The 71,727-nt window shown below is 49.5% G+C and overlaps 1 protein-coding gene across 1 annotated transcript; it reads right to left on the bottom strand.

The window, feature by feature from the left end:
* Positions 1–22,542: 22,542 nt before the first annotated feature.
* On the bottom strand, positions 22,543–58,872 carry DISP3 (dispatched RND transporter family member 3). The gene is given in 21 exon segments (XM_005901306.2): positions 22,543–22,905; positions 23,809–23,975; positions 24,393–24,506; positions 25,109–25,268; positions 27,433–27,578; positions 28,315–28,441; positions 29,437–29,534; positions 29,537–29,608; positions 29,686–29,816; positions 32,186–32,370; positions 33,553–33,689; positions 34,539–34,652; positions 36,857–37,018; positions 37,894–38,055; positions 38,288–38,436; positions 40,074–40,213; positions 41,399–41,559; positions 41,971–42,105; positions 43,619–43,755; positions 56,619–56,838; positions 57,774–58,872. Coding segments are annotated over 21 exon segments (4,179 nt in total).
* Between the last annotated feature and the right edge of the window lie 12,855 nt (positions 58,873–71,727).

Below are 71,727 nucleotides of genomic sequence, written 5' to 3'. Positions count from 1 at the left end.
TGGGAAGATCCCCTGGAGTAGGAAATGGCAACTCACTTCATTATTCTTACCTGGAGAATCCCACAGACAGAGGAGGCTGGTGGGCTATAGTCCATGGGGTTGCAAAGAGTCGGACACACCTGAGCACCTGAGCGTGCACTCCAGCAGTATTCCATTGTACTTACGTACCAGATTTTCTTTATGCAGTCATCTGTTCATGCACATTTAGATTGTTTCCATGTCTTGACTACTGTGAATAGTGCTGTGGTTTTTTAACAGTTTTAAAAACAGTTTTTACTCTTAAACCCCCACAATTCTGATTGTTCTACTTAATGAATTTATTACCCAGGTAAAGAGGAGAGTGAAAAAGTTGGCTTAAATCTCAACATTCAGAAAACAAAGATCATGGCATCCGGTCCCATCACTTCATGGGAAATAGATGGGGAAATAGTGGAAACAGTGTCAGACTTTATTTTTCTGGGCTCCAAAATCACTGCAGATGCTAATTGCAGCCATGAAATTAAAAGACTCTTATTCCTTGGAAGGAAAGTTATGACCAACCTAGATAGCATATTCAAAAGCAGAGACATTACTTTGCCAACAAAGGTCCCCCTAGTCAAGGCTATGGTTTTTCCAGTAGTCATGTATGGATGTGAGAGTTGAACTGTGAAGAAAGTTGAGTGCCGAAGAATTGATGCTTTTGAATTGTGGTGTTGGAGAAGACTCTTGAGAGTCCCTTGGATTGCAAGGAGATCCAACCAGTCTATCCTAAAGGAGATCAGTCCTGGGTGTTCTTTGGAAGGACTGATGTTAAAGCTGAAACTCCAATACTTTGGCCACCTCATGTGAAGAGTTGACTCATGAGAGGACTCTGATGTTGGGAGGGATTGGAGGCGGGAGAAGGGGATGACAGAGGGTGAGATGGCTGGATGGCATCACCAACTCAGTGGACGTGAGTATGAGTGAACTCCGGGAGTTGGTGATGGACAGGGAGGCCTGGCATGCTGCAATTCATGGGGTCACAAAGAGTCGGACATGACTGAGCGACTGAACTGAACAGAACTGAATAATGTTTAAATGGATTTTTCCATTTGTGAGTGTCTTTGTGAAACCAGAGAAGGGTGGTAAGCTCTGCCTCTTTTCTCATGTGGATGACAGAACCTGGAACTGTTGGAATTCATATTTAAAGGAAGAGTTTTAGAGCTCTTGTCTCATTTCAATTAAGAGGAGCCAAGTGAAGTGCAGTACCCTTCACCTGGGTTATCTTGTTAATTCTCAGAGCAACCAGAAGATGGGGGCTATTGTCATCTCTTTTTCATAGATGGGACAGCAGGCATGGTAAGAGTGACTAGTGAGTCAAAAGGTGCACAGCTGGCAGGTGGTAGAGCCCAGAGCCTGAGCCACAGGTTGACCTAGAGCTTACACTCTTAGTCTCAATGCTGTGCTGCCTGGGGGAGGCAGTGGATTGATGACTCTGGGAAGTAGAGGAGGAAGAAACTGGGGCCTTCTGGAGAAGCTAGGTGTTCAGAAAAGAGGAAAGAAAAACCTCAGAGGCAGCATAGCTTCGCAGAGCTTGAAAGGAATAAGGACAGAAGAGAAAGAAGAGGAGCAGAGTTTAGAGTGGGCTCCTAAATGAGGATCCAAAAGGCTACAGGGGGGACAGGGAAGTGAGAGGAGCCTGGGGAGGGGCTGGAGAGTCTGTAAGAACGACTGGCCTGGGTCTGGTGGGTGAAAGGTACAAGGACCTCAAGGTCAATGCTGCTGAGGTATTGCAATGCAAGGACACAATTTACAAGGAAGATGAGATAAGTGGCAAAGCCTGGACTTGGGCAGCATGGAGACCCTGCCTGGGGACACTTCACTTAGATGAGCGGCAGTTCACTGGATAGAAAGAAGACAAGAGCCAAGTTCAGTGCTTTAACACTCTGCCAAGCTAACTGCACAATGTGAGGCTCAATACCTGGAACACACCAACTTGTGCATCAAGTATGTCACACGATTGTTCCTCCCACTAATAAAAGTTGGTATATTAAAAATGGTGGGCACCGTGGGCAGTCCTGAAGGTGTTAGATAGAGTGCTTGTTTGTCTAACATGCTTGCCCATCCCCCTTATTCTAATTCCTATGAGAAACAACCTCCCCAACACACTACTCTCACACATACACATATGCCTACACACATACACACAAGTATGTGTTCTAATTATCTTTTGCTCCAGAACCCATTACCCCAGGCTCAGTGACTTAAGACAACCATTTTATTATGCTCATAGAGTACAGATTCTTTGGTGAGGAATTTGGGGGAGGGCACAATAGGGTGGCTTGTTTGTTTGCATGATGTCTGGGGCCTCACCTGCTGCTGCTGCTGCTAAGTCGTTTCAGTTGTGTCCGACTCTGTGCGACCCCATAGACGGCAGCCCACCAGGCTCCCCTGTCCCTGGGATTCTCCAGGCAAGAACACTGGAGTGGATTGCCATTTCCTTCTCCAATGCATGAAAGTGAAAAGTGAAAGTGAAGTTGCTCAGTCGTGTCCGACTCTTAGTGATCCAATGGTCACTAGGCTCCTCTGTCCATGGGATTTTCCAGGCAAGAGTACTGGAGTGGGGTGCCATTGCCTTCTCCAGGGGCCTCACCTAGGAGGGCTCAATCCAGGGACAGGAATCCTCTTGAGGTGTCATCACTCACATGTCTATGGTTGATGTTGGTTGTCCACTAAGACCACTGCTGGGGCAGTCAGAACACCTGCCTGTGGCCTCTCCAGGTGGCCTGGGTTTCCTCACAGTGACAGCCTTGAACTTCTTAAATGGAGGTCCAGGTCTTCACAGGTGAGTGTCTCAAGAGGCAAGAGGTGAAAGTTTCTAAGGACTGAACTTGGAAATGAGGACAGTGTCATTTTTGCCATGTTCTATTGGTCAAGGCAGACACAAAGTCTGCCCAGATTCAAGGGGAAGGGACATAAACTCAACCATAGATAGGAGGAGTGTCAATATCACATTCTAAAAGAGTGTGCAAGATGGGAGTTATTGCAAAGGCCATGTAGGGAAAAACATAATACACACACACTCAGTCTCGGTGTGCTTGTTGATTATGGTGCCCCTGTTTTTTCCCCAGGGGTGGTCACCCCATCTATGCTGGTTAATGAGATACTCCATCCCTCTGGCAACAGTGAAATGTTCAAGGGTAGATATATGACCCAAGCAGGGCTATTAGAGTTCTTCTAGGTGTTGATCTATGCATTTGGGAGAGGAATTTTCTGGAAGGATGAGATTCTGGGTCCAGGCTAACCTTGTTTGCTGCCAGCTGTGGCAAGCCTACTTGCAGAATGATTCCAAGCAGACTCACGCAGAGCTTAGAGTTGGAAAGAGACAGAGTTCTAACAATATTGCTTTTGCTATGGGTAGAGTCATGCCCCCAACCAGGTCTTGTCTAGGATTTCATGTTTCTGACACAAAGAAAAGGATTCTTAACAACAGAGCCCGGGGGAAAGGTATGACTATATCCCAAAGGTATAAGCAAGAAGGCCGAGATTTTGAGCCCCCAGTCTCATTCTATGCGGGGAGAAAATTCCTCCAGTGGAAGGCAGAACAGTTTCCAGGGAACATCCGGCAGGAAGGCAGAACAGTTTCCAGGGCTGCTTTGTGGGGGTCTCTACCCTCCATGAAGTTTATCACTCCCATTCCTTCCTCTCCTCCCACCATAATTTTATTCCCCAAAGAACCCAATAATCATGGAAATGTCCTAGAATTGGGCTAATTAAGGGAAGCTGCTTTTCATTCTTATGATTTTAAACAAGTCCCTTAAATCTCTCCTAACCTCAGTTTTCTCAACTAAAATATGGAAACCATGGGTTATTGTGAGGATTAAATGAGACGGTGCATAGGGAACCCCAAGCACAGTGCTGGGCACACTTGCAAACTCTTGAAGACTGAAAGCTGTGACTTGAGCTCTTTGGGTGGTCAAAATTCCTCTGATGTTAGTATAAGAATGGAGGTCTCGGCGTCTCCAAAACAGCCTCAGCTCTGTCCAGGCTTCGCTCAGTGCAGCCTGTGGAACTATTAGAGATGACAAGAGGCTCTCTTGCAGATGTATATGTATGGGTGAGTGGTAATTTCCACAACAAACAGAGGCACACAGAAATTCCTCCAGGCTCAAGAGCTGCAAAAGGGAACACCTACTAAATCAGGAGTGGTGGATAAAGCCCAATGTGTCTTCCTCCCCTTCCCCATGCAAATGAGCTGGCAGATTCCAATTATGAGCCCAGTGGAAGGGCTTGGCCATGATGGGATTTGCCAGTGACCCTGAAGTCAAAATAAGTATACATATGGAGAGGCTGTGTGGAGCACAGGCACCTTGAGGTCCTAGCACACCTCCTAGGGATGACCGGAGGGGTTGCAGGAGAGCCAGGGCTTGAATGGGGTAAGGGGAATAAGCCCTTACAGAGTGAGCTTCTGGCAGGTCCCCTGGGAAGAGTTAGGATTTCCCTGAGTGAGTTGTAAAGGAACCCGACCCCCTCTAAATCAATTTGTAAATTTGTGACTAGTCCTGGTGATCTCATGGTCTCAATTTACCCATCCTGGAAAGTGGGCACAATGATACATATTTGGGGGGGGGTGGTAGGGGGAGGTTTGGGAGGACCAAAGGAGATCTAGAAAATGGGAAATTCAGGTCCTAGGTCATTGTTGACAGATTTACGGACTGCTGGAGCTAGAGCATCATGGAGTTTAAGCAACCCCCCTCATTTTACAGCTGAGAAAAATGAGGCCTGGGAAAATAAAGGGATTTGCCTCATATCCTCAAATGAGTTAGTAAATGATATGAGACCAAGCACCATGGGCTCTGATGGTAAGCAAACTGATCTTTGTTTTTCTTCTCATTGTTCAGTTTGCTCCCTTCCTGGTGGTTGTATGGATGCAAATTCTCAAGGTACTTATGGCTGATGAGCCTAGTTGGTCTTGCTCATTATGCATTTGTGGTCTCTTTGGGCCTTCTAGCTAGTCTGGGAAGGAGTATCCCTGTTGTAGTAATGCTTTAAATATCATATACATTAACGGTTTGTTCACCACAAAATTGATAGGATATAGTCTCTCCCATGAGCATCCCATCAGGTGAGGTCTGTTTCTCAGATGATGAAGCATGAGGACAGGATTAAATGCTCTGTATACCCTTCCTCCCCAAGTGGCAGCCCATGAACTGAGGGTTTGGGAAGAGTTGGCATAAAAAAGGCAACAGATTTCATTTCTAGATGAGCCAAGTAGCTCTGAAGTATCATTTCACTCACTTTTTCAACAGTGTGCATGCATGCTAAGTCACTTCAATAGTGTCCATCTCTTTGCAACCCTGTGGACTATAGCCTACCAGGCTCCTCTGTCCATGGGATTCTCCAGGCATGAATACTGGAGTGGGTTGCTATGCCCTCCTCTAAGGGATCTTCCCGACCCAAGGATTGAACCTGCGTCTCTTAAATCTCTTGCATTGGTAAGCAGGTTCTTTACCTCTAGTGCTACCTAAGAAGCCCCTTTCAACAGTAAATAGAATATAATATGTGACTTTGTGTGTGTTCTCTCATTGTTTAGTCACTAAATCATTTCCGACTCTTTGTGACCCCATGAAATGCAGCACGCCAGGCTTCCCTGACCTGTTCATGAACCCCATGTCCTGTTCATGAGCCCCATGAACAGTGTTCTCTCATAATATCTCACAAATGAATGGCATTGGTTAGAGGAGGGACTGGACGAGGAAGCATGGATAACTCAGAGGCCTAGGCCATCCTTAATTTTGGAGATCAAATTACACATGTAGAGAAGTAAGGAGGGGTTTCCATCACCATCGTCTCTCAGTGGACCATTGCAACAGCTTAACATGGTCTTCCAGCTTCTCCTCCCATTCATTAGCCCATTCTCCATATAGCAGGTAAAAAAATGCAGATGGTTTTAAACATGAATCAGACCATATCACTTCTATGCTTGAGATCCAGACTCCTTATATGATCTACAAGCTCCGTGGGACATGGTCCCCTCCTACCTTTCCAAGCTTATTTCCTCCATGTCTTCATCCTCATGCACTGTACCCCAGCTGCACGAGCCTCCTTCCCACCCTTTGGACATGCCACATTTGTTTCTACCTCAACACCTTTGAAGATGCTGTACCACTTTGCTGGAATGCCTTTCTGTTAGGTCTTCACAAGTCTGGCTCCTTGTCATTGTTCAGGTCTCAACTCAAACATTGTCTCTTCAGAGTGGCCTTTCCTGACCATCCTAGCTAGAGTAGTTCTCAGTCACTGTTCAGTCCACTACTTTGCTTTCTTCATTGGAACTTGCAATGAACTCAAATTATCCTGGTTTAATGGTTTAGTCACTAAGTCATGTTCGACTCTTGCAATCCCATGGACTGTAGCCCTCCGGGCTCCTCTGTCCATGGGATTTTTTAAGCAAGAATATACTGAAATGGTTTTCCGTTTCCTTCTCCAGGGGATCTTCCTGACCCAGGGATTGAACCCGGGTCTCCTGCACTGCAGGCAGATTCTTTACCAACTGAGCTACTAGGGAAGCCCATACTTGAGGGGGTTGCCATGCCCTCCTCCAGGGAATCTTCCCAACCCAGGGATCAAACCCAGGTCTCCTGCATTGCAGGTGGGTTCTTTATCATCTGAACCACCAGGGAAGCCCAAGAATACTGAAGTGGTTAGCTTATCCCTTCTCCAGGGGAATCTTCCTGACCCAGGAATTGAACCGGGGTCTCCTGCACTGCAGGCAGACTCTTTACCAGCTGAGCTACCAGTGAAATTATCCTAGTTACAGATGTTTATGGTCTTTACCTCTTATGAGAATGTAGTCTCCACAAGAGCAGGGACTTCATTTGGTTCATTATTGCATTTCCAGTGCTTAGCATGAAGCCTGGCACACAGTAGGCCTTCCAGAAATATTAGTTGAATGAATGAATGAATTCATGGTACCCATATTTTAAAGAAAAGGTTTCTAAATAACCCCCCTTTTCACTCTCAGAGTGAATGGTATTCTTGCATCTAGGTTTCAGAAGGAAAGTAAGTTGAGTCCCAGGGGCGCTGTTCTACCCAGGTATTCCACTGACAATTCTGAATATGAGAAACTCCACTTACCTGGGCATTCCCTGAAGTGCAGTTCCCTTGGGGAACACCTGGATTGGAGGAAGGAGGTAGGGGTGGAAGGGAGGTAAATGTTGCATGTTTTCCAAATAAATCTTCTCATCACACACACATTTTTAATGCTGACAGAATTTAATTTGTTATACAAAGCTGGAAGCAGTAGCGTTGTGTGTAAATAGCAAACCGTGGGAAGAGTGCTTTCTGCAAATACGTTTTGCCCTCCCAGTCTATTTCCAGAACTAGTTAATACACGAGCCGCTGTCCCTGGTGCTGAAACAATAGACTCAGCCGGGAGCCTGCGCTTCATGCAGGGGCACCTCTATTCAAAGTGTTTCAACAGCCTCTGGGAGCTGCCTGGCAGCTTGTGGTCACCATGCCCTGACACAGATGGGTCACACTGCAATGATAGCTACTGGAAACCACAAGGCTGGGCTCTAATTTAATTTTCATTTGGCATCTCTCGAAAGTTCATCCTGGAGCTGCTGTAACAGCCATCCTACTCTGCTCCAGGAAGAGTGGCAGGGCAATGGGATGGTGAGCCCTTTTGTAACTGGAAGGGATGTATACAGCCTCAACTGTGAACCACATCAATAATGCCATGAGAAAGTACAGATATGACACAGATCACAGATCACTGTCTGCACTCACCATGACACCTATCCACCCAGCCTTGGACTGCATGGTCTGTAATGGTGCATTCAATGTCCCTGCATCCTCATTTGTGCTATGGGCAAGTATGTTACCATTTCTCTCAAGGTAGAAAGTAAAGCACAAACTCTGTGAATGTTGTGACCCTCTAGAAGTGAAGGACACATGATAATTTAAGTTTTTGAGTGATGGTGTGATGATTTAAAAATATTTGTTAAAAATCCTGAGGTGGGGCTTCCCTGGTGGCTCAGTAGTAAAGGGTCTGCCTGCCAGTGCAGGAGACACAGGTTGGATCCCTGATCTGGGAAGATCCCACATGCTGCAGAGCAACTAAGGCTATGCGCCTCAACTATTGAGCCTGTGCTCTAGAGCCAGAGAGTCACAACTACTGAGCCCTGTGCCCCGGAGTCCACAATTCACAAGAGAAGCCACCACAATGAGAAGCCCACACCGAAACTAGAGAGTAGCCCCCACTCGCCACAACTAGAGAAAAGCCCTCCAGCAACAAAGACTCAGCACAGCCAAAATTAAATAAGGAAATAAATAAAATTATAAAAACTAACAGTTAAGAATTACTGTTAAAATAAATTAAAACTTTTGAGGTGTAACATGTAATGTACACAAATCTGAAATATACAACTTAAAATATGTTGTATATGTGCATGTAATCACCATCCAGATGAAAATAAATAACATTTCCAGCACCACCTCCCTGTGTTAACTCTCACTAAGGATGACCACTTTTCTGACACCTGTTGGTATAGACCAGTTTTTCTTGTTCTTGAACTTTATAGAAATGGGATCATTCAGTAGGCACTCTACTGTGTCTGGCTTCTTTCATTCAGCATGGTGTCTTAGGATTCATCCATGTTGTTGCTTGTTAGTAGTTCATTCTTCTTTAGTGCTGTATAGTATTGTTTTGTGCGAATAAAGCACTGCTGATTGATCCATTCTACTGCTGATGAACATTTGGGTTGTTTCCAGTTTGAGGCTGTTGTGAATAAAGCCATGAATATTCTTGCACATGTCCCTTGAGGACAAAGCACTCATTTAGGTTGGGTATGTACTCAGGATTGGAATTGCTGGCCATAGTGGTTGTTTTACTTTACAGTAACTAAAAAAAAAAAAAGACATTAATCCCTCCTTTCTGATTTTGCCTTTTCTGCATTCTCTGATTGACAGAGATGTTCTAGGGAAGGTTTGTTTAAGTAATGTGGCTTTAGATTTTTCTGGGACACTTTATTGATCAATATTGATTAGATGACTATTCTCTACTAATCTCTTTCTAGAAACTAGAGACATTCTTCCCTCACACTTTTCTTCTTTTTGGTTATCACTATGACTGACTGCTGTAATGGAATCTGAATGAAGTAATGCAAAGTTTAAGATGAATAATTTTCCCTTCTTCCTCCACACCCCAGGCCACAACCTGTCTGAGAGAAGAATCTGGCCAAGGAGAGTAGGGAGCATGGAATTGACCCCCAGTGCCAGTGGAGAAATCCTGGAGGCGCTACACATGCAAAGGCTAGTTGAAAAATCTGTAAGGAGCTTTGTGCTCCAAGAATGGGAGGGGGACAGGTAGCAGGGAAAAGAGTAAGCTCCTTCTCCTTTGTTCTGCTCCCCTCTTGCCTTTCCCAATTTTATGAGTTTTTATGAGATTTTGGAGCCTTATATCTACTGCTAATATACGGTGTTTAAATAATTTAGGGTTCAAATTTGAACTGTATTATAGACAGCTCGACAATTTCAAGAGCACAGAGGGAGCACTTTATGGATTGTCCTAAACATTGATCCATTCATTAGGAGACCAAGTGTCCACAATCCACTCACCCTTGTGAATGTTCTCTCTCTCTCTCCCCTTCTCCTCCAACCTCTGCTTGTCTGGCATATTCTCTGGAGAAAAGATCTCTGGATTTAGAACAGCCAAAATGGCTGGTGAAGAATAAAATGAGGCTCTAATGTCCTTTTGAGATGAGTCAAAGCTTCTCATATCTCTTCAGAGACAGCAGTAGAGATGGATAATGGTTTGTGCCTCATGAAATGAGGGCAGTTGGGGTTATGCCAACAAGAACCAAAGACCTTCCACCCTTCCTTTTCTCTTTTGTATTTGAATGTTTGTTTTTATTTACATATGTTTGGCTGTGCTAGGTCTTCGTTGCCGGGTGGGCTTTTCTCTAGTTGTGGCAAGCAGGGGCTACTCTCTAGTTGTGATGCATGGTCTTCTCATTGCAGTGGCTTCTCTTGTTGCAGAGCACAGGCTCTAGATGGTGCAGGCTTCAGTAAATGTGGTTCCCAGGCTGTAGAGCACAGGCTCAGTAGTTGTGGCACTCAGGCTTAGCTGCTTCCAGGATCAGGGATCGAACTTATTTCTCCTGCATTGGCAGGCAGATTCTTCCCACTGAGCAACCAGGGAGGCCCCACCTTGCCTTTCTTGGTTGGACCGAGGGTTCAAGGACTTGACCCTTGGAATGAAAAGGCAGAGTAGAACACATTTGTGTTTGTACCTAGGCTTGAATGCCCTTGGCCTGGAGAGTTGGGGGTCAGATAGGCATGGCGGGACAAAAGAGAGTGCAGTGTTTACCCTGGGGCCCTGAAGGTGCACGTGGATCCTTGACGTGACTTTAGGGAGCCGCTACAGGACTGGGATTGAGAGCCCTGCCTGTCTCAAGTTTACTTAACATCCCCATCAGCCATCAAGTCTCCCTGCAGGTCACACAGGAAGTGTTCTCCAAGTCTACTACAGCTGCGGGATTCTGCCGTGGCCCACCCCACCCCTCTGGCCCGAAGATGGTCGCTGTCAGCACTTTCCTTCCCTATGTAGATCAATAGGGCCCTTGAATATGACCTCAAGTTCAATTATGGCTTCAATTATGGAATAAAGAGGCTGTTACTGCACACCTACTTCTTATTAAAAACACTGCACTGGGGGCTGGCAGAGACTGGACCTGGGGAAATCATTAGCTTACTAATTTGAAATCAATTTAAAGTGCATTTGCTTAATGGTATGAGCATTGTGAATTATCTATAAATTGTTCATTTAGTTGAATGTCACACTAGATTTTGCATTTTGGGGTTGGCAAAAGTGTGTTTCCTTCCTTCTCCCTTCCCCTCTTGCTTTCTCTCTTTTTCTGAAACAAAGCTTGATAATCCTGTCTTCTGGGATTCAACCCATAACAGGAAGGTTGAGTGAAGTTCAAGTCGTAACAGGAGGTCTTGTGCACAGTCACTCATTCCCCAGGAAGCTGACACTGCCTTGTGAACAAGCCTGGTGAGTTACATGTGGCCTGTGACCCTCGCTCCCCTAGCCTGACACCAGCCAACCCTAAAGCAAAACCACTCAGCTAACCTACAGCTGACTACACACATGTGGGAGGCCTCTAGGATCAGAAAAACTCCCCATATTAGCCCAGATTAATTTAATTACCTCACAGAATCATGAGCTAAACAAATGGTTATTGTTTTAAGTCACTGGATTTTGAAGTGGTTTATTAGGTGGCAATAAATAACTAGTATACTGAGGCTCAGAGAGAACGTGTGGCTTCTACAAGGTTGCACAGGGATAGGTGGTGCCCAGGCAGCCTCATGGTTATACTGCCACACCACATGGAAAGGATGTGTTCCATGGTGTCAGATTCTTCCGAGTCTCCCTGGGACTAGGGCCCTACTGGGTGCGTGAGTGCATGCATGCTCAGTTGTATCTGATTCTTTGCGACCTCATGGACTGTAGCCCTCCAGGTTCCACTGTTCGTGGGATTTTCCAGGCAAGAATACTAGAGTGGGTTGCCATTTCCTTTTCCAGGGGAGCCTGGGAGAAGTCACTTCACTCTGCTGAGCCTCAATTTTCTCCTCTGTAAAACGGGGTAGTAAGAAGCCTGCCTTGCAAAGTTGTGAGGAACCCATGAGATTCTGAATGTGGCAGCCTTTTGTGAATTTCATAGAGCTGTACACAGTTTAGGGAGTCTCTTTTACTGTAATGAAGTCATTGGTGCTCTCTGTCCTCATTGACACCACCTGCAACACCAAGGTGCTCCAGGTCATTGCTCTCCATGGGGGCAGCTGCGTGTAGTAGAAACTAACCTGGGTTAGACTCCCACTGCCCATGGGAAGGTGGGAGAGTCACTTTCTCTTCTGAGAACTGGGGACACACCTTCCTTCCAAGGTGGGTTGAAATGAGCTTATGGGTGGGGAGAAGGCATTGGAGGAGACCCAGTTATGTCTCAGCTTTTTCCCCTCCATCATTCTCTCTCCTGCCCTGTTTCTGCCTGTTCTCACAGGACAAGGCAGGTCAGTTCTGAAGATGCTCCAGCTGGCAGTGGAGTGAGTGGGGACGACCCAGTGAGAAGCCCTTCTTCTTTCCCCAGTCAAGCCAAGTGAGCACAAGCAGCATCTCTGTTAGGTAGATAGATGTGCAGAACAAAGGCTTCATTGATCTTCCACTGACAATCTGTGTCTTTCACCTCGAATCCCTTTGAGAAAAGGCAGGGAAGCTATCTGAAAGCAAGGAACGGATACAAGTTGCTGGAGAGTATAAGGTACCTGCTAACCTCTCCCCCTATAGCAAAACAAGATACAGGCATCACTCTGCCCCAGTTCCTTTTTTAAAGTCTTTATCAAGATTGCCCGGAGAAATATCAATAACCTCAGATATGCAGATGACACCACCCTTATGGCAGAAAGTGAAGAAGAACTAAAGAGCCTCTTGATGAAAGTGCAAGAGGAGAGTGGAAAAGTTGGCTTAAAGCTCAACATTCAGAAAACTAAGATCATGGCATCTGGTCCCATGGCTTCATGGCAAATAGATGGGGAAACAGTGGAAACAGTGTCAGACTTTATTTTTCTGGGCTCCAAAATCACTGCAGATGCTGATTGCAGCCATGAAATTAAAAGACACTTACTCCTTGGAACAAAAGTTATGACCAACCTAGACAGCATATTAAAAAGCAGAGACATTACTTTGCCAACAAAGGTCTGTCTAGTCAAGGCTATGGTTTTTCCAGTGGTCATGTATGGATGTGAGAGTTGGACTATAAAGAAAGCTGAGCACTGAAGAATTGATCCTTTTGAACTGTGGTGTTGGAGAAGACTCTTGAGAGTCCCTTGGACAGCAAGGACATCCAACCAGTCCATCCTAAAGGAGATCAGTCCTGGGTGTTCACTGGAAGGACTGATGTTGAAGCTGAAACTCCAATACTTTGGCCACTTCATGCGAAGAGCTGACTCATTGGAAAAGACCCTGATGCTGGGAAAGATTGAGGCAGGAGGAGAAGGGGATGACAGAGGATGAGATGGTTGGATGGCATCATCGACTCGATGGACATGGGTTTGGGTGAACTCCAGGAGTTGGTGATGGACAGGGAGTCCTGGCGTGCTGTGGTTCATGGGGTTGCAAAGAGTCGGACACGACTGAGCGACTGAACTGAACTACTGAATATGTTACAATATTGCTTTGGTTTTATGTTTTGGCTTTTTGGCCACAAGACATGTGGGATCTTTGCTCCTCAACCAGGGATTGAGCCTGTACTCCCTGCATTGAAAGGTGAAGTCTTAGCCAAGGAACTCCCTCTGCCCCAGTTCTGATGTGATTATTCCCCTTTAACAGGTGGGCAGATTGAGGCTTGAAAGGGTAGGAAATTCATTCAGTCAATAAACATTTACAATGAACACACTGTATATCAGGAACTGGGGATACCAGGCTTTGCCTTCAGGGAGTGTGTCCAAATGAGGAGAGAGGCAAGTAGGAGGTCAGGAAACAGCCAGGGCCAGGAAATACAAAGTGCTGTGAGGTCACATCCCAGGACAACTGGCCCAGACTCGAGGCACCAATCAAGGCTTCTAGGAGAAAGTTGAGGCCTGAAGTATTAGGAGGAACTAGGAAGGTGCTTCGGAGAAGGCAATGGCACCCCACTCCAGTACTCTTGCCTGGAAAATCCCATGGATGGAGGAGCCTGGTAGGCTGCAGTCCATGAGGTCCCTAAGAGTCGGACACGACTGAGCGACTTCACTTTCACTTTTCACTTTTCACTTTCATGCATTGGAGAAGGAAATGGCAACCCACTCCAGTGTTCTTGCCTGGAGAATTCCAGGGACGGCAGAGCCTGGTGGGCTGCCGTCTATGGGGTCACACAGAGTCAGACACGACTGAAGTGACTTAGCAGCAGCAGTAGCAGCAGGAAGGTGCTTGACTTCCCTGGTGGCTCAGACAGTAAAGAGTCTCCCTGCAATGAAGGAGACCTGGGTTCAATCCCTGGGTTGGGAAGATTCTGTGGAGAAGGAAATGGCAACCCACTCCAGTATTCTTGCATGGAAAATCCTATGAATGGAGAAGCCTGGTAGGCTACAGTCCATGGGGTCGCAAAGAGTCAGACACAACAGAGTGACTAACACTTTCATGAAGATGCTGGAAGGAGAGGAGGAGCATCCAGGCAGAGAGAACAGCATGTGCAAAGCCTGGACCATCAGGAACTGAAAGAAGATTGGTTTGGCTGAAGCCCGAAATGCAAAGAGGAGGCAGTGGCATGCAATGGAAACAGGGAAAGTATCAGTGAGGTCCAAAAGGACTGTGAATCTGTAGAAAGAATCAACTTTATTATGAATGCAATGAACAATGCTTCCACCAGCTGTTGCTGCAATAATGTTGTGTAACAAATCTCCCCAATCTCTGTGGCTTAAAACAATCATTAACTGATGTCAGCTGAGAGATGGGTGAGCCATGCCAGGGTCATGTGGGCTTGGCTCCAAGCTACTGTTGGGTCAAGTCTGCTCCATGTGTCTCTCAACCTACTGGGCATGCTCATCCCATGGAAAGGCAGAAGCGCAGAGGGCAAGTCCCCTTGGACCGGCATGCTTCAAGCCTTTGCTTGCTTGACTCTTGCCGACATCCCAGTGGATAATGCAAGTCACATGGCCAGACCCAACATCAGTGGGACAAGAAGGCGTATTCCACCCATAGTCTGAGAGAAACAAACTGGAGAGGGAATAGTTCATATTTATTGAAGTGCTTTGATACTCCAAGCACATAAATGCTATCCTGAGTTGGGAGAACTCTGTTCTAATGACAATGAAAATGATGGTGGTTTAGCAGCTATCGCTATGCACAAACCCTTGCATGTATTACCTCATTTAAACACAACAATCATGCATGGTAGATATTATTTGTCTATTTAATGGGTGAACAAACAGGCCAAAATAGAGGAAGGGACTTGCTCTAATTCACATAGTTAATGGAGGCAGAATGAGGATACTAATCCCAATTTCTAGAACGCCACACCAGGGGGGTCACAGAGCCCAACTCTGTGCTCTTTCTATTACCCAGCGCTGCTCCCTTCCAGTCATTCCCTTTTCCGGCTCAACTACAAGGAGGTGCGGGAGCAGCGTCAAACACTGCCACACTCCTGAGCACTCCAGGGGCTCTGGAACGTCACTAGAGGGGCTGATGGCCCACATCTCTACTCAGAGAAGGTAGCAGGGAGCCTGCTGTTACCCCCCTCCTGGATCCTGGCAGTGTCTGGGTTCAGAGAACTTCAGGTGAAGTTTATTGATGTCTTCTCTGGGAGGGGCACTCCTTTCTTCTTTCCTCACTGCTCTCCACCCTCCTGAGTGCATCCTCTGCTCCGCAGTAAGAATGAGTTTTCTAAGAAGCAAATGAAGACCATGTCTCTCCTTTGCTTAAAAAAAAAAAAAAAAAATCCAGGTAATATATTCCTGTAGTCAAAAAATCCAAGAGTATGAAAAGATTTGTAATAAAAGTCTTCCTCCCTTGTCTGTCTGCCATCTGCCTAGTCCCCACATCCCAATTCCCACAAGTAACCACTGCCTTAGATTTTTTTGTGTGTTTCCTCTAGTTTCTTTATATATATACAAGGAAAATGAGCATTCTTTCTCTCTCCCACCCATTTTTCAAGGTGTTTTACACACATTTTTTGCAACTTTCTTCTCATTTAATAGACCTTCATGGTTTTTCTCATACTGGCACTTACAAATCTTCCTCATTCTTTGTTTACAGTCACAGAATATCCTATTGTCTGAAAGGACTGATTGTAACTTATTTCATTGGTTACTGAGCTGAGGGACATTGAGGAGCTCCCAGTCTTTGGATATACTGGACAAGGCTTCAGTGAAAACCTTGCCAAGTGTAAGTTTCTCTGCAGGATAAATTCTCAGAAGTGGGACTGCTGAATAAAAGGATCATGCTGGGACTCCCCTGGTGGTCCAGTGGCTAAGACTCCTCGATCCCAAGGCAGGGGACCTGGGTTTGATCCCTGGTCAGGGAGCTAGATCCCATATGCTGCAGTTAAGGGTTCACAGGCCACAGCTAAGACCTAGTGCAGTCAAATTAAAAAAAAAAAAAAAAAAAAGGATCGTGTCGCTGTGATTTGATAGTTACCGCTAAATTCCCTTCCGCGATGGTAGAGCCAGTTTACACTCCACCCTGGCAACCCACTCCAGTACTCTTGCCTGGAAAATCCCATAGACAGAGGAGCCTGGTGGGCTATAGTCCATGGGGTCACAAAGAGTCTACACGACTGAACAGTCTCAGGCAAATCCATGCAGCCTTGGAGGGCAGGGCTGGGCAAAGACCTCAGGCCCTACACCAGCTTGAGCCCCCCAGGCATGGTGGTCTGTGGACTCACAGCCTCTGCCTTCTGGGCTCATATTTTAAGTCTATTTGGAGTGGATTGCTTTTCACAGGGCTCCTCCGAGCCTTGAATGCCAAAGGCAATAGTATTTTGCCAGCTGGAGTGGGCAGGAATGCCACTCTGAAGTCCTCTGGAAGGCCCAGCAGGAAAAGGGGACTCAGTTCTGCCTAGGCACCTCCCCCTCCTCCCTCCCCTCCTCCCTCCCTCCCCTCCCCTCCCCTCCTTCCTCCCTCCCTCTCCTCCTCCTTCCCTCTCTCCCCTCCCACTCCTCCCCTCCCTTCACTTCCTCCCTCCTCTCCCCCTCTTCCCCTCCCTCCCTCCCCACCTCCCTCCCCTCCTCCCAGTGACTGAGGTTGGTCTGAGAACCGTGTGTAGAGGGCCACTCCATGCCTCCCTCTCGGGTCACTGGGTAGGGTGTGGGTGTGTGACTGAGCTAGAATAGCCAGATGCTCTCTTGACCCAGCCTGTCACCACTTTCCCTGTCTGCAGAAGCTCCAGCCTTGACCCTTAAGATACAATGAATCCGTCCTTTCAGGTCTTAGCATCAGTCTGCAGGAGGCTGTTCTGTGGCTCAAGGAGGCCTGTGCTGTGCGGGAGGCTGTTCTGTGGCTCAAGGAGGCCTGTGCTTGGAGGGAACAACCCCTTCAGAGCAGGGGAAATGGTCCTCATCCTTTAAACCTCCATGCAGAAGCCACATCCCCAGGGGTCCCTGTCACAAGGCTTGGGGCCCTTTACTGCTCTCCCTCACAGCCCTCTGGTTTGTGGTTATGTATCTGAGGGTTCTTTTACTAAAGAGATTTTCCCTACCTCAACTGCAATGTCCATGGAGTCAGATCTGGATTTGTTTTTGTGTTTCCTTGGATCACCGAGGTCTGGAACAGTGCGTGACACATAGTAAGTGTTCAGTTAATCATTGTTGAACAGACAACAGCTCCAATGTGCAGCCTCCTGCTCATTGGATGTGAACAATGAGGAGACAGGAGAGGCTCAGAGGAGAAGATGGGCGGAGGATGGGCCCTGGGGCAGATTGACTTAAGGAGACTCAAATCCGGCAGCATAGAAGTAGGAGGAGGCAGAGCCTTGGATGTCATGCTGTCCCCTCCTCACTTTCCAGAGGATTGAAACTGTGCAGTGACTTGCTCCAGGTCACCTTGGCTGGAGCCCAGACTCGAACGCTGAACTCTCAGTCTGGTGCTCTTTCCTCTCAGAGAAGCAAGCAGGTGGACAAACGTGAAGGAGGGAGGACCCTGGCTGCCCAGCTGGCCTGGGGCTGGCTGCTTCTGCAAATCAAATCTGTTTGCAGGTGAGGTTGTATTAGAGAGAGGGCATGTACTCAGGAGCTGTTCGCCCTAGGCGGGAATTCCAGCTCTATAACTCACAAGCTGTGTGACCTCCGGCTAGTTACTTCATGTCTCTGGGGTAAATTTTTTTTGGGGGGGCTACATAGGATCTTAGTTGCAGTATAAGGATATTTTAGGGCTTCCTGATTGGTGCTAGAGGTAAAGAACCCACCTCCCAATGCAGGAGTTTGATCCCTGGGTTGGGAAAATCCCTAGAGGAGGGCATGGCAACCCGTTCCAGTATTCTTGCCTGGAGAATCCCATGGAGAGAAGAGCCTGGTGGGTTACAGTCCATGGGGTTGCAAAGAGTCAGGCATGACTGAAGAAACTTAGCACATATGCACGCATGGGATCTTTAGTTGTGGCACGTGGGATATAGCTCTCCGACCAGAGAGTGAACCCAGGCCCCCTGCATTGGGAACACAGAGTCTTAGCCACTGGACCACCAGGGAAGTCCCTAGGGTTTGGTTCTTTCTTCGCAGTGAAATGGGACAAAGACATTCCCTTCTGAGGAATGCTGCAAGAACTCCTGAGAGTGAACCGATAGGGCCTGGGACGTGGCCAGCACTTTAAAGCACTGGCTGCCATCGATTTCCTGGCTTCCAAGGGAAGGAGAGAGAAGCAGGGGCTCAGGGAACCTTTGTAAGTGACAGGGGTCCCTCTCCACGGGATCCCCTCAGGCCCTCTGCCCCTCCTCGGCCCGCTGAATGCCTGCACATCCTCGCAGATCCCAGACTAACTGCTGTGCCCGATCTAATGAAGGGCATCTCATTAGTGCTCAGCAAAAGCTCATTAAGACCGTGAGCTGTGCGTTAGCGGGTGAAGGAAGGTCAAGGTCCTTTTCACGGGAGTTACTGCCTCTGGGACTCTGTGGAGCCAATATTTGCAAACAAGATGAGGGGGGAATTATTTGTAGCCAAGTAGGCAGTGAAGGAGAGAAGGCAATGGCAACCCACTCCAATACTCTTGCCTGGAGAATCCCAGGGACAGAGGAGCCTAGTGGGCTGCCATCTATGGGGTCGTACAGAGTCGGACACAACTGAAGCGATTTAGCAGCAGCAGCAGCAGGCAGCAAAGGGTGTAGCCAAGTTTCCCCAGAGCTCACACATAGTCACCAGCATCCTTCCCCTTGTGCGTTTCCCAGGTGACTGATGGTAAAGAATCTGCCTGCCAATGCAGGAGACGCCGGATTGATCCCTGGGTCAGGAAGATCCTCTGGAGGAGGAAATGGCAACCCACTCCAGTATTCTTGCCTGGAGAGTTCCATGGACAGAAGAGCCTGGTGGGCTGCAGTTCATGGGGTTGCCAAGAGTCGGACACGACTGAATGACTGAGCACATATCCTTCCCCCAGCCCTGCCCCAGCCCTGCCCCAAGGAGAGAGAGAAGTACTGACCCAGAGCTGGACAGGGCAGTTGCCATGCTGGCCTGAGGAACCAGGACATATTATGAGGAGATAAAGAACACCATCCACAGAGAGTGGACCCAGCAGGGAAGCAGAGATGGGCAGGGACCCAGGCAGCCTGGCCGTGCACTGTCACTGCCTCCTCTGGGGCTCACAGTCTTCATCTGTAAAATGGGAACTCGCTCCAAGGAGCACTGTGAGGGTCATGAGAGAGTTGTATTGATGTAGAGGAGCCCTAGTCACCTGTTGGAGGGAGGTGACAGCGACACCAGGGCCTGGCCTCCTTCACCCTTGTCCTGCCTGCCTGACACCCCCAAAGCACTTTGTAAAGATCAAGACCAAGGGGAAGGAAGAGGAGCTGTTTCTTAAAAGCAAGGAAATGGGCTTAGTGAGGGTTTCCTGACAAATGGGCATGACCTGGACTGCATCCAAATGATATGCAAATGACCATACCTCCAAGTTAATACTAGGTTATTGGGAAGGTCTCAGGACAAGGACTTGGAGATGGCAGTCTTTTCTCTGAGCACCTTCTGGGACGTCTTGTCAACTTGCCAGCTCCCTCTCTGCCCCACCCCCTCCCACCTGGTCTTTTCCTATAAGTTTGCCTTTTCCTTCCTTCCTGTTATTGGAAGATGTTCAACTCTGCAGTTGTGGCCTTCTGCCCTCTACCTCACCCCCTACAAGTGCTGCTGGAGCCCTGGCTGACCTGCCTAAATCCTTGACCAGCTCCTTCAGCCACAGTGCTCTCTGCCAGGCCTCTGATGGCTCAGGTTTCAGACAGGCTGATGGGGAAATTCTCAGGGGTGAAGTATTGTACAAATTGAAGGGTTTCCATCCAGATTCTCTAAGAAGCCACTTGATAAGAGTGCCCCTGTGCCATCACCACCCTTTGTTACAATTCCCCGAGAGGCTGCACACCCTCAGGGATGAGCACACACTCTGGGACAGGCTGTGTGTGTGTGTTACTCAGTCATGTCCGACTCTTTGCGACTCCATGGACTGTAGCCCGCCAGGCTTCTCTGTCTGTGGGATTCTCCAGGCAAGACTACTGGAGTGGGTAGTCATTCCCTTCTCCAGGGAATCTTCCTGACCCAGGGACTGAACCTGGATCTCCTGCATTGTAGGTGGATTCTTGACTGTCTGAACCACCAGGGACAGGCTGGTTGGGGTCAAACTCTGGCTCTCCCACCAGCAGCTGCCTGACTCAGGCAAGGCAATCTCTTGAGCCTTGGTTTCCCCAGGCGTAAAATGGGTCCAAGCACCCCCTCCCTAAGGTTAACAACTGAGCTGATGCATGTTGAGCCTTGTTATGAGTTGAATTGTGTTCCTCCCAAAAGATATGTTGAGGCTAACCCTGGTTCCCATGAATGTGAGCTTGTTTTGTTTTTTAAATATTTTATTTTGGCTGTGCCATGTCTTAGTTGTGGCACATGGGATTTTCAATCTTCGATGCACCATGCAGGTTCTTTAGTTGCGGTGTGTGAACTCCTTAGTTGCAACATGTGGGGTCTAGTTCCACGACCAGGGATTGAACCCCTGCCTTGGGAGTGCAGTCTTAGCCACTGGACCACCAGAGAGGTCCCAGATGTGAGCTTATTTGGAAATAGAATCTTTGCAGGTGACCAAATTAAGATGAGGTCATTAGGATCTGATACAACTGAAGGCAATGTGACCTACACAGAGAGAAGACGGGCAAGTGAGATGGAGACAGAGACTGGAGTGATGTCTCTACAAGCCAATGAATGCCAAGGATGGCCAGCCACCAGCAGAAAGAACCCAGGAGAGGGGGATGGAGCAGAGTCCCCCTCAACCTCCAGAACAACCCTCTCTGTTTACACCTTCCATCAGATTTCCAGCCTCTGGAACTGTGAGAAAATAAACCTCTGTCTTTATAAGCTACCCGGTCTGAAGCACTTTGTTACTAAGACAAACCCTAAGAAGAGCAACTGGTATGCTAAGAGCTATATGTCAGCTTATACCATTAACCTGGTGTTTGGTGTCTGTCTTCACCATGGAGAGTGGGAACCAAAATCTGATGCTCCCTCAGCAAATACTGAGCCTCTGTTGGGTGCCAGGCACGCACTGGTGGTGACAGGTTGTTGCAGGTCTATCCTGCATGCCCAGCCTCCCTGTTAATATTTACAGATGACCAGGTGAGCTCACCAGGAAACCATCCACCCACCCTAAGGGGTCAGTCCCAGCTCAGTCTGTGTCCAGCTTCCTAATGCCCTGGGCCAATGTCTGTCCCAAGGAAGAAGGTCACAGCACGGTACTGGGAACATTGAAGGGGCTAATAAGTGTCCTGGTAGGGAGCCAAATGGGCTCCACTCCTATGGTGCCTTGCCCCAGAGTTCCCCAGCCTGACTCTGGGCTCCCAGAGTACTCTGTGACCCTACCCCAGAGGCTCCTGCCCCTTCCACTCCACCTCCATCTCCTTCCAGGCCCAGCGCCCGCCTCAGCCAGGTTCCCAACGGCACCATGCAAACACTTAGTTATTGCAATTTGAAGAATACAATGGAGCCAGCAATGCTTAAAATGCTCGTGTTAATGGCGGCGGTCTGCAGTTTCATTTCACTTTAATAAGAGCCATCTGCTGTGAGCAGGAGGCAGGCATGGCCAGCTCCCCATCCCAGGGGCTGCCTCCTCCCCTAAATTCCACCCACAGAGTCAGGTTGGGGAGGTGGAGGGCTTAAATTTGTGAGGAAGGCTGTGCTGGGGCCCCATGGCTTTCCAGAGAGCAGAGCCCCTTGAGTCTGGGGCCGGGGTTAGGACATGCAGTAACCCAGGCTGGTCCTTCTGTCCTCCCAGGCCAGGACCTAAAGGCCTAGGGAGGCCACAGGACCACCCAGCACTGGCCGCCATAAAACTGTTGGGGAGGGGGGGGCAGGGGGTGTGAGGCCCTGCCCTTGAACCCTCTGTGCTCTTCCTGCAGAGTTCCCGAGGGAGGCCACTCTGGCTGTGCCACTGACCCAGCTACAGGTCAGTTACTTCGCCTTCTGATGCCTTGGTTTTCACATCCATAGAATGGGGGCCCTGTAACAACCACATCAGAAAGTTCTTGTGAGCACTGAGGCAATGTGGAAATTCTGCAGAGGGAAGCCCCCTGCAAAAATCACCTGACTCCCCTGGGAACCAGGTTCAGGAGGAGGGCTGGTCTCTTCCCCTAACAGGGAGAGGCAGGGCAGCTGCCAGTGTCCAGCAGTGGGGAGTGGCAGCCAGCTTCACCACCCAGCAGGGGCTGGCACTGTGATGAAGGCAGTGTGGGTCACACAGGTGGGTGACGTCTGGCCCAGACGTTTGGGAACATAAGGAGTTGTAGCCGAGCTGCGAACAATGTGCCTCTGGGCGCAGAGAACAAGCATCTCGTCCCCCACCTACTGGACCAAAGGTGTGCAAGTCCAGATGTAGTGCCAGGGCTATAGGGAGGTCCCATTGGGCAGGGGGATCTTATAGCCACTCCGGAGGAGCAGAAGGCAGGCGCCCAGCCCCAGGGCCCCCGCCAGGAGCACAGCGCCCAGGGCTTTGAGGAAGGAAGTCCTGGTCCGCGTGAAGGAGCCGGGCGCCATGATGCCGAGCAGGGCTGTGCTGACCGTGAGCGTGTAGAGGATGGAGACGCCTGTGTTGAGGGCGACGATCTTGCCGAACTTGGCAAACGGGGCGATGATGCAGAAGAAGAGGGGCACCGTGGCGATGACTGTGGTGAGGGCGCTGGAGACGATGGCCACGCCCACATGCCGCACGGCCTCCAGCGTCCGCCACTGGCGCTGCGAGTGGGCGTCCTGGGGGTAAGTGAAAGAACGCTGGGGCCCCCCGGAAGGGATCACTCCCTGCCTGGGGCTTGGGATGGGGGGTTGGGCCCTGGGAAACACACACATGCTGTCCAAGGCCAGCCTTGCCCCTGCAGGGCTCTGATTCCACTTTCATAAATATGTGTGTGTTGGGTGGGGGGAGGGTGAGAGGCGGGTAATAACAGCACCTGCTCCGACGGCTCTGCGGGGACATAAAACCCGCTCCCCTGCAGCAGTGCCCAGCGCTGGGCACAGAGTGGGGGCTGGTTAAACATCCCTATGACAACCAGAACACTGATGATCTGCACGGTCAGTCCTCGAACATGGGAGCCCTGATTGGAACTGATTCCTTCTTTTGACCCAGAGCAGCTAAATGTATAACTGATTTAATTTATGTATTTATAAATGTTTCACACCAAAACAATTCCAAACTGGGGAAAACCAAAAACTTTATGAGACCTAGAGCTGGTTTTGGCACTGAGCACATGGGTATGTCTTCCCTAAGCCACAAGGTCCAGTGAGGGTGGGGTGGCCTCAGGGTCACAACTAGAAGGGCTCAGACCTGCTTCCTGGGCTTGAGAATGAGACTGGGAATCAGGGACTCGAGAAACAGGAAGGGCCCTTGGACAGCGCCTGGCCCAACTCCTCATGCTCACTTAGGGAGACAGAGCTGGGGGAGTGGACCCATCCACGGCCCACAATCATGCTGGGTGCAGCTGCCTAAGAGCTCGAGTCCCCTGGTGTGGAGAATGGCCCTGGAAACGGAGGCTCCTGCAACACATGCTGGATGGGAATCGGACACCATGGTGTCCAGCGACCCTTGGGGGTCTTCATCAGTGGCACTGGGGAGGGAGAAGATATCTTAGGGATGGGTGGGGAAGGTGTGGGGCTCACCTCAGCCTGGTGGGGGGGCAGATTCTCTCCAGCCAACAGGTAGCCCTCAACCAGATGGACGCAGTAATCCACGGAGGAGCCGACAAGAATGGACAGGGAGATCGCCTCCACGGCGCCCATCTCCCAGCCGCTCCAGTACATGATGGTCACCACGAGGCACACGATGCCTGCAGGGGGCGGCGGGGAGGTAGCTTGGACCTGGCCCCACCCATACAGCCCTGGAAGGGGGCTGGGCAAATTCAGAGGGTCTCTGGGGAAGGCGATGAAGTCTATGGTAGATCCCTCAACTCTGGTGACTGGCGAGATGAGGAGGGACAGGGCCTAAGAGGGCTGAGGGGGCCTGAAAGAGGTGACAGGGGGCAGCAACACATCCCTGGGCTGAGACCTGCCACCTGGTGCCACCTGCCTCCTCTTGGGGAGTGCACGGCCCTAGGAACAATTGTCACAGAGGCTCTTTTGGCCTGGGGTGAGGGGTGTATGTGTGTCGGGAAACCTTCACTGAAGAGATGAGACAGTTAAGGGTGGAGAAAAACTTGAGACCGCCAGTGAGACCCCTGCCCGCTCCTGGCCCCCGGCCCACTTACCCAAGATGCTAAGGAGCACAGGCAGCAGGAGTAGCACGTGGGTGGTGAACACAGCCACGGCGGCCACACAGATGAGCAGGGACAGGGCCAGGCCATACAGGGCGCTCTGCACCCCTGCGAGGGAGAAGCAAGGGCCCTCAGCTGGGCTGCAGCACAGGGCACCCACAACCCCCTCACCCTCATGGTTCAGAGGTACAGGGGTCACGCAGATCAGCACCGCCACAGCCAGCTGTGTCCCTCTGGTGACTTTCAGCCACATGCCCTCTCTGAATCCCCATTTCTTCATTTGTAAAAGGGGATAATAACAGTACCTACTCCCTAGGCCTCATTTGGAGTTTAAAGAGATAACACGGGCCAGGCCTCAGCCAGGGCTTAGCATTGAGAAGGCCTCCTAATGACAGATGGCTGCTTACAGCAGTCACTGGTAATGGTAATGACCGCTGGCTATGATGGCCATTACCATCATTACCATTTCTTTTTAAGTGGGCAAACTCAGGATCAGAGGATGTGGCCAGATGCCCCCAGGCAGGAGGGGACCCAAACTCTGGTCTCTAATCGGTGTTGGCGGCCACTGTGTGATTCCAGTTCCTCCAGGGCTCTTGGCCAGAATTGAGAAGACAAGCATGGCTCAGACAGGCCAGGCCGTAGCCTCCCTGGTCTGGGTCACCTGCCACCGCCCGCTGTGCCGGGGCCCTGGGGGAGGGGCTGCCGCTCGCCTATGATCTCCATGAAGATCTGCTTCCAGTGCTCGCAGGTCTGGAAGCCGTGGTGCAGGGCTGAGCCCTCAGGGAGTGTCTTCAGCTGCTGCTGCAGGAAGTTCTCCCAGCGGAGGTAGTCTGAGTAGGTCTGGAAGGAGGACTTGCCCTTGTACGTGGTCTGCGGGGACATGAGCCAGTGAGATGGGTTGGTGGCTGAGGCCTATTATGCTGCCCTGGCGATGGCCGGTCAGCTCTATAACAAATGCAGCTGATCCCTGGACACTTGCAAATGGAGTGTGCTGCATGAGGGGTGAAGGGTGAGCCCATCCGAGACCACCTCCCACCAGCCTCCAGGTGCACGTGTGACTCTCACAGCAGTGGCAGCACGTCCCAAAGCAACCGAAGGCCCTGCCCCATTCCATCCCTGCCCCACTCCAACAGGACCACCTCCAACTCCCAGAGTCCCTGGCTCTGAGTCCCATAGTTGGCCCATGCTGTTTCCTCTGCCCACAGAGCCGGCTTCTGCCCCTCCTTCAAGTAGGGTTCTGTCTCCTCCAGGAAGCCTTCCTTGATGCCCCAAGACAGGCATCCTCTGGGCTCTTTAAGCCCTTGATGCTTTCCATCATTGTTCTCATCACTGTCTGGCAAGCTGCCCCCACCTTCTCCTGGCTGGACTGTGAGTCTGGGAGGGCAGGTGGCCTATCTGATTCACAGTGCCCAGCTCTGGAACTTTCATGTATATTACTTCATTGATCCAATTCTGCCCTCCCTGAGCACAAACCGATTCACAATGAGTCTGTGTGCAGGTGTGTGTCTGAGTGCTGGTGGGGTGGGAAGTGATGTCCTGTCATGTGGAGGGACCTAAGCAGGGATTCTTCAAACTGTCTGTGGCTTCAGCCTTAAAAAGGAAGGAAATTTGGACACAGGCTACAGCACAGATGAACCTGAAGAGTTTTATGCTAAGTGGAATGAACCAATCATAAAAAGCCAGTGCTGTGTGAGGGATGAGAGTGGTCAAATCCATGGGGAAAGAAACAGAGTGGTGGCTGGAGGGGGCCCCTGGGGAGTCTACATTTATTGGGAACAGTTTCACTTTTGCAAGATGAAAGATTTTAGAGATGGACGTTAGTGACATTTGCATCACTGTGCATATGCTTAATATTACTGAACTATACACTTACATTGGGGAAGGAAATGGCAACCCACTCCAGTGTTCTTGCCTGGAGAATCCCAGGGACGGGGGAGCCTGGTGGGCTGCCGTCTATGGGGTCGCACAGAGTCAGACACGACTGAAGTGATTTAGCAGCAGCAGCGGCGGCAGCAGCAGCATACACTTACAAATGGTTAAGAGGGCCATATGATGTATATTTTACTGCAATTTAAAAAAACTACTTGGGGCTTTGAGTGGCTTCTGCATTAGTCTGGGGCCCCTTAAAGGCTTGCAGGGGCTCTGGGTCTTCCTTCCTGTGGCTGGAGGTGAGGCTGTACATGCACTGAGGGGAACAGGTGGTGGGATGGAAAGCAGGGCAGGGGCCAGAGAACAAAAATTGCTGGCTTGTCACCTTGTCATATTCTTCTCGTTCCCTGATGCCTTCACGTATGTGATAGACCCTAGCTTCCTGATGACTGCCAGCGGGTGGGCAGGGAACTGAAACCTTAATCTTTAGAGGAGGAGCAGGAGGCTGGAGGAGATGACTGTCCCGCTCAAGGACAAAGAGCACAGCAAGATCAGAGCCAGGGCTGGACCTTGGGGCTCAGCATGGGGCAAGACTCATAGCATGCCAGGTGCCAGGGCCAGGCCTGATGCCCAGGTTGGGATGTGCATGTGTGTGTACAGGTGGGTATACATGGGTGTGTGTATATGGGTGCTTCCTTGGTGGAGCCCAGGGAGCATCAGGGATGAGAGAGAGGAAGCAGTGGGGTGTGGGGATGGCTGGTCCCCTGGCTTCCATCTCTCCTGGGGGGACCCAGCACAGGGGCTCTGTGGCCCAGAACCTGGCCCCTCCCAGTGGCAGAGGGGAACATCTTGAACTGTCACCTACCCCCATGGAACGATGTGAACCCTGAGCCTTTGGGAAAGAAGGGAGGTAAGAGCTGCCTGGCGCTCTGTGTGGCAGAAAGGCCCAGCCTGGTGGTCAGACAGCCTGGTTTTGCACTTGATGCTGGCACTCATGAATCCCGTGACCTTGGGCAAGCAATTTCATCCCTCTTGGCCTCAGTCTCCCCTCTAAGGAGAACGCTCTCTGCTCTGCTCTGGGACGGGGGCTAGAGATCAGTGGTGACACTGCACTCTGTTAGGTTGGCATGCTGCCCCGTGCCCGGTTGGTCCACCCAGGGCTCACCGACTCGAAGGCCATGGAGATCCACTGCACGCGGCCATCTTTGATGCCTACGGCCCCATGTGACAGCTGCCCCGGGAGCAGGTGGGGTTCGGGCAGCTCCTTGCACTCGGGGTGCAGCATGTGCAGGAAGGAGGAGATGCTGTAGCCTGCAGGGATGGCGGAGAGGGGGTTGTGGGGACCCGGGATGGGAGCATCTTTTCCCCCATCCCACCCACCCATGTGTACCTACCCATCTGAGTGTGTACACACCAGGGGCACACGCTTTCCCCCCAACCTAGTTTAAAAAACGTCTGAAACTACTAGCAATGTCACTGGGAAACCTACAATACCCATTTGCCATTGGGGCAGAAACTGAAATCCTGTGCCTTCTCAGAACCCACCTGCCAGCGCAGGAGACATAAGAAATGAGGGTTCAATCCCTGGGTCGGGAAGGTCCCCTGGAGGAGGAAATGGCAACCCACCCCAGTATTCTTGCCTGGGAAATCCCATAGACAGAGGAGTCTGGTGAGCTACAGTCCATGGGTTGCAAAGAGTCAGACATGACTGAAGTGACTTAGCATGCAGCACATGCATGCCTTTTCAGGAAGAACCCTCGTCTGACCCAGGTTTCTACTGAGGGGTTGGCCCCAGACCTCACCCCCAACTTTGGGAAAGCTCCTCCCACAGGTGTGCCCTGCACACTTCACACCTCCCCAGGCCTGTGGACTCTCTGCCAGTTCATCCTCAGGGATGAGACTACTCTTATCTGGAAGGTTCACATAGCTCCCACCCCCGCGTGGACACACACACACACACACACACACACAGACGAGAGTCCACAGACACCCCAACTCCAGGCATGTGTGTCCTGGGGGCTGTCCCCACCTTGGACCTCACACCCACCTGAGGGCAGGCACTGGGCCCCGCCCGGCTTCACCAACTCCGAGTTCCCCGCTATGGCCTTGCAGAGGCGACACAGGTGCCCAATTTCTTTGAAGAGGTCAAAGCTGCTGTCATAGATGACGCTGCCCTTTCCCAAGGAGACACAAGCCAGTGCAGCTGCTCAGTGAGTCAGGGACTCAGTCCTGGCCCCACCCTGGGGAGGAGCCTCCGGCAGCTCCTGCAACCATCCTGGCCAGCACTCAAACCCTCTGCCTGGTTGCCCACGGTCCTGCCTGAGTCTGCTCTGCCCCACCCCCAGCAGCTCCTCTGCTCCCATCACTGCCCACCCCCACGGACCCCCTCAGTCTCCCTTCCTTAATTTTACTCACAGCATGCTCACCTGGGCCCTTGCTTTCCCCTCTCCCTCCGCATAGCTGACTCCCACCCCTGCCCTCCATCACCTGCTTCCTCTTCTCCCCACCTCCCCGTCCCTCTTCTGAACCCCTGCGGACTCATGGTCCAGACTGGATACAACTCCTCTGACTCCACCTGGCTCTCAAATTACTTAGTGTCTGACACCCTGTATACCCGGCTGGCTGAATTCCCGAGGCAGAGGTTACGACCAACGAGACCTACATCCACAGTCCTTTCAACCACATCTCAGCCCCCATCATGTGCCAGGCACAGACCAAGTCACACCTCTCTCTGTCAGATCCTTTCTCCTCCAGCGCCCAAGAGCCCCGCACCAGCACAAACATGTACAAAGAGGAAGACTACTCCAGGCGAGGGCACCCTGGCTGAGGCACACAACAAGGGCTATGGGCATGGGGTGGGGGAGAGGCCCCCTGCAGGAGGACAGGGAGGGTTTACCCACCTGTTGCCCTCCCCTCTGTTCCACCCCTAGTGATGCAGGGCAGCTGGCTTGGTCCCAGATTCCTGGGTGATTCTAAAAGCTCGACCCTGCTCCATCCTCAAGAGAAATGATGCCCCAGGGGTCCGGGGAGGTCCTGTCTGGGCTGGGTGAGCGGTCAAGGAGCTAAGGGTGGGGGTGGGGAGCTGGGCTGGTGGTCCCTGCACTGGTAGCTGTTCATCAGCCTGCTGTGGCGGGGCCCTCTGGCAGCTGTCCAGCGTGGGTGCACGCACCGGGTCTCCGATGACGTGGTTGTCCACCTGCCGTGTGCGGTTGATGCCAATGATGCCAAAGACCACAAAGACCATGGCCCCCGTGTCCACCAGTGGCGCACTGCTGGCTTCCCACAGCCCGTGTTTATGCAGGGGTTGAAGCCGAAGGTGGCGGAGAGGCGGGCCTTGGGTGCTGCAGAGGGAGGCACAGCTATACAGAAAGGCCAGGCCCAGCCTCCCGAGGCCCCACAGCAGCCTCCCTGCACATACCTTTCTCGCTGGGCACGTAGAAGAACCCTTTGGTCGGCCCATCGGGGCTGGAGCTGAGCAAGCAGCCAGGAGGTGCCACACACACACGCCCGTGGAAAGGGGGCTTGTGGGACTGGGCAAAATACAACTTCCTGTGGAGGCAAAGGAGGCCGGGACTGAGGATGGGAGGGCCAGGAGGGCTAGGAGGGGTTGGGAAGGAGAGGCAAAGGCGTGCAGAGGCCAGAAGAACAACCCAGGGATCAAACCAGCATCTCTGACGTCTCCTGCATTGGCAGGTTCTTTACCATAACGCCACCTGGGAAGCCCTCCAGGGGTGCAAGAATTCTGAATGACCTCAGGGCCAGCCTTGGGGTCATTGCCCAGAAGCCCCCAGCCCCACCTTAAACTGAACAGTTACAGAGCTCAAGATTCTGTTTGAAGAAAGGATTCCACGGTCAGCTTATTTACCACTGGACTTTATGTAGCTCTGGGATTCCCTGGTGGCTCAATGGTAAAGAATCTGCATGTAATGCAGGAGACCTGGGTTCGATCTTTGGGTTGGAAAGATCCCCTGGAGAAGGGAATGGCAACTCATTCCAGTATTATTTTCCTGGAGAATTCCATGGACAGGGGAGCCTGGCTGGCTACAGGGAAGTCCATGGGGCCACAAAGAGTCAGACACGACTGAGCGACTAACACTTTCTTGATGTAGTTCCAGGTGCTTTATAGAATGCTCTAAGCTCATCCAGGCAGCATGACCCCAGTGGCTATTGTGTATCTGCAGAGGGAGCCTAGCCCTAGAGGGCAGGCAGAAGGACCCCACCTCCTGAGCCAGGTGGGCCAAGCTGGAATGGCCCAGTGAGCCCATCTTGGTCAACCCCCGGTCCCAAGCTGAGTCCAGCCTCATGTGGGTGCTCGCTGCCCCAAGGCCAGGCCCTGCCAAACAGACCATGGTCCCTGGTGGCAGAAGCGCAGGCCCTGCACTGCCGTTATCTGGACTGCGATGGCAGCGGGCTCTTCCTTTCGGAGCACGTATTGTAATTTGTAATGACATTGCGCTTGACTTGCTAGCTGTTGTCTCCTGCTAGTCAGCCCGAGGGCAGGAGTCACATCTGTCTTGTTTACCATCCCCAGCACTAGCCACATGCCGGCCCACTGTCAGTGCTCAAGGTTTATTAAATGAATGAATGGATGAGAGAGTAAGGCCCTCAGCGAACATAGCCTCAGTGGTCAGAACAGGGGGAGGAACCTGGGAAAAGATGCCCCCAGCTGGCTCGGAGACCCCTCAAGGCACAGCACACAGTTGCTCATTAAGTATTTGGGGACAGTGACTTCATGCCAGGCGCTAGGCAGGGCATGTGTATACAGTAGATAAGGACAACAGACACGGGCTCTCTCCTGTCACCTTACAGTCTCAGGGGGTGTTAGCTGCTCAGTCGTGTCTGACTCTGCCACTCCATGGAATATAGCCCGCCAGGCTCCTCTGTCCATGGGATTTCCCAGGCGAGAATACTGGAGTGGGTTGCTTGCCCTCCTCCAGAGGATCTTCCTGACCCAGGGATCAAACCTGGGTCTCCTGCATTGCAGGCAGATTCTTTAGGGAGGAGCAACACTAAATAAATAACCTCTGAATTAACTGTATGCACTGAGAGTGTGGATAGAGCCTTGGAGAGGTAGGCGGCGTGTACTCATTCTTTCCTTCACTCATTTACCCAGCAAGCGTTTCCTGAGCACCTGCTGTGTGCCAGGCTCTGGACCAGGTGAGGGGATACGGCAGGAGGCCTACATTCTCCTGAGCAAAGACAGGTAACGAACCAGCTGTCAGTATGCTTCCAGGAGGTGATGGGAACCAGAAAGAGAGCAGCTGGGTGATGTATGGGGAGAGATGGGGTGTGGCTGTTTCAGCTGTGGGAGGGCGGTCTGGTCAGAGACAGCCGTGGGTGGGGAGTATCTGGGTAAGGACCTAAATCTTGAGGAGTCAGTCATGGACTTCCCTTGTGGTCCTGTGGTTCTGGAGGAGCTGGGGAAGAGCACCATAGGTCCAGGGAACAGCAAATGCAGGAGCTCTGAGCTGGGAACTGCCTGGTGTGCCAAGGGGCAGGCAGACAGCGTCTCTCACAGAGCCACTCAGAGGATAAGGGGCAGATAGGGGAGAGAACTGTGGGCCTGGCATCTTGGTGTTCCCCGATCCCCAGCTCTGGGGGGGAGACTGTCTAAGCACACATGTGGAAATAGGTAGGGGTTTCTTTTTAAAAGAATTTTGTTTTTTAATGTGGACCACTTTTTAAAGTCTTTATTGACTTTGTTACAATATTGCTTCTGTTTTTGGTTTTGGTTTTATGCCCCTGAGGCATGTAGGATTGTAGCTTCACTGACTAGGGATTGAACTTGGTCTCCCTGCACTGGCAGGCGAAGTCTTAACCACCAGACCAACAGGGAAGTCCCTGGACAGCGGCCTGCGGACATCCCTGGTGGGAGGGGCAAACGAGTGGGAACCGGCTCGTCTGCAAGGCTCTGTTACCGGGTGTGCTGCTGCTCCTTGGCGGCCACGTAGAAGCTGAAGTCAAGCTTCCAGCCCCGTTTGGTGTCGCAGGCCAAGGTCGTCACCATCCACTTGCGGGAGGGGCTCGCCGCCTGGAGCAGCCCTACTGTAGACATACAAGCGGTCAGCTTCTTGGTGAAGTTACCAAAAGGCGCTCTATACACCTAAGCAGTGGATTGACAGAGACAAGACAGGTGACTCCGGGAGGCTGCCTCTGCCTGGGCTGGGCCTCAGGCTGGGTCCCCTCCCTCCTGGGAGACCTCCCCACCCCCTGCCCCTGTTCCAGCCCCCAGAGTCAGGGGAAGAGCTCTGGGCAGAACCCAGGAGGCTTGGGTTCGAGTTTAAAGGTGAGGCAAACCCTTCCCTCTCTCTCTCTGAGCCTCAGTCCTTCTTCAACTGAGGATTTACTCCAAGCCAGCCCTGAGCTGGGCTGTGAATACAACACTGAACCAGATGGGCTTGGTCCCTGCCCTCCTAGAGCCACGAGTGACGATGGCTTCAGATTCTTTTAAGGGCTTAGACTTAAACATTAGCATGATAAGACCCAGGAGGAATGGGGCAGTAGAAGAGGAGGGTGAACTGAGAATTATTTCCAGGACATGGCCCAGGGAGGAGGTGACATTATGTTAAGAAACCTGAACGGGGAGCCAGTCGTGCTTTAAGCTGGAAGGCAGGCTCTCCAGGCAGTGGGAATCACCTTGTAAACATTAGTGTAAAGGTCAGAGCCAGGGAATACCTCACACACTCCATCTTTCAAACGGAAATACAAACCCTGATCAGATTGACATGAGTTGACATGGGTAACTGTCACCCTGGAGGTGTAACATGTTAAAGAAACACCAATGATGTTTGAGAGGAAAAAATCAGAGGCCTGGGTTGGCCCTGGGAGACCCTTTTCTGGGGGTGTTAGAACAGAGGCTGAAAACGACAGTCTAACTCATGGCTCCCGTTCACCGAGTGCTTACTACATTCCAGGTGTTACAGAACTCACAGGCCTTGTCTCAAGTACCTCCAGCAACCCAGGGTGGTACCTTTCATACCCCCATTACATAGATGAGGAAGCTGAGGCTCAGAGAGATGAAGTAATCTTCCCAAAGACACACAGGTTATAAATGGCACAGCCAGAACTCGAACCCAGGCCTGGCTGACTCAGCAGCCCTGCTTTCACCACTCTGCAGGTCCCTGCTGTGGGCCTGGCTGATGGCAGGAGAGGGTCCTCATTTGCCTGGAGCAGGTCCATCCTTGCAGACCCTGCCCCTACCCCGACGTGGCCAGTGCCCACCAATGCAGCACTAAGGGCCCCTTCCCTGGTCGTGGCAGCTCACTGCATGAGAGCCCAGGCTCACCTGGAAGGAGGGCACCTCCCCGTCCCCAAGGGACACGGTCTGCCAAGGGGCAGGCAGGCTGGCATTGAGGGAGAACCTGTAGACAGTCGGGCGGCCTTTGTTCTTCACCTTGGAGACGTACACGGTGCCTGGGGAGTCTAGGGACAAAGGAGGGGTGGAGGAGGGGGGACGATCACCTCGGCTAGCATCCCCTGATCCTGCAGCAGCCCAGCCTCTGCTCCACTGGCTGAGGAGCTGAGCCTGATCTCGGGCTCATCTCCAAGTGTTGGCTCTGTTCCTGTATACTGGACCAAGCCCACCGCAGTGGTGGAGGGGCAGGTGGTGGTGGTGAACACGGGGATGGCGCAGTGACATAGATGGAGGGCAGGTGGTGGTGGACACTGGATGGGAGGTGGCAGGTGTGGAGGAAGTGACAGTGCAGGTGGAAGCCATGGTAAAGATGTGCCAGTATGGACTAGGGAAGTGGCAGTGATGCCAATGACGGGAGCACAGTGTGAAAGGTGGGGCCACATTGGTGATGACGATGGTGGGCACAGAGGGGGTGATGATGGTTGTGGGGTGACAAGGACATATGGAACTGCCCTGGGGGTTAATTCTGGGGGTTAACTGCGGGGGGTTAATTCCCACATGTATCCCAGCATACCCCCTCTGACGGGAACACCAGAAGGGATAAGCTAGGCTCCAGTGTTCAGGAGGCCCCCTCCCCCAAATCAGGATGGTCCGGCACACAAGGCGGGTTCGTGTGGCAGCACAGGCCAGGCTGGGGTGTGGCAGGAGGGCATCGCCTTGTTCTGGCCGAGGAGAGCTGGTGGGATGCTGGGCGAGGGCCTCAAGTTCACTCCCCTACCCCCACCCCCAACCCAACCCTGTTGTTCTTGAAGGAGAATCAAAGAAGGGATTTTATCTGCTCTCCCTGCAAGACCCCCGCACCCTTGTACCAGGACATCCTGACACCCCCACCCAGACAGTCCACATTCCCCACTGACCCTGCAGCATGGCCTCAGGCCGGCTGGCCCAGGACACCCCAGAACCCCGCTTCTTCTTCTCCAGGGACGTCCGGATATTGTTCTGCAGGCTGTGGGGCTTCTCCTGGAACAGACCTACCCCCCGCGTCGTGTCAGGGACAGGAGGGCCTCCCTGGCTGGGCTCGGCTGAGGTTGGGACAGTGACGATCCCAGGGACACAGGCCCTGGAGCCTTTAGAAAAGGGGGTAGTGTCAGGGTGTCTGGGGAAAAGGTTTTTTCTAAAACAAACGTGGGGAGAACTGAAGAAATGCCAAATGCATAAGAATCTTAAGGCAAAAGAAAGGTACCCACCAGCCTTACCCCGAGAAAGACACTCAGAAGCTTTCCCTACTCACCCTCATCTTGCCTCACTTTCCCCCTGTCAAATGGGATGACACTCCCAAGGGTTACCTCTGGAGGGTGGTTGAGGGATCAAAGGGGACGCTGCATCTCATGGGCTTAGCAACGTGTCTGGCTCGTGCTGAATGCTCCATAAATAGGAATAATTAGAAACGGCAGAGATGAGGGGAGACTGCCTGTTTTGCCCCAAGCATTGTAGATGAATTTTTTGTTGGTTTTGTTTTTTTAATGAGCTACATTTTACACTTTCAAAAATGCGATCCTCACAGTAATTCTAGGAGGTGGTTATTATTAACCCCATTTGACAGAGAAGCAAGCAGAGGTTCGAGGAGGTTACATGACCTGTAGGGGAAGTGAGAGGCGGAGGCCAGCAGGACAGGTCCTGTCTGCCCCTACAGCCGAAGCTCTTTTTGCTACAACATGAAGGGCCCCTTTAAGAGGCAGCTCAGAGGCTGAGAGATACAAGGGGCCAGGGGCTGAACTCTGGCTGGGGTCTTGGCCCTTCTCCAGATGTTTCCAGGAACTTTGGGATCATCCCAGGGTCTGTCCATCTGTGAAATGGGAGCAGATGTGGCTTTCGGCCTCCAGGCCCCAAGGGATGGCAGAAGGCCTTGCAGGGGCAGTGAGAATGGAATGAAATTCAATGCCCAGGCAGGTGGGAGTGGCGGAGGGGATGTGGCCAGGTCAGCTCCAATTCAAGAGGGGATCCTCAGGCACCTCCCTAAGCCGCTGTCGATTATCATGCATTCGGCTCATGCAATCACCAAGGGGAAGGCCAGGTTAATCTGAACACCGCCCCAATTACATGAAGGCAATTACAGCAGTCAGCGGGTCTTCCCCCAGGAGCTGGGAGCACTCACCCAAGCGTCTTCTCATTTGGTTTCTAACCACCCGGCAAAGCGGTATGACCTTGAGTCGACTTCCCTCGCCCTACCCTGGACCTCATCAGACTAACTCTAAGACAAGCAGACATCTTTATCTCACCTCTTTGCTCATCCCTGGCACATGCTCCATCACCAAGTCCTGTGGATGTCATCTCCTAAAAACCTCTTGACTTCACTACACCATCAACCACGCTGGCTCCAGCCCCTACAGTCTCTTGTCAAGATGACTACACCAGCCTCCTACCTGGACTCCCAGCCATGCTCTACGCAGCCCTCCAACCAGACAGCACCTGGTCCCTCTCTGCGTAAAGCCCTCCACTAACTTCCAGTGACAATGACAATGACAATGTAATCCAGACATCACACTGTAGCCCACCAGGCCCATCTGGCTAGCTTTGGCTCATGCAACTACCTCCCTCAAACCTGGTCCTAGTCTTTCCCACCTCTGGTGCTCCCCTCTGCCTAGACCACTTCCCTCCTCTCCCCTCCCAGCCAGGCCAAGTCCTTCCCATTCCACGAGTCTTGGCTTAGATAGTCCCTCCTCCAGGAAGATCTCCATGATGCTGAGCTCCCCAGGCACCCTGCTTTTCGTCCACCACAGCTCAGATCTACTATTACATGGCCTCCATAGCAGTGGAGTGAATTCCTGTGCTTGGGAAGCCTGTCCTGCCCATTGTGGCCTCCCCAGCACCAGCACAGCTGGTACCCAGAAGTATTCATTTAATGAAATGTGGAAACACTGAGACTCCCTGGTGGCTCAGATGATAAAGAATCTGCCTAGAGTGTGGAAGACCTGGGTTTGATCCCTGGGTAGGGAAGATTCCCTGGAGAAGGGAATGGCTACCCACTCCAGTATTCTTGCCTGGAGAATCCCATGGACAGAGGAGACTGGTGCGGCTATAGTCCATGGGGGTGCAAAGAGTCGGACGTGACTGAGTGACTAACACTTTTTAGAGGTGGAGTTGATTTCCTAAGTTCACACGGTGATGGGGAGCCTGGCATCTCTAGTCCTGGGGATCTGGACTCCAAAGAGGACACCCCGGCAGGAAACCTCACCTGAACAGGTGATGCAGGAGATGCCCTCGGCGCTCAGGTTGTACTTGAGGTCCAGCAGCACCTGGATGTTGGTATCGGGCCGGAAGAGCAGTGGGGCCCGGCTGGCGGGGCGGAGCCGGCTGGCGAACACCAGGGACAGGACGAGGATGGAGACAAAGAGCCCTGCGAGGAAAGGACACTGCACTAGGCAGGGCTGGGGCCCTGTGGCGGGGGGACACATGCACAGCCGGGGCCTCCAGAGCCCTGGGAAAGAGCTGCTCCTGCTGTGGGGAGGAGGGCAGATATCCCAAGGGAATGGGCAGAGGCCCAGCATGCCAGCCTGTGGGTGAGGCTGCCGGGGATCACTCCCTTGAAGGTAGGGGCCGGTTGTCATGCATGTCACCAGGGGTCGGACTTCAAGTTCCAGCTCACATTCCTGGACAAGAAGCAGCCATCATCTTAGAGCCCTGAACAGTCTATAAAGAGCCCGCACATCCATTTGGTCTTACACAGACCTAAATCTTTACAACGATAATAATAATAGCACTTAACTTTCATGGAGCACTACTGCATGCCTCACACTGGGCTAAATCCTTTACACATACTGTCGTTTCCTTACAACAGCCTTACTAGATACTCTTCTTCTTCTCAGTCATAAGATAGGAAACTGAGGCACAGACTAACTGCCCCAGTCCAGGTGGCACTGCTAGAATGTGGCAGAGTCAGGATCCCAATTAGCCAAGCTGGTCCAATGCCAGAGCCCAAGCACTGGGCACTCTGCTCTGCTGTCCAGCATGATGACCAGGACGTAGGAGGTGTTCAATAAGCGACAGCTATCGTGAGACTGGCTTTATTCTCTGCAGGGAGGGGGTGAGGCTCCGAGAGAGTGAGCGACCTGAGCCCGGGTCTCTGACCTCTAGCTCATCTGTGGGACAAGGGGCGGGCTCCCAAGACCTGCGTGTTCTTTGAGAAAATGGCCAGGGGGAAGTCTGTTCTCCACATCTCAGGCGCTGGGAGACACTGCGAGATGGGGGAAGGAGAGTGGAGAGCCCACTTACCCACAATCACCCAACGGCTCTTGACGGCCGACCACAGGACCCAGTGGTGCAGCAGCTCCTGCAGCTGGGCAATGAGCTGCCCCCGGCTGCCCCCGTTGGGAGCCGGCTGCAAGCCCTCGGGGGGCACAGACACCAGGGACACATCTCCCAGCTCCAGCGACACTGCAGGGCAGAGCAGCGGCCCATCAGAGGGCTGGCCCAGAAGTGGGTCAAAGTCCCCCTGGTCCACACCCCCTCCAGGGAAGCTCAGATGCTTGACGGGGATCCTCCCAGTCTCGTCCCACCCCCACCTCAGGACCAGATGGTCCTCGCACCAGCTTGTCAAGGTACTTCCCCTGACAGAGGCAGTGCCTGGGTCCCGCAGATTCAGCAGCAGGCCCGCACCCCCCCTCACCTGGCTCCTCCTCCACACTCAGCAGGGGGATGTCATCGTCCAGGTAGGGCATGGGGCCCTGTGCAGGGCCGCCCCCAACCCGCTCAGGAGCCGTGAACACGTCCCCAGGGAAGTGCAGGGAACTCCTGCGGCCACACTTCTGGTTGCAGCTGCAGACAGAGTGGGGGAAGGGTGGGTCCTGGGAGTCCAGGCTGCATGTCCGGGCTACATGTGAACCAGGCATCACGCTGCTACTGACAACCCACAGGACATGCCTCCCAGGCTTCCAGGAGCCTGTGCCTGAATTCTCACCAGTGTCATCTCCCCCAGGGCCCTCGGGTACCACAGTTCCTCTGGGGAGACAAATGGTGACAGTAGTCATCCCTAGGGACAGCAGATGATGGCACACAGCTGCCCAAGCATCGAGGTGACTGCAGCAGAGGGATCACGCCTGTGCTGTAGAGTGCCTGGGGCCCTGAGACCAGGGGGATGGGGAAGCGGGGCTGGGCTGAGTGTGCAGCTGAGGCCTTAGCTGGAGTGAATGTGGGGGACCAACGCTCACCCTGGAGACTGGGGGCAAGAACAGTGCACACAGCGAATGTGCCAGGAGTGCTCAGTGCCAGAGACTGAGCTAGAGCTCCTCGTGGATTCTCTTATGAATCCCCACAGGGTTGTAGTACCCATTTTACAGAACAGGAAACTGAGGTGCAGAGAGGTTAAGTTACATGTCCAAAGGCCCACAGTTTCCAGGCAAGGAGGCTGAGGCTACATCCCTTACCCTAGACTAGGGGAAGGGACAGGGTGGGCTTAGTTGGTATCTCTGTAGAAATTAGGGAAAAGGAGGCTTTTACCCAAGTCACTTTGCTTCTATGTCACAAAACTGTCATAGAAACAGTCAAACCTGAATGGCCACAGTGCAGATGACTGTGCCTCAGCTAGAGGGCTCTTGTGCAGTGCCCAACCTGAACCACCATACATGGAGACCCTGAAGCAAAGGTATGCGTGGGAGAGCTAAGGAGTCCTTCCCAGACCTTAATCTGAGCTCCCTGCTGGCCTCTCATCTCCTTCCTGCCCCTCGTCTCACCATGGTCAAGTGGACACTGTCATGGACCCCTGACAGTCCTGCATTTGCATGCCCTGCACCAAGGCCAGACCCTCTATCATTCCCTAGTACTCCCAACCCAGACAGCCACTCAGGCCGGATTCCATTTGACCAATGTGCCCCCTGCCTTAACCCTGCTGGCTTGGCCCACAAGACCCCAAGCCCTCTACCTTCAGCTGCAGCAGCTTTGTACTGATCCAATCAACTTTGCACCTGGCTCGCTGGGTCTAAATACGGTTCCTCTCTCAAGATGAGAACCCAGAGGACATTTAACGTGGTGGCTAAGAGCATGGGATCCAGAGTCAGATTACGGGGATCTAAATTTCCGCTCTGCTGCCTATTAAATGGATAACTTTGAGAAAGCTGCCCAGCGTCTCCAAGCCTTTGCCTCCTTGTCTACAGACATTTTACAAAACGGGTGAAATAAGAGGACCCAGCTCCTAGGGTCCCTGGGGATGGCAGTAAGATCTTGTACAAAAGCACTCTGCCCACTTTCTGGTACACAGTAGGTGATCAAATGTAACTATTAGACAGGAGTACACAGAAGTGCTAGCATAGGACGGGGCACACAGAAGGTGCTCAGTAGTGAATCACCAGGCTTCTGGGAGACAGGATGGTGTGCTGAATGGCCCCCCAAGGGTCTGCCATGGCTACTCCGTGAGAGCAGGACACAGTCCCTGTGCCTCCCTCACCTGCCCGGCTCACCTGGCCTGGCAGGCACTCTCCAGCGGTGCCATGTAAAGGCTCCAGATGCCCAGGGCTGCAGGCATGGTGAAGAGCACTGCCAGCCAGCAGCAGGACACGATCAGAGACATGAACAGGCCGAAGTCGTGGACAGCCGGGATCTGGGGATGGAAAGGTGGGGGCGATGGGCGGGGATCAGGCCTGGAGCCCAAGGAGCCCAGGGACTCTGCAGCACTGGGCCCTGACCACCCCCAGACTGAGGCAGGATGCGAAGGCTGAGGCTGCGGGAATGAAGGCACCGGCCTAGGAGGATGTCAGATGGCTGGGCTGGAGCCAGGGGTGTGGCAGAGAGGAAGAGTCCAGCCTCTGCTCGACACTGCAGCCCTCTGCCCGTAACAGTGCCCAGCATAGAGCAAGCGCACCGTAACTCATTACAGGAAGGACAGAGGAAAACACACACTGTCAGAGCAGGGCACACGCTAGCAGAGGGGAACAGACAGCTGCCACAGGGTGTGCCCCAGGAGTGTCACGGGCACCTGCGCAGGGTGTGGCCGTCAGAAGGAAGCTGCAGCCAACAAGCACACAGGCCTTCCTTCACTGTCTGTGGAACACTTTCACAAGCATCTCATTCCATTCTCTGATGATCCACACGTGAGGAGAGTGAGGCTCACAGAAGTTAAACAAGCTGCCTAAGGTCACACAGCCAGAAAATGGCAGAGGAGGGATGGAAATCCAGCTCAGCTTGTTTTCTGGGCGTGGTTCTCTAGTAAAGTCTGGAGAATCCCAGAGCATCTAGTGGTTTCTAGACAGGATCCTCAGTCCAGGTCATAAGACCTCTCAGACTCAGACAGGCTCACTGCCTTTCAGGCTCTGCTGGCACCCAGGACCTGGCCTAGGATCCTTCTCTTAAGCCCAGCTCAGACAGGAAGGAGTGTGGGGCCAGCGAGAGGGAAGTGCATGTGAGGGATAACAATGCCGTATGCAGCTGGTGGGTGGAGAGGGCCCTGCACTGGGGTCAGGAGTCATGGGCAGGCTTACCATGTAGCAGCTGGGGGACCTTTGGAAACAACTGCTAAATGCCCTTCAGGGCTGAGAGTGGATTATCAGTAATGAGCATCAATAAGAAACACAATTTGTATCACTAGAATTCTCCCATTTGTTAAGTTCTGGTGATGGTGATTAGTAACAAAACATGGACTCTAGGGACGTGGCAAGTACCTTGAGGTGGAAGCTGCGTGGCCCCAAGAGAAGGGGTGGGTGGGAAGAGCGGAGACCAGGGTCCAGGTATGCATGGGCAGGGGTGGGGGGCAGGGGACGCCAGGCCAGGCTGGAGGGCTGGCTCCCACCTGGGAGAAGACGTTAGCTGCATAGGCAGCGGCCGTGGTCAGCGAGGTGAAGAAGGTGGCCTTGCCTGCCGTCTGGATGGTGTGAATCATCCGCAGTTGAGGGTCTTCCAGGTGGGTGGCCTGGCGGTAGGTGTTGATGAACACAAAGACGTCGTCCACGCCTATGGGAGGGGGCCGGGCCAGCTGGGTTACTCTGCTGTCTCCAGGTCAGATGCAACCTGGGCCATGAACCCAAGACCCACTCTCATGCTGCACGGCCCCCTCCCTCACCAGAACTAGATCCTTTCCTCCAAATCTTCACCACCCCTCACCTTTCCCACCATGCTTAACCTTTCTTTACCCAGCATATCCACCCACTCCTTCCACCTCTGGGGGGTTCCACCCACCATATGCCCAGAACCACTCACCACTCATACTCTACCCACCCTCCACCCCAAGTCCAAGGCTCTGAGGTCTGAGAGAGGACTTTTTAGAGCCCCCATGGAAGCCAGACTTTGCATCCTGTAAAAGGCCCTTTGGGGGTCAAATTTCCAAGTGGGAGGCCCATTACCATGGCAACAGAATCAACTCACCGATGCCCACTATCACAAAGGCAGCCACCCCATTGAGGATGCCCAAATACTGGATACCGAAGACCACGTGGTACAGGAAGAGCGCCACCAGGCAACTGAGGCCGATGCTGGCAATCCCGAAGAAGGACAGGAACACTGGGCAGGCAAGAAGCACAGGGAATGGAGTGGGGGGACCCAACAGAACACAGACACAGACACAGTGTCTCTGGCCCTGGTTTGGTCCTGCCTCATACACCCCCATCCCCAGGGGCACCTTCACCACCCCATTTGAGCCCAGTATAGTTCTCTATGCCCAGAGAAGGTGCTGGGCAGGAGGCCTGAGTAGCAGATGAAGCCCTTGATGAGTAAGTCAGGTTGTTCATGGGCCCTCATCTTTGCAGAGCTTACTTCATATGCTAATAGGGAATCATTATATTTTTAACATCTGTCACCCAGTAAATTAGAGGTTCCATGGAGGCAAGAAGGCAATGGCACCCCACTCCAGTACTCTTGCCTGGAAAATCCCATGGACGGAGGAGCCTGGTGGGCTGCAGTCCATGGGGTCGCTGAGGGTCGGACACGACTGAGCGACTTTACTTTCACTTTTCACTTTCATACATTGGAGAAGGAAATGGCAACCCACTCCAGTGTTCTTGCCTGGAGAATCCCAGGGACGAGGGAGCCTGGTGGGCTGCCGTCTATGGGGTCGCACAGAGTTGGACACGACTGAAGTGACTTAGCAGCAGCAGCAGGAGGCAAGAAGTACATCAGTGATGTTCACTACTAGAACTCTGGCACCTGAGAGCATCTGGCACATAGTTGGTGCCCAGTTAATATTTGTTACATGGATGAGTGAATGTCTTTTCCATTTTTGAAGGTATGACCAATCTCTCATTCACTTGGCCAATGAAGAGCACCTCCTGTATACACAGAAAGCAGCAGCTAGGGTGCATGGGGAGAGGACAGTGGAAAAGTGAACTGGGAGTCTAATGGCAGCTGGGACTTTAAAACAGGCTAAGGGTGGGACTTCCCTGGCAGTGGTCCAGTGCTTGGGAAGCTACCTTCCAGTGCAGGGGATGCAGGTTTGATCCCTGGTTGGGGAACTAAGATCCCACATGCCACAGGGCAACTAAGTGGGTGTGTGGCAACTACTGAGCCCATGCGCTCTGGAGCTCACACACCATCAACTAGAGAGCCCGTGAGCCACAACTATAGAGAAACCCATGAGCTGCAACAAACAATTTATACTGCAACAAAAGATCCCGCACGACACAATGAGGATCCCACGGTTCACAAGACCCGTTACAGCCAAATAAATAAATACTAAATTATAATAATAAACAGGCTAAGGAGTAATCCATAAAGTGTCCAATACTCCAGACTCCACAAAGCTTATCAACAAGAAAAAGACCGTCAAAGAACAAAAGGTTCAACTGTAGGAGGTCCTTGGGGAGCGGGCCCTGGGGCATGGCCCAGTCTGCCTCTGCACCTCAGTCACCCTGCCCAGGGTTAGAAGGTGATGTCTGAGCAGCTGTCCCACTGCCAGCTCTGATACAGTGGATTCAAGCCCATTTGCGGCATTCCCAAGCAGGAAGGCTTTGTCCAGAGAGAAGCACACTGGGAGGAACGAAAGGGCTGGCTCCATGCGGTGCTGCTGGAGAAACCGTACCTGAGCAGGAGGTGAGAATGTAGACGAGGGCAGCGATACAGCTGCTGCTGATGAAGGCCAGGAGCATGTCGTTGTTGAAGGTTCTGCGAACCTCATAATCAAAGAGGTCTGTGCCTCCATACAGGACCTGGACTTTGCTGGGAAGGGAGGACACAGAGGGAGGAAAGACAGAGTGGATCAGAGATGGAGGAGGACCACGAACCATATACCTCCTCAGTGGCTCTTTACCTTGGTTGTACATTATGGTCACCTGGGGGCTTTCAAGAATCCTGATGTCCAGGTCATACTCTAGACAAGTGAAACCAGCATGTCTCGGGTGGGACTGAATTATCAGTGAGGTTGAGATTGCTGCTCCACACAGATAATAGTCAATTATAGCTGAATTCTATGTCATTCTCATTATCCTCAATTCTCAATTGTTCACAACAAAATTCTAAATTCAAATCAGCTTCCAGATACTCAAGTCTTACAGTGCTATTCAGTGCCCGTTTAACAGAAGCTATTAGAAAAACTTAACCAGGTTGGTGAAGTTGATTTTTAAAATACCAAGAGGGGTGAGATCTGTTCCTGGTCAAGAGGAGTAACAAGATGAAATCTACATTTCCTCTCGTGAAACTAACAATTAAAAAAAGAGAGAGAGAAAGAAAATACATGAAACAAGATTCTGGACATGACAACAAAGAATGGTGATCTCTAAGAGATAAATAAAATGGGCTTTATGGTCACTCTGACATACTGGCTTGAGAAAGCTTCCAGGCTTTGGTGCATCCTAATATACGGTGCAATGGTAAAGAGCCCACCTGCCAGAGCAGGAGACACAAGAGACACGGGTTCAATCACTGGGTCAGGAAGATCCCCTGGAGTACAAAATGGCAACCCACGCCAGTATTCTTGCCTGGAAAATTCCATGGACAGAGAAGCCTGGCTGGCTACAGCCCATGGGGTCGCAAAGAGACACAAATGAGTGAATGAGCAAGCAATATATGGGTTAACAGACATCTTAAAAGAGCCTGAAAGTTTCCCAAACCTGATGAAAATGATAAACCCCTTGATTCAAAAAGCTTGAGCAGCAGACCCCCAAGCACAAAAAATCGTGACTAAAACAACAATGCACATCATAATCAAATCGCTCAAAATAAGTGACCAAGATAAAATCTTGAAAGCAGACTGAGGGAAAAAGAGGAACGAAAGTAAGAATGACAGGAGATTTCTCTTCAGAAACAATGCAAGTGAGAAGACAGTGGAGCAAGATCCTTTACCGACTGAGGAAAAAAGTCAGCCCAGAATTCTATCATTTGAAATATATATTTCAAAAACAAAGGTAAAATAAAGATTTTTTTTTTCAGTATACAAAACCCAAATGAATTCATCTTCAGTACACCTTCATTACAAGAGATGTTAAAGGAAATTCTTCAGGGAGAAGGCAAATTATTACAAATGGAAGTACACACCTACACAAAGGAATAAAAAGGACCAGAGATGGTAACAGCATGAATAAGTGTGTAAAAATGTCTTATTACATAAATCTTTTAAAATGATGGCTGACCATTTAAACAGAAATAACAGTAATGTAGTGTGGGGTTTATAACATATATGAAAATAAAATATATGACAACAATAGTATAAAGGTCAGGAGAAAGGAAATGGTGGTATACTATTCATATATAGTATACACTATACACTATACATGAAGTTGGACTGCAAGGAGATCCAACCAGTCCATCCTAAAGGAGATCAGTCCTGGGTGTTCATTGGAAGGACTGATGCTAAAGCTGAAACTCCAATACTTTGGCCACCTCATGTGAAGAGCTGACTCATTTGAAAAGACCCTGATGCTGGGAGGGATTGGGGGCAGGAGGAGAAGGGGATGACAGAGGATGAGATGGCTGGATGGCATCACTGACTCGATGGACATGAGTCTGAGTAAATTCCGGGAGCTGGTGATGGACAGGGAGGCCTGGCATGCTGCAATTCATAGGGTCACAAAGAGTCGGACACAACTGAGTGACTGAACTAAACTTAACTGATACATGAAGTGGTTTAACATCATTTGAAGGTACACTGATAACTTAAGGATGTGTACTATAAACCCTGAAAATGAGTTAAGTCGCTCAGTTGTTTTCCAGCTCTTTGTGACCCGTGGACTGTAGCCCACCAAGCTCCTCCGTCCATGGGATTCTCCAGGCAAGAATACTGGAGTGGGTTGCCATTTCCTAAATTAAATATTTATAGCTAAAAAAAACCAAAGGAAATAAAATGGAATAATAAAAAATTCTCAGTCCAAAAGAAGGCAGAGAGAGGAAAAAGGAACTAAGAATATATGGGGCAAAGAGAATAAAATAAAATTGTCTTAAGTCTAACCATGTTAACAACATACTAACTGTAAAAGGTCTCAGTTTAGTTCAGCCCCTCAGTCATGTCCGACTCTTTGAGACTCCATGGACTGCAGTACGCCAGGCTTCCCTGTCCATCCCAGAGCTTACTCAAACTCATGTCCACAGAGTTGGTGATGCCATCCAACCATCTCATCCTCTGTCATCCCCTTCTCCTCCTGCCTTCAATCTTTCCCAGCATCAAGGTCTTTTCCAATGAGTCGGTTCTTCGCATCAGGTGGCCAAAGTATGGGAGTTTCAGCTTCAGCATCAGTCCTTTCAATGAATATTCAGAACTGATTTCCTTTAGGGCGGACTGGTTGGATCTCCTTGCAGTCCAAGGGACTCTCAAGAGTCTTATCTAACACCACAGTTCAAAAGCATCAATTCTTTGGGGCTAAGCTTTCTTCATAGTCCAACTCTCACATCCATACATGACCACTGGAAAAAGCAATTTTCTTGAAGAAATCTCTAGTCGTTCCCATTCTATTATTTTCCTCTATTCTCTGCATTGATCACTGAGGAAGGCTTTCTTATCTCTCCTTACTATTCTTTGGAACTCTGCATTCAAATGGGTATATCTTTCCTTTTCTCCTTTGCCTTTAGCTTCTCTTCTTTTCTCAGCTATTTGTAAGGCCTCCTCAGACAACCATTTTGCCTTTTTGCATTTCTTTTTCTTGGGGATGGTCTTAATCACTGCCTCTTGCAAAAGGTCTAAATATCCCAAATAAAAGGCAGAGGCAGTCAGATTAGATTAAAAAATCAAGACCCAGCTGCCTATAAGAAACTCACATTCAATGTTGACACAAATAGGTTAAAAATAAAAGTACAGAAAAAAGTACCATGCTGACATGAATCAAAAGAAAGCTGGAGTGGTTAAATTAATAATAAATGAAATAAATTTCAGAGCAAAGAATATTACTATAAATAAAGAAAGTCATTTAAAAATTATAAAGGGCTCAGTTCGTTAAAAGAATGCAACAATACTAATTGCTTTGGACCTAATAACAGAGTTTTAAAATACATGAAGCAAAAACTGACAGAAATTAAGAAAGAAATAGACAAACCTGCAATCATAGTTGGCCATTTCAAAATCCCTTTCTCAATAACTGCTAGAACAATTAGACAGAAGATCAGTATGGATACAGAAGACTTTAACAACACAATCAACCAACCTGACTTAATTGACATTTATAGAACACTCCACCCAATAACAGCAGAATACATTTAAGTGCATAGGCAACATTCATCAGGACAAACCACACTCTAGACCATAAATAAGACTCAGAAAATTTAGAATAACTTAAGTCGTAAAAAGTATGTTCTATGACCACAATGGAATTAAATTAAAAATTAGTGACAAAACACTATCTGGGAAATTCCTAAACATTTGGAGACTAACAAACTTTTAAATAATATAGGGATCAAAGAAGAGATCAAAAGGGAAAATTGAGAGTATTTGAACTGAGTGAAAATGAAAGCACATGTCAAAATGTGTGAGATGTGCTAAAATGACGCTTAAGGGGAATTTTATAGCAATAAACACCTGTATTAGAAAAGAATACAGTTTTCGAATCAATGACCTCAGCTTCTGCTGCAAGAAAGCAAAACAAGAGAAAATTATACATAATGTAAATGGAAGAAGGGAAATAATGTAGATCAGAGTATAAGTATATAAACAAACAGAAAGACAATAAATATCAAAGAAACCAAAATCTAGCTCTTTGAGAGGACCAATAAGATTGATAAATTTCTAGCCAGACTGATCATGAAAAAAGGAGATAAGACACACACGAAGGAGGTGATACCACTCATAAGGGAATATTTATTATGAATTACCTTGCACCAACAAAGGTCCGACTAGTCAAGGCTATGGTTTTTCCAGTGGTCATGTATGGATGCAAGAGTTGGACCATGAAGACAGCCGAGTGCTGAAGAATTGATGCTTTTGAACTGTGGTGTTGGAGAAGACTCTTGAGAGTCCCTTGGACTGCAAGGAGATCCAACCAGTCCATTCTGAAGGAGATCAGCCCTGGGTGTTCTTTGGAAGGAATGATGCTAAAGCTGAAACTCCAGTACTTTGGCCACCTCATTCTAAGAGTTGACTCATTGGAAAAGACTCTGATGCTGGGAGGGATTGGGGGCAGGAGGAAAAGGGGACGACAGAGGATGAGATGGATGGATGGCATCACCGACTTGATGGACATGAGATTGAGTGAACTCTGGGAGATGGTGAGGGACAGGGAGGCCTGGCGTGCTGCGATTTATGGGGTTGCAAAGAGTCGGACACGACTGAACGACTGAACTGACCTTGCACCAACAAATTTTTACCATTTAAATGAAATGGACAAATTTCATGAAATATACTACCAAAGCTTGTGTAAGAATATAGAAATAACTTTAATAGCCCTACAAAAGTGTTAGTTGCTCAGTTGTGTCTGACTCTTTGCAACCCCATGGACTGCAACCCGCCAGGCCCCTCTGTCCATGGAATTCTCCAGGCAAGAATACTGGAGTGGGTAGCCATTCCCTTCTCCAGGGGATCTTCCTGACCCCAGGATCAAATCCGGGTCTCCCACATTATGGGCAGATTGTTTACCGTCTGAGCCACTAGGGAAGCTCTATATGTATATTTAAAAATTGAGTTTGTAGGGACTTTCCTGGCAATCCAGTGGTTAAGATTCTGTACTTTCATTGCAGGGGGCACAGATTTGATCCCTGGTTGGGAACTAATACCCTGCATGCTACATGGCATGGCCCCAAACATTTTTTTAATCAAAAAGAATTGAATTTATAGTTAAAACCTTCCCCTAAAGAAAACTCCAAATTCAGACAGTTGCATTGATAAATTCTACCAAACATTTAAGGAAGAATAATACCAGTTCCATACAAACCTTCCAGAAAACTGAAGAGAATATTTCCTACCTCATTCTTGAAGACATTTTGATATCAAAATCAAACAAAGATACTACAAGAAAACTACAGCCCAGTATCCATCATTAACATGCCAATGAACAAAGAATACGAATAGAATCTAACACTATATAAAAAGGATAATCCCAAGGGCGATCTGCCCCAAGAATGCAAGGATGGTTTAAACTTTAAAACTCAATTAATATAATTCATCATATTAAACTAAAAATGAAAAATGTATGTTCTCTCTCTAGATGCAGAAAAATATTTGAGATAAGTCCAATATTCATTACCGATTTAAAAAAATAACTTATCAGCAAATTAGGAATAGAAGGGAGCTTCCTTAACCTGATAAGTCACTTCAGTCGTGTTCGACTCTGTGTGACCCCATAGACGGCAGCCCACCAGGCTCCCCCGTCCCTGGAATTCTCCAGGCAAGAACATTGGAGTGGGCTGCCATTTCCTTCTCCAATGCATGGAAGTGAAAAGTGAAAGTGAAGTAGCTCAGTCATGTCCGACTCTTAGCGACCCCATGGACTGCAGCCTACCAGGCTCCTCCATCCATGGGATTTTCCAGGCAAGAATACTGGAATGGGGTGCCATTGCCTTCTCTGTAACCTGATAAGAGACATCTACAAAAACACCTACAGACTTCAGTCAGGGATAATGAAAGGTTGTCCATTCTCATCACTTTCATTCAACATTGTATTGGAGGTTCTAGCCAGTGCATTCAGGCAAGAGAAAGAAGTAAAAGAAATCCAAATTGGAAAGGAAGAAGTAAAACTATCTTTATTAGCAAAAGACATGATTGATTATGTAGAAAATTAAATAGAACCTATGAAAAAATTTCTAGAACTTATAAGGGAGCTTATCAAGGTCGCAGGACCCAAAGTCAATTATATTTCTATATATTGAGTTGGCCAAAATGTTCATCTGGGCTTTCCATGGTATTGTTGTTGTTCAGTCACAAAGTCTTGTTTGACTCTTTGTGAACCCATGGACTGTAGCACACCAGGCTTCCCTGTCCTTCGCTATCTCCTAGAGTTTATTCAAATTTATGTCCATTGAGTTGGTGATGCTATCTAACCATCTTATCCTCTGCCGCCCTCTTCTCCTTCTGCCCTCAATCCTTCCAATATCAGGGTCTTTTCCAATGAGTTGGTTCTTTGCATCAGGTGGCCAAAATATTGGAGCTTCAGTTTCAGCATCAGTCATTCCAATGAATATACAAGATTGATTTTTTTTTAGGATTTATTGATTTGATCTCCTTGCAGTCCAAGGGACTCTCAAGAGTCTTCTCTAGCATCACAATTCAAAAGCATAAATTCTTCAGCACTCAGCTTTCTTTATGGTCCAACCCTCACATCCATACATGGTATAGAAAAACCCAAAAAAACTTTTTGGTCAACCCAATACAAGCAACTAACAACTGATATACTTTCAACTAACAAGGAAATTTTTAAAAATATCATTTACAATAGAATAAGAATGTGAAATAGGGACAAATCTGACAAAAGATATCAGATTCACCAGGTTAATTGGTCATAAGACTCAATACTGTTAAGATGTCATTTCTCCTCAAACTGATCCAAGTATTTGACATAAACATAATCAGGATCCCAGTGGACTTTTATTTGGAGAAATGGATAAGCTGCTTCTGAAATTCACTGGAAGGGGATTCCCTGGAAGTCCAGTGGTTAGTTTTCTGTACTTCCATTGCACGGGGCATGGGTTCCAACCTGGTCAGGGAGTTAAGCTCCTGCATGCCACATGGTATGGCCCCCCCCCAAAAAAGAGAACCAACCATTAAGAAATAATAAATAAATAACACAAAATAAAATTCATAGGGAAATGTAAAGGCCCCAGAATAACTAAAATAACTTTGAAAAAGAACAAAAAGTTGGAAGACCAACACTTGGACAAGACATGGCATAAAGCTACCATAATCAAGACAGTGTAATACCAATGTGTAAATAAAATGTAAAAAAATTGGTTGATGGAATAGAACAGAGTCCAGAAATAGACCCACATATATATAGACAAAAGACTTTTGTCCAAGATTCTAAGCCAATTCAGTGAAGAAAGAATGATCTTTTAAACAAATGATGCTGGAACAACTGGCTATCCATACAAAATAATAAATATCAGCATGTTATGCTATATATAAAGTATATGTAGTGTATGTCTTACACCATATACAAAGATGAACTAAAAATGGAATATCACAGAACTAAATGTAAAGCCAGTATTAAAATAGTCAAAAGATCTAAATTGTTCACCAACAAAGACAAATGGATGTCAAATAAGCATGTGAACATCACTAGGAAGTACGGAAATCCAAGTTAAAATCACAATGAGATATCACTACACAGAATGGCTAATTTAGACTTTTTAAAATGACCATGGACTTCCCTGGTGGCTTAGATGGTAAAGAATATGCCTGTAGTGCAGGAGACCCAGGTTCAATCCCTGGGTCAGGAAGAACCCCTTGGAGAGGAGTCTGGTGGGCTATGGTCCATGGGGTCACAAAGAGTTGGACAGAACTGAGTGACTAACACTTTCACTTTCAAACTGACCATATCAAGTGTTAGAGAGTTTGTGGAGGAACTGGAATTCTTATACACTGGGTGAGAATGTAAAATGGTACAATTAATTTGGAAAACAATCTGACAGTTTCTTAAAAAGTTAAACTCACATGGGGACTTCCCTGAAGTTCATTGGTTAAGACTTTGCCTTCCAGTGCAGGGGGTGTAGGTTCAAGCCCTGGTGGGGGAGCTCAAATCTCACAGACCATGCGGCCAACAAACCAAAGCATAAAACAGAAGGAGTATTGTAACAAATTCAAAAAAGATTTTAAACAAATGATCCACATAAAAAAATCTTAAAAAAAAATACATTCATGTTTTTTTTTTTTTAAAGTTAAATATACACCTATCATATGATCTAGTCATACCACTCCCAGATATTTATCTGAGACAAATGAAGGCATTTGTTCACACAAAGGCTTTGTAGCATCTCTATCTACAATAGCCAAACCTGGAAATAACCCAAATACCCATAAACAAGTGAGTGGATGAACAAAAGGTGGCATCTCCACACAGTGATACTACTTAGCACTTAAAAAGAATAAACTGTCAATACATGCAACAACATGGATACAGTTCAAAACAATTAGGCTGAGTGAATGAGATCAGTCAAAACTGTGCATTCTATATGATGCCATATATACAAAATCAGAAAATGAAAACCAATATATAGTGATAGAAAAGAGAAAGTGGTCCTGGGGTGGAATGGGAAGGAAGGTGAGGCAGGATGGAGTGACTGTCAAAGGAACATGAGTAAACTTCTGAGGGTGATGGATCCATTCATTAACTTGATTGTGATAAAGGTTTCATAGTGTATACATGGGTCAAAACTAATCAAATTGTAAACTTTAAATATATGCAGCTAGTGAATATCAACTCAAAGCTGTTTTAAAAAGTCAAACAGGACACTTAAAAAAATGTAGAAAAGATCTTTGGATTGACTACTTTTTTGAATTAAATTCAACAAAGGGTTAATTGAGCTTTCATTAGAATAGAAAACTGAAAGTTTGGTCAATTGTTCATTCATTCATTCATTTGTATAGCATTTATAGAACACTTTCTAGGTTCTAGGTCCTCTTTTAGTTTCCAGCTATAAAAAGACATAGGCCCAAACTTCTACTCTTGAGTAGAAAGGAATAGCTCATGCAAGACCAATATTCCTGCTTAGAACTACTAAGAAATCAAATAAAACTGAGAAATCATCTATTTGATGATATTAGAGATTTCCTGAAGCAATGAAACTAGAGAGCTGAGACTCTAGAAAGGGAAGAACCTACAAAAGATAAGCTTCCTTTCTACAGCTGTGTTTACCCTGGAGGTATCTGCTAATTCTGAACACAGGCAGGAGGCTGAAAATCTAAGCAGGGAGTCAGAAAAACTAGCAGAGCTGTGGGTAGAGACTTGCAGACCAGCAAAGCATAAAACCAGTTTCTTCTGCAGCACTTCTGCCAAATACTGGGGCAGTCTAGAGTATGAGGCTACAAACTTAAGCAGAAAGCCTCAGAAAAACCAGAGAAGAGATATTTTTAGCTCTTTTGAGAGACAAAGCTTAGGGTTTGGAACATGTCAGGGGAAATGGGCTCTGCAGAATACACTAGGCTCTCAGGTGAAAATCCTAGAGAACCAAGGGCAAACTAGAGGTAGGCTGTGACTTTTCAGGACTACAAACCAGCCTCAACTCTGTGTATCTGCTGTTTGTTTAAGGTGATCAGCCACAACACCATCTGCCTAGTGGAGGGAAAGATAAACTTTCTCTGGAAGAAATAACATCATCTGGACCTCTATGTTTTTACATACAATATTCATTACTCAGTAAAAATTACCAGGCATACCCACAGGCAAGACCACATGACCAAAAACCAAGTGAAAGAACAGACCACAGGGAAAAAACCAAAAGATATCCATAATAACCTAAGCTGGTAAAGAATTGGTCTGCAATGTGGGAGACCTGGGTTCAATCCCTGGGTTGGGAAGATCCCCCAGAGAAGGGAATACTCCAGTATTCTGGCCTGGAGAATTCCATGGACTGTATAGTCCATGGGGTTGCAAAGAGTTGGACGTGACTGAGCTACTTTTACTTTCATCCATAATAATCTAACTTAATATGCTTCAGAACACAGAGGAGAATATGCACCAAATAAATTAAATGGTGAAAAATTTCACCAAGGATTTAGATCTATAATAAAGAATTACTGGAAATCCTCAACAGAAAAACATTAACTTTGAAATCTCAAGAGATATTAAACATCAAATTAGATACAACGGAAGACAGGATCAGTGAATTGGAATATCTAAACCAAAACATGCAAAGCAAAGAAAAACCTGAGAACATATGGGACTCATATAAGATAAGCTATAGGAATGTATTGTACAGCATGGGTAATATAGCCAATATTTTGCAATAACTGTACATGGAGTGTAACTTTTAAAATTATATTAAAAATTTTTAATTAAATTTTTAAAATGAAGAGAGCAGCATGCTGATTACCCAGACTCTTCAGCTTATCTTTCCAGCTCCCATATTTTATTATCATAGTCATAAATAAAAGAAAACACATGAGACTTTGAAAATATCTAACATTTATGTAGTTAGAATCCTTAAAGGAGATAGGACAGAGAATGGGGTAGAAGCAATATTTGAAGTCATAATAGCCCAGAAATTCCTAAAAGTGATGAGTTATATACCAGCAGATTCAAGGTCTGTGCACCTCAAGCAGAACAAATACAAAGAAAACCGTATCAAAATACAGTAGTAAGATTGTTGAAACCAAAAACAAAGAGAAATCTTAAAAGTAGCCAGGGGAAAAAAAAGACAATTGTTCAAAGGGGCAACAAAAAGATTTACAGCTGACTCCCCCCCTCCAAAATGATGAAAGTCAAAACACAATGGACTGATATCTTTTAAAGTATTAAAGAAAATAACTGTAAATTCTATACCAGAAGAAATATATTTCAAAAATGAAAGTAAAATAAAGATGCCTTCTAGACAAACAGAGAATTTATCACTAGCAAACCTGCACTAAAAAAAAATACTAAAGAGAATTCTTCAGATACAAGAAAAATGATCCCAGAGGGAAACATGAAATTGTAGAAAGTAATGAAGAGCAACAGAAAACATAAATATGTGAGTAAATATGGATTCTGACTGAGTAAAATAAAAATGTAATGTCTTATGAGGTTTAAAATGTATATAGAATTAAAATGCATGTAACAATAAGGCAAAAGACTGAAGGGGTATAAATGCAATGAATGAGTTCTAAGATTCTGGTATTATCAGAGAAGCAGTAAAAGTGATAATTTGTAGTATTCTTTGTAATAAGTCAAGATGTATGTTGTCATTTCTCAGGTAACAAGTAATAGACTGATTAAAAAAAAAAAAAAGATTTTATTGATCTAAAGGCATTAACGTTAAGACTACAGAGGCCCTGGTTATCACCATTCCTATGAAGCTCTAGGGGGATGGTAAGGGAAAGAGAATTGTTTTTTTTTAACCCAGGACAGGGGTTTTGTCTCAGCAGCTGAATGTATTAAGCAGAAGTTAACTGCCAGCCCTTCCCAGATTCCCAACCCAGCCAAGGACCATTCCCTAAGGTACCTCCATCCAGCCAGCCACCCATTCATTCCTCAGACAAAGAGGTACTGTGCTAGGGGCTACGCCTACAGAAAAGGAAGCAGTAACAATCCCAGTCCTCAACAAACTCACACTCTACTGAGAAATAATTAAACCAGAACTTTTTCAGACTTATATATCCAAATAAGTCACCTGCAAACTCTATAGGTCTGGGAAAAGCCTTGATATTCTACATTTTTAACAAGTCTCCAGGTGATGTTAATGCTAATTCGACTTGCACTTTGAATGACAAGGAATTAAAAAAGTAAAATACAGAGTGACAAGCACTATGACGAAATTGAGGCTCAGAGAGGTGAAACAGCCCGTTGAAACTCCCATCCAGGTGGAGTAACTGGGATCTGACCCCAGATATATCTTACTACAAAGCCTGTGCCTGTCTTATGGAGAAGCAAAGAGTCTGTGGAAATGGGTATGGTGATAATTTAATGCAATCTCAAGTAAAAAAATAGCCAGGTTGGATCTTAGTAGATGAACAGGGGTTTGCCTGGCAATGAAGCACAGCTGCAAGAAGACTCAGTACAGCAACTGCTGTAAAAACACATAGCGCTAGGGCACTGCATTAGAAACCCTGGATTTTAATCCCATTCCACCACTGATGAGCCTCAAAACTTTTGACAGTTTACTTAATTGTACTGTGCCTCAGTTTCCTCATCTATAGGATGGAGAAAATCCTAACAGCTCCTCTCTCGTCAGGCTGGTGTAAGAATTAAGTTAGATGGTGTGTATAAATGGCTTAGGACAGTATGTGGCACGGGGCAAGCACAATAAATGTTAGCTTTGATTATTACAGTAGCTGTTCAATAAAGGAACGAGGGTCTTTCAGACAGAATGATTCCTCCTGTGCCAGGGGTTGACTTGTCAGGGCAAGAGACTGAAAGGCATTGGAGTTATTACCCCGCAGGACTGACAGATGAACTATCAAATGATTTTACCTGGTGGGGAGGGGCCCAGTTGTTTCTCAGACACACATCCCAAGGACTGGAAGACAATCAGAGCACCTACTGCCCAAAATCTCTGTCACATCTCTTAACTCATCTCCTTCTAATGACCGCAGAAGGGTAGCAGGACTCATCATTCCCATTTTAGCAGTAACAGAGGCCCAGAGAAGTGAAGTGACTTGCCCACTATCTCCTTGGATAGTAAAGGCAGAGAGGAACTCCTTACTCCCTGGTTAATACTCTTTCCAGAAAGCCTTCTAGCACCATTGCAGGAGAAAATCAACACCCAAGACCTCCAGGGCAGAAGTTCTCCAAAGCTGTCATGTTCACTAACCATTAGCACTGATCAAGAAAAGCGTCCTTTCATCTGTCAGAGTGATGATGAGGATGTATCTGGCTCTGCCTCTGATTTGAAAAGAAAGACTTCCAGGGAAAAGGTTGCAGAAGGGGATCTGGGATGTATGAGAAAGAACCACCTGGAAACCAATTCCCTACCTTAATACAGCCCTTTCCTGGTTCAAACAAGGACAGGCACACATCAGATGCAGCTGGACTGCCTACCTAGTGGACTGCTTGGCCAGCATGGCCACATAGGTGACCACAAAGCTCTGAAACTTAGCCCGCTGCTCCTCCCAGCGATCGTCCACAGAGTAGTAGTTGGGCAGGGGTGCTCCAAAGAGGATCTCGCTGCGTAGAAGGGAGCTCTTGAGGTTTTCTGCGGAGAGGCCCTCGTCCACGTACCAGTAGAACTCTGGGTGAGTCATGGCCAGCTCTAGGGAGCCTGCAGGGGCAGGGGTCAAGAGGTCCAAGGAGCTCAGTAAGTCAGCTCCCACAAACCTTCCATCAGGGTCATCCTGCCGTCCTGAACATCTCACCCCCTTTTTAAGGAAATGGAAAACTGTCCCAGCTTGGGCTGCCTCCAACTGTCTCTAACAGGACAGAGGGATGGTTTAGAGAAATCACTGCTGCCCAAAAAGAGCAGCCCCCCAAGATCTGCTCAGGCGGCTCCCACTAAGTTTACACCTTCATTTCAGCTTGAACTTCACCTAATACCAAGGCTCAGTCTCTGCAGTCCTGTAACTCCTTCCCATCCCAGTCCCACCTTCATCTACTTAGAACCCTGCCATGTCCCCCTTAAAAGACATACCGAAGCTCTGCCCCCACAGCCAGCCTCTGTCCCCTCCCCATCCTTTCTCAACTCTCATCCCTAATGTACCTCAAACGAATCCACCTTGATCTTCCTGCAACCTCAGCCTCTCTCCAAATGCCCAGTGCTCTGTAACCACATGCCAGCTCCCCTCTAACCAACGTCATGCCCCAGCCCCAGCCCAAGCTTTATCTAACTCTGGGCATAGCGTAACTCCCAATCTCCATCAATCTAGGTATGCACCTCCTTCCTTGCCTCCCTCAGATCCCATCTCACACCCAACCCTCTCCCTGCCCTTCTTCAATAAATGGCCTGCAGGCCTGCCCAGCACTCAGCTCCAGCCTGACTCCACTTCACAGCCAATTCCAACTCCATCCTCTTACCAACCTGGAGAGTACTGCAGAGTCAAGCCTTCTTTAACCTCCAAGCCCCGCCCCCACCTCATTAACCATGCCACTTCATCCCAAGCCCCACCTATTCTCAGTCTCCACCCCTCACAAGCCCCGCCTCCAGGGTCCTTCAGACCAGGTCCCTATAGGCCCCACCCCAGCCCACCTAGGGCTGCTCACCCCGGATGTCGGCCAGGTCCTGGCCCATGCCATCATAGTAAATCTTGCCACCCCTCTCAGTGGGGAAGAAGTAGGTCATGAGTGAGCTGGGCGGGGAGCAGTAAGAGTAGGAGCCGAGCGGCAGGTCCTTGAGCACTTCATGGGGCTTCCAGCAGAACTCCCGGAAGCCCGGGTGATCCATGATCTTGCGCTCAATCTCGTGGATTGTGACCAGCCGCTCACTCGTGAAAATGTTGCGCTCGGCGTCACCACGTGCCAGGAAGATGAGCTCGATGCGCCAGTGCGCATGCGTCTGGGTGTTGGCGCTCACATAGGAGCGTGAGTAGTCCCAGCGCGAGGCGCCACGGCGGGCACGGCTCTGATTGGCCGTGGCTGCTGTGGGGGGCGGGGAACTGGGTGGACGTCGCCCACTCGTGTCTGGCCCCAGGTTTATCGGGGCTTCACTCTGGTTGGCTGCCGGCCTCTCCAGGGGTGGAGCCTCTCGCCGTAGACGCCCGCTTCGATTGGCTGTTGGCTTCTGGGCGGTGGCGGTGTCCCACAACAAGCCGTTCTGTGTAGCTACAGCGACCACCGTGTGTGGGCCGCGGGCGGCCGGCCGCGAGCGGTTCCCTAGATGTAGCTGCTGCAACTGCTCTGTGATGAGGCGCTGAAGTGTCTCAGAAGTGAAGTCGGCCAGGTCGCGTCGGTTGCGCCCCCAGGACCCAAACTGGGATTTGAGCGCCAGCGCGAGGGCGTCAAAACGCTGGGAGGCCTCATGGTTGCGGATCTCAAAGGCATTGTAGGAGATGTCAATGTCCAGTGGCGGGTAGTAGAGGAACATGAAGGCTGACAAGGCCATGGGGATGCTGCAGCCCAGAAAGAGCACCAGCCCTGCACAGCACGGATTGGTGAAGGCCCAGCCCAGGGTACTCCAGAAGCCCAAGGCTGGGGGCCGGGACGGCAAGGTCCAGCGCCGCCAGCAACACTGCCTCCCTGCTCCAGCGTGGGGCCCCAGCTTCTTCTGGCCCCTCCTAAAGGCCTCACCCATTGTTTCCTCCTCCTCTTCCTGCTCCTCCTCTAGCCACACATCTTGCAGCAAGGGGTCATCCTCTGAGTCCATAGCCTACAGGAGAGGGAGAGGGTGAGCAGGCTACAGAGAAGGAGAGGATGGTGCTCCCATAGCTGCAGTCGCCCACCCCGAGTGTTAACCTTGCCCACTCATAACCAAGACAGATCCTACAATGGAATCGCATCAAACAGGCACTTAGCTGCACTTAACTGAATTCAACCACATGTGTACAAAACAGAAAGAAAAAATCCTTTTTCTTTGCCCTTCACAGCTCCCAACTAGATAGGGCTTTCAAGGCCACTGAAAAAGGAGAATCAGTGCCCAGTTGCAAACAGAAGAGATATTCCTCCACAAGAAAGGGATATTCGAGGGGAATTTTGATTATGCATGATTTCCCAATTTTTGCTGCATTCTCTGATTTTAGAACTCAAAGCCAATGTGAGATGTGACTTTGTCGCAATCACTTTTATTTAACGAGCAACTACAAAGTTGTCCAAAAGTATCAGGGTAGAAGGGAAAGAACACGCTCTCTGGAACTGGACCCTTGTTTGGGTCCTGGTAGTGTGAACACTGGCAAGGGAGTGAGCCTCAGAGTTTTTGTCTATTAAGCACAGGTGGCCGCTTCTGCCTCACACGATTGTGGGGAAGGTCTAGGGAGGAAGCACCCTGCAGTCTGTGTGGTTTGTTTGTTATCATATACCACATGAATACATTTCTTTGCTCCTCTCTGGGGACTGTAATGTGCTCAGCCATTGCCCACGTGGCTCTGACAGCACTAGATGCCTGTCATAGTCCTCAAGAACTCTCAATACTCCCCACCCCCTCTTTGGGATGCTGCAGCTGCAGCCACTGTTTGTCGGGCTCAGACCACTTAATATGCAACTCCAGGGACGTCAAAACTTTGGGCACAGACAGAGGCCGGGCATCTGTCTCCCCAAGATGTGGGCACAAGCAGCAGGAGGGCCTGGCAGGAGAGGGCAGTCTGAGGACTCCAGCAGGGTGGCCCAAAGGCAGGAGGCCCCCCCGGTATCCTCAGGTATGGCCTGCCCCCTTGTCCTGCCTGCCCTCTGTTTGGACGGAAAGAGACTCATTATCTAGTTAGACGCCAGGCAGTGAGAGAAGGAAGCTAATTATGCCAGCATTGGCTAATTAATGCTGCTTTTCCTATTAACATTCTCTAGAATGCTCCATTTCAATTAGACGGTCTGTCCGGGAAGAGAACAGGCTGCCATCATCCCAAAGAAAGTGGAGAAGAGAGGGCAAGGGGAAGGAGGGAAACAGAGAGAGAAAGACAGACAGGACCTGGGAGAGATGAGAGACAGAGAAAATTGAAAACAGGAGACAGGAGAGTGGAGTTAGGGGGCAGGGGTTGGAGATAGATGCAAATAGGGAAATAAAGGAAGAGAAAAACAGAAGAGTGAGGGAGAGGGTGCCAAGTGTGGATGAGAGAGGAAGACTTGAAAGGGAGAGAGACTGGAAGGGGCAGGAACTGCTCCAGAAATATTAGAGATTCCTACGGATGCAATAATTAAATTTCTCATTTCTGACACCCTAAACCTAGCCTCCTGAGGGGATGGTACCTGCTCTGAGGCTCAGTTTGCACCAGCAGAAACTCGTGGGAGTAAACCAGAGGCAGCTCAGGCTCACCCTATCTCCAAAGGGCAAACGCAAATCTGCACATGGAGGTGGGGGTTGTGTGTGGGAGCCTCCACTCCATCCCTAACTGCTGAAGGAGGAAGTTGATGGTAGTATAGTAGAGAGGGACACTGGATGCTTGCATTTTTTCTGGGGACTAAATCCATCCACTGGCCCCCAGACCCTTACCCAGGGTACAGTTTTCAATGTGTTGGCATGTAAGTAGGTCTAAGACCAGGATTCTGGGTCATGTCAGCACTCCCTGAATGATCCTGCTAGCCCATTGTTACCTCACCAGGAATGCTGCTTTCTGCCCCAGAAGTCCAAGTTTAAAACATCTTTCAAGACCTTGTTCAAGTGTCACCTCTGCCAAGAAGACTTCCCAGATCTGAACACTAGCCACCCCAACCCCTTCCAAGATATGTGTTCAAGCTTCTCACCACACTTCTGGGATAAAAATTTACTCAAGGACAGGCAGGGAGAGGCACTGTAGCAGTGGTAAAGGTCATGATTTGGGAGGCACACAGACTTGGATGCAAATCCCAGTTGTATGACTTAAGGCAGGCAGTATACTTCTGAGCTTCAGTTTTTCCATCTGCAAGACAAGGCTAACAGTACTCACCACAGAGGTTGCTTGATGATATAAACAGCAGGCTGACCATAGTGCCTAGGAGGTATAAGTGCTTGAGAAATGATAGCCACTGTTCTTTTACACTCTGCTTCCTCACAAAAGGCTTTGGACTCCTAAAACATCCATGTGGCCCATTGTATTTGCCAAAGATGGCCACGACAATGTCTCCCATCTCAATGTTCTCATGATGTGACTGTAATAAGACTTCTCCCACCAAGAAGTTATATCTTCATTCCTTCCCTTGAATCTAGATGCTCTGTGACTTCTGAGGCTGGGTTAAAATGAAGATGCAGCTTCCACCTGGCTTTCTTGGGACATTCATCCCTGGAACCTAGCCACCATGCTGTAAGGAAACCCAAACTAGCCCATGCAGAGACTACACATAGGAGCTCCTGCTGACAACCTAGTTGACAGCCATCATCAACTACCAGATATGAGTGAAAATGTCTCCAGTGATTCTGGGCCCCTAGCCACCAAGTAATACCCAACCTTCTAGTTGTCCCAGTTGAGACTTGGGAACTGTGGAGTTGAGCTAAGCCACCCTCTCCTGTGCTCTATTCTGGCCCACAGTATCCATGAACATAGTATGTCAGCTGCCATACATCACTAGGTTTTGGGTTAGCTGTTCCATAGCAATAATAAGTGAACAATTGCAATGGAAATCTGTCCCACATGACTTTGTGTCCTGCAGTCTGTGCTTGCTAGATTTAAGTGATCAGAAAATTAAGCACAGCCATTTGGTCTCCCAGTGAGAGCCCCATAGCCCAGTAGACATAAATTCCAAGGGAGCAGGGACTTGACTGTCGTGTTCCCTGCTGGGTTCCCATGGTCTAAAATATTCCTGCCTGGGGGCCGGGGTGTGTGTCAGTAGTTCGCGGGTATTTGTTAAATGAAAGAAGGAAAGCGAATCTCAGAAGCAGCAGAAGCATCTGGGTTAGATATTAGGTAGAAATACCGCCTGGATTCTCCTTGGACAGAGGACAGTCAGATACCAAATAATATAAACATAGGCCAGAGAGTGTGGTTTCTTCTGTCTTGGGTGTGAAGGATCCTGGAGAGGATGAGACAGATGAGCAGGAAGTAGACCTGACGGCTTCTTTTACTGTCACTCCCCTCCCCCCATCCACTTCCATGCCCTCCTTCCCAGTCTACTCCTGAAAAGAAAAACTGCCATGTGGGATACCACACATGGCTCCAGACCCAGCTCAGCCTCCAACTTTCCATGTGGCCCTGGTCCCGGCCACCTCTTGGTGCCCTGTCTCCCCCATCTGGGATATGGGAGATATTGTCTCCCCCATCTGGCAGTGGAATGGTAAAAGCCCAGGTCCCTCCAGCTGTGACACCCCCAGACTCTTTGAGAAGCCCGAGTCTGCAGGCCAAGGGGGGATGGGTACAATCTGAGAGTCTCCACCAACCCAGCTAGCAGCTGGGGTCTGACACTAATGCCTCAGCTGACAACCCTGTTCTCAGCACCCGCTCCCAGGATGGGCAACAAATCACAAATTTGTTTTCCTTTTTCAAATGATGGGAATTGATTAGCTTAGTGAAGAGCTCCAGCTGCTCCGTGGAAAGGAGATAAGGATGGCTTCTTTGATATTTGTCACTGGCTCAGACAAAGAGCCCGAAGTCGGACTGTGATCACCGGGGACTGTGATCCAGCCTGTATGATCTCCCATTAGGGTGTTCCTGCTCAGCGACCTGCGTGTGTGCTTTCTCCCTCCCTTTCCATCTGTGTCTGTCACACACACTTACACACACTCAGAGATAGTCAGAATTAAATTCTGGGACTCCTGGGATCTCATGAACCAAGGTGGACACATCCATGGAACATGGTCTCCCTCCTCTTGGGAAAGGCAAATGAGACAGCCACCTAAAGGGGAACAGCAGACACTAGTGGCGGGGTGGGGGTGGCTGGGTGGGGCCTAGGAGAAAAAGAACCTGGCCCAGTTTCAAGGGCCAAGCCTGAGGCAAGCCCAGGCCACATTTGCAGCCTAATCCCAATTTTATAACAGGAAAAAAAAAAAAAACATATATATGCATTTTAAAGAACCCATTAATAGTGATTATCTCTGACTAGGAGAATTATGAGTGATTTTTATTTTCTTCTTTATACTTGTCTCTTTCCAATATTTCTACAATGATCAGGTACAGCCTGCCTTTTAGAATTATAAATGTTATTTAAAAACATGTTTAAAATAGGACATGTATGTATGTGTGTAGAAGGGATTTTGCTAACAGCCTTCAACTCTTTGAGGAGTTACTATAATAGGCATCGGAGGAGGTGGGGCTCTGTCCTCCAAAAAGAAACAGGGAGTATTGCAGCAAGAGAGACCCTGGTTAGAAAGCAGAAGGACCTAGGGAGAGCGGGAGGTGGTAAATGCCCAGTGAGTGAGTCACTGTGGAGTCTTCTGTTCCCTGAGATGGACGGGGGGCGGGGGCGGTGGGGGTTGGGGGGTCTTTAAAATGACCAGGAAGGAGATCCTGGCTTATCAGACCCAGAAGGCTTCAGAGCACTGGTCCAACTACTTCATTTCACAGCTTAGAAATGAAGCCCAGCAAACAGTCTTATCCAAGGTTATATTTCTTTTTCTTTTAAGATTTTAAAAGTCATTACTGGGCAGTCCGAGGGAACAACTAGGCCTGGGGAAGATGACATGGGGACCCACAGAGCCAATACAGGGAAGCTATTTTTAAGGTCTAGGAAAGAGGCATTTGTCAAGTCACAAGGCAGATGGACTTCCCCATTCGGACAGAATGGGACTTAGGGTGGGAAGCAGTATTGCCTCAAAGACACCCCCAGCCCCATACTGGGCCCTGCTATTCTCCAGAAAGGATCCCAGGGATGTGGACCCACCCCCGAGCCTTCCTGTATCCCTGTTTACAACTTCCCTCCTTATGGCGAAGGGTGACAGAACCCTTCCTTCTTCATTCCCCCATCCCAGCCAGACTATTAAAATGTAATCAAAAAATCACATTAGCCATGCAGATTCGGCTTAAAACACATATATGTATATATAATTTAACGGCAATTAGGAGCTAATCAGCTTTTTCTTCTTGTCTCAGGGTGTTTTGCCTCCCTGGTCCTTGAAAACATCTTGGGGTCTTTGATTCTCTTACTCTTGGGCTGAGAGATTCAGGCAGAAATTCAAAATGAGGTATTTTGAGTCGAACAGCTCCATTTTCTCCTGATGTGCTGGAGTGGGGATATTGTACCCTTCTCCACTCCCTGGTTATGGATCTCCCCTTTGGTGAATTCAGCTCATCTGGGTGGGAAAGAGATGAAAGGAAAGAGGAGGACTTGGTCCCTCCTTGGTGCCACTATCCTAAATCCTAATACCCCAGCTTCTGAGAGTCTGCCACCTTCTATGTGCCCCAGCTATGTGCCTGCCATCCAGAATTCCAAATTCTTCTCGGAGACCAGGATACTCCATCTCAGGCAGGAGGCTGCAGATACACTGCAGACACGGTGGCAGAACTGCACCAGAATCACACAGATGGGGTGAAGCTGAAAGTCCAACTAGCTCAATACAGAAACTGACATCCAGGAAGAGAAGCCTAACATAATTAGCTGTGCATCTACTGTGTGCAAACACCCTCTCATATATCAGCCCCGCAGGGGAGGCTTTATAAGTTCCCCATTTTACAGAGTAATAAACAATCATAGAGGTTAAGCGACTGTCTTGTGGTCACACAGCTTAATAAGGGGTGGAACTAGCATTTGAACCTCAGGTCTACCAATCCTAAAGCCTGTGTTCTGTTTACCATTCCAAGCATTCTTGCAGTTCCTTGAGAACCGAGGTGTCGGTTCTCACTGAAGAAACCCATTGCCTTTTAGTAAGACTGCAGCATCCCCGGAGAAGGCAATGGCACCCCACTCCAGTACTCTTGCCTGGAAAATCCCATGGACGGAGGAGCCTGGTAGGCTGCAGTCCATGGGGTCGCTAAGAGTTGGACACAACTGAGCGACTTCACTTTCACTTTTCACTTTCATGCATTGGAGAAGGAAATGGCAACCCACTCCAGTATTCTTGCCTGGAGAATCCCAGGGATGGGGGAGCCTGGTGGGCTGCCATCTATGGGGCCGCACAGAGTCAGACATGACTGAAGCGACTTAGCAGCAGTAGCAGCAGCAGCAGCATCCCCATAAGACCTGAAATCACACAGGTCTCAGCAATTCACCCTTTGGTAGGTTTCAGGCAGCTCAGGGCATGATGCAAAGGAAGGCTCCAGCAGTCTTGGAAGCCTGGCCTTCCCTTCAAGGAAAGCATGGGTGTGACAGTTAATTTTGTATGTCAGCTTGACTGGGCCATGGGATGCCAGCGCGTCCGTGCTAAGTCGCTTCAGCCGTGTTGCTTCAAGTCCTTTGAGACCCCATGGGCTGTAGCCCACCAGGCTCCTCTGTCCATGGGATTCTCCAGGCATGAATACTGGAGTGTGTTGCTATGCCCTCCTCCAGGGGATCCTCCCGACCCAGCAATCAAACCCATGTCTCTTATGTCTCCTGCATTGGCAGGCAGGTTCTTTACCACTAGCACCACCTGGGAAACCCCATGGGATGCCATGCATCTGACCAAACATGATTCTGAATGTACAGACTGTGTAAAGCAGATGATCCTAACACAGGTGGGCCATATCCAATCAGTTGAAGACCTGAATGGAACAAAAGGGCTAAGTGAAAGGGAATGCTCCCTGCTGACTGCCTGAGCTGGGACATTGATCTTTTCCAGCCTTCAGACTCAGACTGAAACACTGGCTCCTCCTGGGTCTCTAGTCTGTTGGCTTTCAGATGGGAGGTTACATCACCAGCTGTCCTAGCTCTCAGACCTTTGGACACAGACTGGAACTACAGCATCAGCTCTCCTGGGTCCCAGCTTGCCAACTGCAGACCTTGAAGTCTCAACTTCTCTATCCCTATATCTACCTACCTACCTACCTACCGGGGCTTCCCTGGTGGCTCAGATGTTAAAGAATCTGCCTGCAATGCAGGAGACCCACGTTCAATCCCTAGGTAGGGAAGATTCCCTGGAGAAGGGAATGGCAACCCATGCCAGTATTCCTGCCTGGAAAACTCCATGGACAGAGGAGTCTGGCAGGCTGTTGTCCATGGGGTCGCAAAGAGTCGGATATGACTAAGCAACTAATACTACCTACCTACCTAATTACTTAATCTACATCCTATTGGTTCTGCTTCTCTGGAAGAGCACTCACTAATATAATTTCCCTAGAGGGTAAGTGTGAGTGAAGCAGGGAGCCCCACTGTAGCATCTGCATCCTACAACCCTCCTAGAAACTTCTCTCAAGAAGCCCCAAGTCCTACCCAGAATCTCAGACAAAAATGGGAACAGAGCTAGCAAAGAAGCTCTGTTCTCCAGAGCTCTCCAAATCCACAGAAGAGTGTGGCTGGGTGACTTTCTGAGCCTCTCCCCCAAGAAGACCTTAAATCTACTACTCCCATCCTCCCTGCCCCAGCCCTGAGGAAGTCTGGCTTTGCAGCTGCAGCTGAAGAAAACACGTGTACCTACTTACTCCCCATCAGACCTCCTGCCCCCCAAGAAACACCATCCTCATTGGCTAAATGTGCCAGCAGAGGGCAGGAAACTTAGAGTGACCCCTTCTTCCCCAAAGAAAATCTGGGCTTATTTATTGTAAGCCCAGGTAGGGGTGGGAGAGGGAAGAGGGTTGGGAGGGGGGCTCTACGTGGGAGCCTGTCCAGACCCCTCATTTCTCAGAGACCAGGCTGCAAAGATGGAGCACATGAAGGACGGCTGGGCTCCCCAGGCTGACAGCTGGTGAGGAAACTGCGGGCACTGACTCGTAAGCCCAACAGCTCGATATATATCAGGCAAACAAGCTTTGATCTCATCTATATATCACCCAGGGAAACATAGCAGCACCAGAGAAACCAACATTAATTGTCACAACAGCCTAGGTTTCCCCCATTCCACATGTTCTCTCTCTGGTGGGCTCAGTGGAACAGAACTGGTCCCCCAACAGAAGGAGGGATGTCTGGAACTAAGAGCACCAGGGCCTGGTTTTGGGGAAAAAGGGCAGCAGCAGTCCTGAGTTCAAACTCTGCCTCTGCTACTAGCTGGGTGGCTTGGGCAAGTCTCAGTTTCTTCATCTGTAAAATGGGGTGGTGACACCCTGCTTGCTGAGTCACGGTCATGAAAAGCCTCAAAGATGAGAAGTGCCCCAAACCCGGCCCATGTGCATAGGCAGGTTGGCAAGTCAGCTAGAACTGACTCTTATTCTTTGCTACATCAGCTCTCCTTCCTAGGTGACGCTAGTGGGTAAGAATCTGCCTGCCTAAACAGGAGGGTTCAATCCCTGCCTGGATTATGAAGATCCCCTGGAGGAGGAAATGGAAACCCACTCTAGTATTCTTGCCTGGAGAATCCCATGGACAGAGGAGCCTGGCGGGCTATGGTCCATAGGGTTGCAAAGAGTTGGACACGACTAAAGTGTCTTAACACGCACACACACACACATCAGCCTCAGGCTTTAATATGGATCAGAAGCCGGGCAGGCTTGTTAAAATGCAAACTCCTGGGCCAGGCACTAGATCCCATCAATCATGCTCGGGGGTGGTACCTAGGAACCTGCATTTATACCACCTCCCATGTGATTCTTTTGGAGGTGGTTCAGGACTATTCTGTGCAATACCCTGCTGCCTTGGCCACCCTCCCAGTTCCCAGTGTCTTCCTCCATCAGATGACTTTGCCTTTGGCCTTCCCCCTGCTGGTGCTCACACTAGCCTCTCCTCAGGCTAGTCCTGCCTGCCCCTGACTCTGAGGATGGACTCAGGCTTCTGGATCTCTGGCCAGGACTCAGTCCTCCAACCAAGTGCCCCTTCCTCTGGCCCTGGGAGGGAAGAAATGATGACATTCAGGTCTGCCATCCAGCTCTTCCTGGTGGGGCCAGGCAGCAAAAGAAAAGAGAAGACCCTGTGCAAGGGGCTGGCACAGCACCAAGCTGCTGTGTGCTGGCACCGGTGCTTTGCTTGTGGACTCATCTGACCCAGCCTCAGCTCTATAAGGCAGTTTTCAGGAGCGGGCTGAGACCTGAGCCTCTGCTGGCCCAAGTCAGAGCCTGTCCTTTTAGCCACTGAGCTCCACTGTTCAGAGTATCTCACCCACTGACCCACTCTTGTCCCTCCCTCCCCACTCTGTTCTGCCTGCACAACTCAGGCTTTAAGGCCCAGACCCACCAAGCAGTCTTGCATCTCTGAGAACAAGACACAAAAGCTTAATAAAACCAGCAATATTTACAGAATCTGTGAAATACAGCCAGGCCCCCAGACACCCCTCACCTGAAGGATCAGAAGGTTCCTGAAAACCCCCCACTGCATGCCTGGACCCAACTGTCCAGGTTGCTTCTTCCACCACCTCTCCCCCTGGCTGCTGCCTGGAACTCCAAGAAAGCAGGAGGGCCCAAGGGGCCCAGCAACCAATCCACTCCCCAGCCTCCAGAATGCTGGATTAATAAAAAATAAAAAGATCCCCACAAAATACAACCAATAACCATGGCCATAAAAGCCAAATTGGATTCCTTCCTGGCTGATGAGCTCAGAGCCCTTCTCTCTCTCTGAGACCCGATTAACAAAAATGTAAAACAATTCCCCTTGTGTCTCCTCTCCAGCTCCAGCCAGCGCTTCCTGCGAGCTGAAGCTCAGGGACAAGGGAGGAGGCATCAGCAGGGGATGGGTCCTGGGGCAGCAGTGGGACCTGCCCTGCCACCAGCCTGCTGCGTTACCTAGAACAAGTCACTGAACATCTCTGGGTGGTCCCCCATCTGTCAGATGGTGGGTAGGGAGAAATGCTCTCTAAACCCTCTGATTCTTAGCTGTTGCCCAAGATGGGGAGACGGGGAAAGGAGAAGGGGGTCCCCTTCATCCCTATTCAGAAGTTAATGTATAACTGGGTGGGGGCACACTGTGGGGTCCTGATAAAACATCAAGCCTAGAAGCAGGAAAGGCCAAATAACATATGCAGGGTGGATGCCGTCAGCTTCGCTGGGACATAGTAGGTGGTAACCTGCCAGTTCTTAGCTCTGGGGAAAGCTCCAGAGACCACTGCCCCGTCTTCCCCTCACCATACACACCCAGAACTCATCTGTGGATCTGGGGACACTGCAAAGACTCTTCTTGGCCCCATACCATGAAAGAAAAGCTTAAGGGTAAATTGAAACCTGAAAGAAAGCAGACACTGCAAAGTGCTCAAACCCATGGCAGGGAATGCGGGACACTACAACTAGTTAGGGATGGAGTTCTAGGAAGGGGCTCTACCCCCAGACTCATTGCTCAGAAAGAAAGTGAGGAACCTTAGGAGGAACCTCCCCTTCTGAGCACTGGGGGCACCCCTAGCCCCTGCTGCCAGGGCTAGAGGAAAGCCCAGGAGGCCAGCACCCAATGAAAGCGCACATCAAGGAGATGCTGGCAACCGCCGGGGCGCTCACATTCCCAGCCTTGATCCTGACCTTGATCCTCTCATCCTGAGGGATTGAATGATGCTGCATCTCTGCAGCAACTTAGAGCTTGTAGATGATTTTCACACAGGTTTTCTCGTCTCAGGAACTATTTCCAATTTGCAAACAAGAAAACTAAGGCTAAAAGAAGTAAAGGGAGTTATTTGAATCTGATTTCTGATAAGCTCAGTCCCAATCTCACTATCTTAGGTTTTGAGTCTCACATGTTGGAAACTCTCAAGAGTTCTAGAGTCAGCCTTCCCAATCTCCACTGGTGCAGGGGCATATCCCCCCACCTTCCACCCCAGTGTCTGTCCCCAGGAGTCATTCTGGCCACAGGCACAACCCTGGCTCCAGGGAAGGGAGGAGAGAAAAAGCACCCAGGTCTGACTCCCAACTTCACCACCTTGGGTGCGTGTGCTGTCACTTTAGATGTGTCTGACTATTTGCAACCCGAGGGGCTGTAGCCCCAGGCTCCTCTGTCCATGTGTCCATCTCGGGTGTCCAGATGGAAACATACCTTCAGTGCCTGCACAGGGGAAGGGCTTCCTGGCTATCCTGCTGATTGACAGCTCAAGTGCATATAGTGGAGAGGGAGGTACACTTGGTACCCTCCACACCTGGGACCAGAACAGAGGCCCTGGCAGTGTGGGAAGGGAGGGTCTGACGCTGGCCCTCAGCCCACCTGCCATGATGGTGCAGCTGCCTGTGGAGACAGGAATGGAGGGCTGGAGATAAGCTGCTAGAGCAGAAGGTCCAAGAGGAGAGCAGACCCCCAAGTAGCACCTCTCCCCAACTCTGCTGCCTCTCCCATGAAACATTTGGGAGACTCAAGGTCCCAGGAACTCATAACTGCTGCTCCTGGCACCAGGAGCCAGGAAAAACCTGACAAAACCACCCAAGCCCCAGAATCTCCAGCCCCTTCTGTCCCCCTCCAACCCCACTCAATGGTGCAGTGTTATCCCAGCTCTCACAGGAACCTTCCAAATCCTCCCACAATAATAGGGCTCAGTCTCCTATTTACTCGTGACCTGGGGCTAGTCTTTATTCCTTCGAGAGCCTCAGTTTGCCTTTCTGTAAAATGGGAGGGCTGGACTAAATGAGATTTCAGTTATTTCCTAGTTCTCTTACTTTGGAGTCCTCAAAAAGCCAGGACACAGAACTGTGATAACAGAGAAGAGGGGGTGGCTCAGGGCTGGGGGAGCAGTTGGGAAGGTGAAGAGAGCTGCAGACTTTTGGGGGTGCTGGGGCTGCAGCCTGCATCAGCTTTGCAGTCTCCTGAGTTCCAGGCCTTGCCACAGCCGGGAACTAGAGGAGCCCAGGGGTCAGAGGGTCCTGCAGGACAGGGTGGGGGAGGGGTGTGTAGTGAGAGGGCAAGGTTCAAGAATTCAGCCAGACTACCTCTGCCTAATCCTGAGCTGAAGGGTCTTCCAGTGGACAAGAACAGTATTCTTTGCCTTGTCAGTACTTGGGGTCAGATCCTGCCAAATCCAGGCTGAAGTCAAAGTCCATCAGCCCCACTCATCATGAACACATTTACATACTCATTCATTCATTCACTTGTCATCCTCATTTGCTCACTTATTGGTACTTGCTAAGGACTTTCTGTTAAACCATCATTATCTTCACTCTGGGACGTCTTGAACTCCTTTCCTCCCCAAGGCTCCAGGAACTTTCCCACCACAGATTTATTTTCACTCTCATTAATGCCCAAGAGTGCCCTCAGCTGACACAGCCCTCTTCATCACAAATTCCTAACTCCGTTACTCTGAAATCACCCACTCGAAGCCTCTGGAAGAGCAGGTCACCAAGTCAGGAACCCTTGCAGGGAACATGCAGCAGCTACTAACCTGTAACACCCTTCTGCAGCCAGCCTCTTCCCAGCTTCTCCGGTTGGAGAAAGGAAGGGTTCCCCCCCCCAACTCTGGCTGCTGAGAAATCAAAGCCTGATTTCTCTCTAGCTTAGCTGAATGTCTCTCAGGCCCAGATTGCAGAGAAGAACCAAAACCAACATCCTGCCTTTGTGAAGTCACAAGATGATGTTTTAAAAACCAGCAAACAGTATTTCAAACAGAAAGTTCGCACATATGATTATGTCCAGAGGGATGCAAGTCCCAGCTGTATCGACATGGGATGAAAAGGGGAAACTTCTGGATGAAAGCCAGAATAACCCTGCC

This window comes from Bos mutus, chromosome 16 (assembly GCF_027580195.1).
Source record: "Bos mutus isolate GX-2022 chromosome 16, NWIPB_WYAK_1.1, whole genome shotgun sequence".
In the NCBI taxonomy this organism is placed as follows: Eukaryota; Metazoa; Chordata; class Mammalia; order Artiodactyla; family Bovidae; genus Bos; species Bos mutus.
This window is presented reverse-complemented; position numbering and strand designations above follow the sequence as displayed.